General features: G+C 52.2%; 2 protein-coding genes across 5 annotated transcripts; both read right to left on the minus strand.

The window, feature by feature from the left end:
* Positions 1-9,950: 9,950 nt before the first annotated feature.
* LOC119107527 (uncharacterized) lies at positions 9,951-22,791 on the minus strand. 3 transcript variants are annotated; one of them, XM_037230995.1, is made up of 3 exons: positions 22,686-22,791; positions 17,116-17,281; positions 9,951-11,407 (listed from the first exon to the last, which is right to left on the minus strand). In XM_037230995.1, the coding sequence occupies exons 2-3, from the start codon at positions 17,275-17,277 to the stop codon at positions 11,150-11,152; spliced, it is 420 nt and encodes a 139-aa protein (XP_037086890.1). In that variant the 5' UTR covers positions 17,278-17,281; positions 22,686-22,791; the 3' UTR covers positions 9,951-11,149. The 3 variants fall into 3 exon arrangements, with proteins under 3 accessions (XP_037086890.1, XP_037086889.1, XP_037086891.1); XM_037230994.1 differs by lacking the exon at positions 22,686-22,791 and adding an exon at positions 22,359-22,553; XM_037230996.1 differs by lacking the exon at positions 22,686-22,791 and adding an exon at positions 20,339-20,380.
* Positions 22,792-24,948: 2,157 nt separating this feature from the next.
* On the minus strand, positions 24,949-48,034 carry Creld (Cysteine rich with EGF like domains). Of its 2 annotated transcripts, none has more exons than XM_037232067.1 (8): positions 47,987-48,034; positions 46,538-46,681; positions 46,023-46,169; positions 45,505-45,699; positions 44,936-45,100; positions 44,182-44,329; positions 37,529-37,624; positions 24,949-25,422 (listed from the first exon to the last, which is right to left on the minus strand). In XM_037232067.1, the coding sequence occupies exons 2-8, from the start codon at positions 46,670-46,672 to the stop codon at positions 25,220-25,222; spliced, it is 1,089 nt and encodes a 362-aa protein (XP_037087962.1). In that variant the 5' UTR covers positions 46,673-46,681; positions 47,987-48,034; the 3' UTR covers positions 24,949-25,219. The 2 variants fall into 2 exon arrangements, with proteins under 2 accessions (XP_037087962.1, XP_037087964.1); XM_037232069.1 differs by lacking the exon at positions 24,949-25,422 and adding an exon at positions 32,794-34,083.
* Positions 48,035-71,183: the final 23,149 nt, after the last annotated feature.

Raw genomic sequence — 71,183 nt, forward strand, 5'->3', positions numbered from 1 at the left:
GCTAGTACTGAAAGGGATCTGAACGAAAGGGAGCTGGACGAGGCTTACGATCGGATCACACTGAATGGGGCCCAACCGGATTTTTACAGGACTAGACGCAATGGGACGGGGTCGGACGGCAAGGGACGTGACAACAAGAATCGGGGCGGGCGGGACAGTAGAACAGGACTGGACGGGAACAGAACTGGACCGCCAGGACCTGGCAGGCTTGTCTGGTCCAGTACTGTATGGTCTCATCTGGGCGCATCTGGCTCCATCCGATCCCGCCCACTATCGTCTGGTCCATTCCGTCTTGTTTGGTCTGGTTCTTTTCGATTCCGTCCAGTCCTGTCCAGTCCTTTCCAGCCCCGTCCAGTCGCTTCCGGTCCCGTTCAGTCAGATATGGTCCCGCCTTATCGCACCAGGTCTCGCACGGCACCGTGTAGTCCGGTGTCGCTTCGTCCGGTTCGGACTGATCCTTTCCGATTTTGCCTGGACCCGTCTGGGCCCATCACGCTCCATCCAATGACGTCCGCCTCCGTCTGGTCCCGCTCCGTTCCGTTCCACCCCGTCCGGTTCTACCGGTTACATTCAGTAACGTCCAATACTACCTGATCCAGTCTACTTTGGATCGGTATTTCCGGGGCCATTTGATACCATCCGGTTCGTCCGATACCATCCAGTCCCGCTCGGGCCCACCCGATCGCGTCCGATCCCGTTAGGATTTGTCCAGTTTCATCTGGTCCCGTCTGATTCCGTCTCGTGTCATCCGGCCTAGTCCGGACCAAACCTGTTGCCCAGGCAGGCGGTGACTTTTTGGTTTTGTGGCAGGCAGGCAGTGACCTTTTTTGTTTTGTGACGTCATTTTACAATCAGCTGAAAGTGTTTGTTCCTTCATCCTCACAATCAACTGGCAAACGGACGCGTTGGTTGGTGGGAGCTGAAATCGGGCGGTCAGTGTGAGAAAAGCTGTGTTTTCGTGTTCTTACGTGGTGTGTAGATCTTAGTGAACAAATCAGAAGTATTCTAAAATGAATTGGTTTTCTGGAAATACCAATATTGCATGAATTCTATACTAGGTTAACTAAACACGCTGTTTTAGAGGAAGTGCGAGGCCTGTGGAGATGATACCGGGGAAGCGTCAAATTACCCTAAATTCCGGACATTAAGAGAGAAAAGTAACGTTAAAAGTCATGTCTGCACACTTATTTATATAGAGATCCCATTACGACAGGGAGGATGTGTATGCTCTGTAGGTATTCAGTATTGCCTGGATGCATAGGTCATTTCTTTGCAGCCCTGTAACACAGACATTGTAAGATTGTAACTACTACTTTTTGCAGATAAGATAATGTCATGTGCTGGGTTTTTGGTCATTGACAGCTTCTGAATTTAAGGCATGTGACATAGATCACAGTCTTGTGAAGTAATGCAATTTTCTAGACTTCACATTACCCTCAGATAAAGCAAAAGCTGTGGTATGTTCAGACTGCTAAAAGTGTATTTTTCCTGTTAGCATGTCCAGGATAAGAGTGACATCAAAGCAACAATTTTGGCCCACATAGGTTGTACATCAGATTACTAAGAATCTGGCACACTATTAGTGTTAATTTTGGAATGTAGATCTAATGTTTCAAGGACCTGTAATGTACAAAAGGTTTTTGGAGGAAATTGTGTTAAAGCATTGTTTTTAATGCAAACAATAATGTTGAAATTCAGGAGAAGCTTACAAGATCTGGGTTCTGCACCAGCAAGCATTAGTTGCAGCACACCACTGTTGCCTAGTTGGGCTAAGCATTGGTATTGAGAAAATGTTTAAATACTAATATGGATATTTGTATGTTTTGAAACATCCAAGTGTAAGCAGCATAAATTTGCACCATGTTAAGCTTTCATAACTAATTTCTCCCATTACCTTGAATTGCACAATGGGATAGAAGGGGTTAGGGCTCACAGAACAAGCACTGCTTAGCATGACCTGTGATTTGGAAAATCCACCCATTGAGATCATTTGCACTGACTTTTTAAAAATGTTTGACATATTATGGGTAAGGTTTATGGCCTGATATTGATATTACAGCAGTGATATTGATTGCAATTTAGGTGATCCCAATCCACAGCACAGCTTGGTTATTTGTGTGAGCATGTAGTTTCTGTCACAACTTAATGTGAACATGACAAACATTGGAACCATTCAACATAAATGTTCAAAAATATGTTTCTAGTATTTGTTTGCCAAAACCAAGCTGAATACCACATTCAAAGTGGTAACTTCCAGGCCCAATTTAATGTTGACATGTATTTTAAGCATAGTGCCCTCATCTTCCAAGCCGATGTGCTTATGTCTAAGGTTGTCTGTGGTGATTGCAGCTGCTCTTCATCTCTTGCACTGTGATGATGGAAGCCTGCAAAGCTGCAAGGGCAGATTGTACATGTGGGTGACATAGCAAAGGGTGTGGACTAGTCTACATATCAATCTTTGAACCCCTTCCATCAGGCATGGCTGTACTGTGGATTGCTGGTACCATATTTTTAGGCTTATGCTGGTTTTCTACCATCTTTCTTTGCTTGTTTAAGTGCCCCTGCCAGTGGTTGATGGCAGCAGTTACATGCACAGGGGTGATCACATTTTGGGGACTTTGTTTTGGACTTAACATCTCCAGTGATCTAGACCAGTGGCGTGAAGTGAACCAAAAGCAATCCATGCAAACTGGTCAGATTGCATTTGTAAAGACGGACTGTATACAAAACACCGCGGCCGTCCGCTCGGTTGCAAGCCCGCAGCTCAGATAACCACAGCATCTGTCTTTCGATCTAATATAGACGGGGTGGATGGGGTCCAGCTGCTTCGGTGCTCGCTATTTGCCCGTGGTCGGGACGGCCCGCGGCGACTGGCAGCGGCTGCTGAACGTCGGATTAAGTCGGAGGGCGGCGCCGACCGAGCGTGTCGTGCATTGCGGCACGTGAAGCTAGTCTCCAGTCGAACTGGCATTACGCGGTTGGATGGTGGGGTCAGGGTTCGCGGAACCAACACTGCTCAACGTCAGCTCCACTCTCAGAAATCCGTCCAGAAAACATTCAGTGCAAGGGTTGTGAGAAAACTGTTCTTCAAGAGTGTTCATGTTCCGCATGACGTGTGTTGCAGGTTGGCGCTTCTCTAGTGGCAGCATGTCCCACCGGCTGTGGAAGCGTTATGCCCTAGTGGAACCCGAGGCACCATGTGGAGAGTCACAGGAAGAAGCTCGACTTCGGGTCAAGCTTCTTGCCTGCAAACAGCTTCGTAAACATGTGTCACGCTCCGAGTGAGTGCCGCTTTGATCAAGCCCACGAAGCGGCTGGGTCGGGTGTTCGCGCTCCGTGACTTTTTGAAACCAGCTTGGCTCCGTGAGGGGCCATTGGCATATGCGGTTTTTACTCGAAGTTTTCATGCGGTGTAGATTGGCTGTGGTTCACTGCCACCATGTCAGCTGCTGTTGGACTAAGGCAGACAGTATTTTGACCGTTCTTGTTTGTCTCAAAAGTCGGTCGGATCTTTCCCGCATCTCACGCCCGGCCCGACCACAAGGCTGGGCTACGCCGTAAGCCATTAGTCAGCGTGCGCCATGTAGCCCCTGCCTGACCCGATGACTGTCGCGCGGGCGGTCCGATGATTAGTCGGACGGGATAGCCGGGCGGCGTGGCAGTGCCGGCGGATACCGTACATGCTCGGTCCTGGTGCGCACCACGAGGCACGTTTGCAGTCTCCGTTCCGCTGCAGAGTGTTCGTGAGGTTGGGGACAAGTGACTTCCGTTCAGTACTGACGTGATCGTACTCCGTCTCCACCGCAGGCGGGACGTGGCCGATCGGTTTCAGCCAGCTGCTGCCGAGTGGGAGAGGGACGGAAGCTCCAGTTACTCCCTTGACCGCCAGGTGTCACCGGTCTTCAACCGGCCTTTTGGTCAGTCAGATTTTGTTTTGGCCCGGAATAAAGTCGCTTGAACATAAGTTTGCTAAGGGTTTTACAGTGGGACTTCCCTGACATCTTGCTGTTTGTGCTACTGGTGTTTCTTACCACTAAGCGTGTCCGTTTCTCCGTTTTGTGGACTCTAAGCATTGTTTTAACCTCGTTTTAGACATTGTTCTGTTGGTGAATCGCTCCGACTTTTGAATGCCCTGTTAGCAAACTATAATCGCCTTTTATAGACCTACCAGAAACTGTCATTTTGTAATATTGTTACGGGATATTTACTTGACAACATAATTGCATTTACTTCGCTGCCAAAGCCTTGTACACCTGCAGCTGTTGATTATGACAGGGCGCGTTTGGCCTGATCAGTGACCACATTTCCGTTCGTTTGCAGGCAGGTCAGGTCGGCTGCTCAGTCCCCCCGACCTTGACCTGGGTCGGGATCGGTCTCACAGCCCAGCTCGTAAAGTGCGTCTATATCACGTGACCGATATAGCCGAACTGAAAGACAGGTACGTACTATGCGCTGATAAACAGACCCTTCCGGCTAGGCAGAGATTTCATCGCAATAAACGATCAGCTGCTTTGTCGCCTGTCTAAAGCGTTAAAGATACGTAGATTTAGGTCTATTGCTTTCTGCGCAAGGGGTCATAATGCCGAAAAATCAGTTTTTTCGCATATCAGGCACTTCAATGTTATGGGCTTGTTTTCTCAATTCTCGGCGTCGCTCTAGCCCCAGCACGTGCAATTTGGCGCTTTTTGAGAGATTATGTGACGTCGCTTGCTCCGCACGATCGACCTGACCTTTGGCGTAACTCATGACACAGGGAAGGTTTTTGAGGTTGAAACTGGTTTTATTTGATATCCTAATCAATACAGGGGTGCAGTGACCTAAGGCCAGCTACGCCGTGTTGTATATCACTGTCTGGATGCAACACAATTTTGGCGGTTTCACTGGCGAGCAGGCTGTTACTTAGAAGTACAAATGACCGCCAGTTTGTCGAAATCGTCACTGACGTCATCTATGGTACGCTGTCATCATATGTCTTGTCATCGGTGATATTCAGGTCACCGAAAGGATTATTAAAAGTAGGCCATTGGGCTCGTGAGAACCAGGGCTATTGGTTGCAGTTTGAATCGGCGAGATCGGTCTGCTAATTGAAGGTCCGAGTCATTGCGTGTTGATGGCTATGACCCCACGTCGCTTTTGATATCATTCGAGTTTTTCAAATTGCACATTCCTCTCACTTGACGTGTATTTCGTCGCTTGTATGCGATATATACATATACACACATTATATATATATATATATATATATATATATATATATATATATATATATATATATGTAGCTTGTCTTTGCGCCACTGGCGTCACAGCTGACACGCCTGTCCCGCAGACTATCCGGGTCACGTCACGAGGACCACGCCGAGGCGTACCACTCGCTGGCACGTGACCACCTGGGGTCCCGTCCGTCCGACTCGCCGCCGGCCCGCGCGAGATCACGTGACGGCCGCCGGAGGCGCTCTAGCTCGCCGGTGCGCCGAAGCCGGTCCGCTGAGCGGCTGTTCGGGGCGTTGGGGTCGCCCGAGCCGCCGCCGCCGCCGTCGCGCCGGACGGCGGCCGGCGGCAGCCACGGTCGCCGCTCCTCGTCTTCTGAGCGGCGCCGCCGCGGGGAGGGTCTGGCGCGCCCCTCCTATCTGCGCCGCTCGTACACCCCGCCGGCGGCCGGCTCGCCCGAGCGGCGCCCGCTGCCGGCGCGCGGTCACCGCCGGCCCGGCGCCGGCGGCCGGGACGTCAGCCCACACGCGCTGCTCATGCGGGCGCTGCGGCGACCGGACGCCCGGGCGCCGGCTGACGGCGCCCCGGCCCGGGCGCGGTCGCCTACGGACGGCCGCGGGCGCCGGCGACGGTCCGCCGCGTCGCCGGACTTCCTCGACGCGCTGCTGGAGGGGCCGGGCCTGGATCTGCTGCGCGACCGTTCGCCGGTGGCGACGCGGCCGGCGGAGGGCGAGCTCAGCCTGGTGTCGCTGTTCAGTCACGAGTACGGCGACCGGTCGCGGAGCAGGTCGCGGGACCGGCGGTCGACGCCGCCTCTCGCCCGCAGACGGCGCGCAAGAGTGAGCCGCGCCGAGAAGCGGGCGAGACAGTCGGCGAGGGGGGCCTGCGCTGCGTCGAAGCGCCCGAGTGCGGAGCGAGAGCGCAGGGACAGGTCTGCCGACCGATCCAGGGGCGGCCGTCTGTCGCCCGCGGCGGCAGCGCCACGCAAGCCCCGGCGGCGGGGAGGGAAGACGAGACGGAAGACCGCTGGTGTCGGCGCCACGCCCAGGGCAGCCTCGGCGCAGGGTCACTCGGCCTCGGAGCGCAAGACATCACCGCCGGATGCGTCGGACCGGCGAGGATCACCGGGCTCGTCTAGTCGCCGCCGTCGCCGGGCATCCCCGGCCAGGCGACGTGGCTCGCGTGCTGAAGACGCGGACAGCCCGCCGGCGTGCAGAGCTTCAGCCGCCACCAGGGGGCAGCACAGGCCCCATTCTGTCGAGGGCGGCAGCGCGACGGACGGAACGCAGGACGTGGCCAGAGGTGATTGCACAATGTCAATGACGGCCGTCAAACAGTGCGAAAACCACGAGCATCAAGGCTCAGCCGAGAACAAAACCTGTGACAAATCGGACTCGGATAAAGGTCTTTCTCCTAAGACAAGAACGGGGACATCCGAGCAATCCGCCAAACCCAGCGAACCAGTCAGCAGCGAGGCGAACGTCGCGGCTCCAACGTCGAAATGCTTAGTGGACTCGTCGGAACCCAGGGAAAAACTGGATGTAAGAAAGCATGGCATAGAAGAGGTGTCACTTATGGATGGTGGGGAGAATGCTGGTGAGGTGTTAGCCAGGGGCATGGGCTCAGGACGGAGAAAACGTGGGGCGCGATCGAAGAGACGACCAAACGCGGCCAATAGGAATGACATCGAAGTGTCTGCGACTGACATGCCGGAAGTGAACACGACGAAAAGCGAGGGCGAACAAATCACTGCAGCTAGAAGGAAAAGAAGACGCAGATGTGGAAAGAACAATCCGAGACGCTGCAGAGGACACAGAAGAGCGCGCGCGGCGCCCCCGGACGCGGGAGAGGAGGGCGTGGCGCCGGTGGACGCGACAGCGAGCGACACCTCGGACGCCGAGTCGGAGGGCGACGCGTCGGAGGACGGAGACGGCCGGGAGGCGCCGGCGGCCGGCCGGCGGCGGCGCGGCTGGCGGCCTGCTCAGCAGCAGCGTCCGCTGGACCAGGGCGCGCTCCGCTCCCGCGGCCTCAGTCTGTGGGACGTGCGCGGCCGGGCCGACGTGGCCGCTGCCGGCCGCCGCGCCGCCGCCGCCGGCACGGCCGGCCAGCGCCAGTTCAGCGTGCGGGATGGTCGGATCGTTGAGCTGGGCGGTGACGCCGCGTCCGCCACGCCCGCCGCGTCCGCCACGCCCGCCGCGTCCACCGCGTCCGCCGCGCCTTTCGCGCCCGCCGCGCCCGCCGCATCGGAGCAGTTCTACACGCTGGAGGAGGGCGCCATCAGCGAGCTGTCAGCTGAGCGGTGTCGCCAGCTGGCCGCCGGCGGACCGGCGCCGGCCGGCCTCCAGTTCTACACCAGCCGCGCCGGCCGTATCGTGCGCGTCGACTGCGAGGAGGTGCGCCGCGCGCTGTGCGCCCGGCCGGCGGCGCCACCGGAGGGCGGGGAGGGCGCTCCGCCGGCGACAGCAGGCGGCGCCGACGCCGGTGACTCGGGCCAGACGGAAGTGCGCGGCGGAGACGGACCGCCGCGGCCGGCGACGCCGCCCGACGAGGCCGTCCAGTCGTCCAGCGTGACGCAGTCGAGTTAGGCCAACTGAGCCGGGCGGTAGTGGCCGAGCAGCAGATGCCGACTGCTGTCACCAGCCCGCTCCCACCGCCAGGCAACAGTCTGCTGTGCTGCAGGCTGCATACGTCTGTTGGAAGAGAGCCATTTGTTGTTGATGGACGTAACGAAGTAGTGCTTAGTTCCGTCAGTGGCTTAGATGGTTGTGACCATCTAGAACAATCAGTAAGACAAGTGCTTTAAAACATAGAGTCCTTTGAAGCAGGTCATGCGACGAGGCGAAGACCAGATGAGGATGTTCTGCGAATGTTTTGTGGTCTGCCGTTACGGAGAGCGAGCCTGTTGCGGATAGTGCGGTAATTTTTGTGCACGAATGGCACCGCGGGCGGAAGGCAATTTTTCCTTGATATAATCTTCGAGGGAATGTGTGGCGTTATCGGCGTGACTGTTAGCAGGTTTGCAGCAGCGGGTTTTTGGGCGTGGACTGTCAGCAGCATCGTTCAGCTCCGCAGAACACTGGGCATTGGTGCTTGACATCGCACCGGGGGAGGACGTGTCCAGTGGTGCTGGTGCCTCGTCGGAGCTTATCAGCAAGTACAAACCCGTTATAGACAAGCTTTCATGAGCCTTGTATGGCAAGTTTCGCGACGTACTGTGACATCCCCAACGTGTGCGTGTGCGTGTGCGTGTGCGTGTGCGTGTGCGTGTGCGTGTGCGTGTGCGTGCGCGTGTGCGTGTGTGTGTGCGTGTGCGTGTGCGTGTGCGTGTGCGTGTGCGTGTGCGTGCGTGCGTGCGTGCGTGCGTGCGTGCGTGCGTGCGTGCGTGCGTGTGTGTGTGTGCGTGTGTGTGTGTGTGTGTGTGTGTGTGTGTGTGTGTGATATGATACTGGTGATGATCATCGATAAAAAAGTACCTAAGACCCTGTTTCTAGTTGGCGCATAATCCTCTCACTAGTACATGGACGTAATAACGCCTGCATAAGTACCTGTCGACACGTGACCTTCCTCAGAGAAACTGCCCTCGTGTTTTCTCGTCTCGTTTCCTGTTGCGGCACGTGTCGCGTTTGTGCCCAGAAGAACCATTACACAGCCATCAAACTTGCTGTTGGCGCCGGTCTTGAATACAAGTCGTAGCGTCTCGCGATGCCTCTCGTCCTGCCGCGCTTCCTCCCCGCCCCACAGCTGGTGCGGCGCGGCCAGCACGGCTTGTGCAAGTCGGGCTTGTCCCACCGCTCCAGGTCGGTACAGCCGGCGGCGGGCCTGGCCAGCTGGAGACGCTGGGGCGGGCCCGCAGCGCGGCTCGGACTGCGGGGAGCCCCACTGGCACCGTGGGAGAGGACGTGCCCGCAGGGGCGGCCGCCTCGGCTGGGCCCGGACGCGCGCCTGATGTCTGGAGTTGCGGAGCGGTACCAGTGCTGTACTTGTGTGAGGGGCATTGGTGTCGCGGCGCGCACTCTGCCGCAGTACGAATGAAGTGGCTTGACGTGATGTCATCGTAGACCATGACGACAGCCCTGCGCTCTCCCTGTCATGCGATCGGCGCAAAAAGCGGACGCTGCTTGGGCTTCAACGTTTCCTTGCGCCGCTGAGGTATGGCATGGGCATGTCTAGAGTAGCGAAGGTCCCTTCCCGGTCGCTCGGCGTGATCGTTCCCTTCGCGGTCGGGTCCCGAGAAGTTCGCTCGGCGTGATCGTTCCCTTCGCGGCCGAACCACGAGAAGTTCGTTAGGCGTGATCGTTCCCTTCGAACCCCGAGAAGTTCGCTCGGCGTGATCGTTCCCTTCGCAGCCGGGCCCCGAGGAGTTCGCTCGGCGTGATCGTTCCCTTCGCAGCCGGACCCCGAGAAGTTCGCTCGGCGTGATCGTTCCCTTCGCAGCCGGGCCCCGAGAAGTTCGCTCGGCGTGATCGTTCCCTTCGCAGCCGGACCCCGAGAAGTTCGCTCGGCGTGATCGTTCCCTTCGCAGCCGGGCCCCGAGAAGTTCGCTCGGCGTGATCGTTCCCTTCACAGCCGGACCCCGAGAAGTTCGCTCGGCGTGATCGTTCCCTTCGCAGCCGGGCCCTGAGAAGTTCGCCCGGCGTGATCGTTCCCTTCGCAGCCGGGCCCCGAGAGGATCGCTGGGCGTGATCGTTCCCTTCGCAGCCGGGCCCCGAGAAGTTCGCTCGGCGTTCCGGAGAGAGCCGAGCCACGAAGTATTCATTTATTTCGCCCGGAGCCCTCGCTGAGCGGCTGCCGCCCTGACCACACTCGCCGCGACAAGCTCCCTGGCGGCAAGGTCACGACGCGAGTGTTGGTAGCCGCACCGTTGCCCACCGTCTTATTGCACAATCTATTGACGCAGCCGCACCCGACGGATGGACGTGGAGGTGAAGGCTGTGCACTCCACGCGCCTTCCGGTTCATCGTCCCCGGTGTGGGCTGTTCAGCACGTGCCGTTCACGGTGTTCTGTTCTCACGAACGCAATCACTAATCATTAAATGCCTTGGCACCGGGTGACAGCTGTGAAATCCCGGGCACAACACCTGCTCAGGATGTAACGACCACCGCGACCTCCTCATAACCGCAAGCAAGCCGCCACTTTATGCCAGCTACCGAGCACCGCGCAAAACTAGCAAACAATATGCGATGAACCTTACGTTCAGGGAGGGCAGCTTCTTCGTTGCTGGGGTTTCTGTGCACAGAATGCCACGCTGCGAGCGGTTCTGGCCATTTTGATGGAAGTGCACCCGCGTAGCCCAAAAGTCAGTGTGATGACTTCGGAAGACGAACAATTGCCTGCAGAGCGAACACCACAGACTGCGGCGCGCGGCGTCAGCCCCTACTCGCGTTCCATCCGCACAGCGTCCACACACACGAGCTTCCATTGTGCACCAGCACGTCTCGTCCTCCCTTAAAATGGCAAACGCTACGACAGGAGGCACTTCAGCGTGCGCGCGCGCCGGTGTCGCATCACTGCACGCGGCGGCCCAGTCACCGGGTGCGCCGGTGTCACACCACTGCACGCGGCGGCCCAGTCACCGGGTGCGCTGGTGTCACACCACTGCGCGCGGCGGCCCAGCCCCGGGCTCTGCTCCTTGACCTGCCGCTGGTCAGCGCCACCGCGTCACACTCCCAGTTTGGCGACTCGTAGCGATCCGGACGATGGTGCTGCCTCATGGCGGCCGCACGCCGAACCACGACCACTGACTTCCGCCAGCGGCTGGGCTGTCGCGGCCGCCGCCCACTTCCAAAACCACGTTGCACACCCTAAAAATAGCGCCGTCGGCCGGTGGCGGCCCGGCGGCGCGCTGTTTTCGTTGGGCGCGTCCTGAAGTGGGTCGTGCGCGCGTGGCGGCGCCTGCACGCGCGGCGTCTATCACAGGCGGCCGGCCGGTCGGCGGCGGCGTCATATGGACTTGCGTGGCCTGCCCCGCGGCCGGCCGTGCCGCGGGCTCAGCCCGTAGCCGGGGAACGTGTCCTCGGCGTCGGTGTCGGGCGGCGAGGGCGCCGCCGGTCGGTGCGCCGCCGCCGGCACCTGGATGGGCGGGCTGGCGGCGGTCGCCAGGGGTCGACTGAGGTCCCGCTCCGACTGGGCCGTGGCGCCGGCCGTGCGGTTGGCCTTGGTCACGGCCGACTCGTCGTCCAGGCTCTCCTCATCCACCTCCTGCAGCGGAGCAGGCAAGGCCCGGTCACGGCATGACGAGAGGGACACCGAATGACAGTCAGGACAGTAATGACGGTCGCGTATGGGGCTGGGGCGTCAAGCCACAGCACACTGAGTTGCCGAAGAGGAAGTTTAACGATTTACCCCCAAGGTGCGAACGCCAGATAGCGGAAACGATGAAGGCCAGTGCAGGCATTTGTAAAACTGAGCCGATTTCGCAAACTTGATTGATGTTGCGTCAGCTTGACAGGCCTACCTTGGACCAGTCACTCTGTCTGAAGGGTGCAATGCGAGCATGTGACTCGCAGCAGGCACACCAAGCTTTAGTCGAAATGGTTATGCTGTATCATGTTTCCACCGGAACCCCTATTCTGATTGTTTTGCCACACCAAATTTTCCAGCACTCTGCACCCGTCTCAGCCAGTCACGATCGGGTCTGATGCCCCAGAGAGGCCACGCCGTCGTAACTCGTGACATCCGGTGGCGTCCGTCTGCGGACCGCGCCGGGCGGCCGTCGGCGCGGTCGGACGCGACGCCGGCCGCCCCCTGGCGGCACACCTGTCGACACTCGACAGGCGTGTGGAGCGGCCGGCGACGGCAGGCTGGTGTCAACAGGTGCAGGTCCGGTGAGGCCCCGTTGCCGGCTCCTCACGGCACGCCAGCCGCCAGGACGACGCCGGTGCATTGGGGACGGGACGGGCTGGGCGGAAGTCGGCTGACGACAACTGTTTCGCACGCCTCGCCTGCACGGCCTGCAGCTTGGTACGCTGACAGATTGATGACGGGCGAACCGAGAGCTGACGAGTTCATGAGTTCATGGCCAACAGCAGCCCCACTGTGACCTATAAATCACCTGCACTTTACTGACGTGTTCGGTGGGTGTCTTTCCTCCTCCGACTACAGATATTTTGGCCTACTCGCGTGCGCTTCACGCGCTGTTTTTCCTTTCTTCCCCATGTTGCAGGAACAACGAACTGCGCTGGTACACGCTACCTAAACTGAGCTACACCCAACTTATGGGGAGGTGGCCATGTAGCTGCAAGGAAAAATTACGTTCGGTGGCCGGTCACCGCTCCAGACAGACTCGCATGTCTTGTATAGTCCGGCGATTGGCAAAGCCGGGCTACTTTCCCAGCGCGCTGCCTCGGATGACTTGCAACACGACCGTGCTCTGCGCCGCCCACCGGCCGCGGCGCCCCCCGCCTGTCCGTGACTGGCTCGGTCGGCCGGCGAGTCGTGGCTGGGCGCGCTCCGCTGGCGGCGCGGCTCGGCGCGACAGGCCGCGTCCCAGGGACGGCGCTGGCGCCCGCCAGGTGAGCCGCCCCACTGCTGACCCAATTCCTCGCCGGCGGCGGCGGCGGCGGCGGCGCTCTTCCGGCGGCGCGGCCGGCAGGGTGGCGGCTGGCGGCGGTTTGTGACGCGCCAGACGGCCGCACTTAGAGCGGCGTCCAGCCGACGCCAGATCGATCAGCGGCAGGGGTCGCCGCGCCCCCGCGTGACGTCACGGCCCGGACTCCCCCTCCCCTCCCCCCGTTACGGCCGGAGATTGGCGACTCTCCTCGGTGAAGAAGGGGGAGGAAGCTGAGGTTTGTCAGGCGACAGGTCACCATTCCTCTATCTGGAGCGTGAAAACGTCCCACGGCGTCACGGCACCTGGGTCTACAAGCGGCGAACAAAGACTGAGAGAAGCCGGGCGCCACCAGCCGTTTTTGTGGCTGGTGATCTTGTACTTTCGGGGTAAAGGTCCCCACCCAACGCAGCCACGCTTGCACACTTCGTCAAAAGTGACCATGACATGCTACCCTTTAAGGGGTCCAGATTTCCCTCCATATGAATATCACGAATGATAGCGATTGTCACTGACGGGGACGCATCGAAGAAAGACGCCGTGCTCCCACGCCTTGGGATACCACGGGATCCCGCTCACGAATATCTCGCATTGAGCAATGAGAGCGCCGTGGCACGATGTGCTAGGTTTTCGCTCTTTTGCGTTCTGCGTTCCAATCTGGTTGTTGAGTCATTCGTCATTTACCCGATTTCAAGCCCAGATAATCATGTTGGTACGCTCAAACGGTCGTTAAACAAAAGGTCGCGGCTCGCATTGCCCACTCACGACACGGGAGTCAGGGTGACTCCCGAGCCCTGCTCTCTAACGTAGCACGTGATGCGTACGTCGTAACACATGCTTACGTGCCGAGCGTGTTACATACGTGTGTTATCTAGTACTTGGTACATGTGTAAGCGTTATGGACCTACGCATGTGCAACGTGTTAACTCAGCAAGTTACGTCAAATGGAAATTGGATTTAATAGCTGTATGCTCGAGCAGCGGACAGGTGTCGCCTGCGAGCCTGGAATGCACCCGGAAACTGTGTTACTGGGTAAGAGCATGACTTCTGCCACGTTAGGTGGTAATCATGCTGACTATTTTATACTGCTTCACTGGTAAATGAACGTCAGCACGGCCTTGAGCGCACTCAGAGACTTTTTCATAACTGTGTCATGAGTGTGGCAGATCGTCTGTGTTACCATAAGCTAACACACGTTGCGTATGCACATGCAGCAGATGCTACGTTGCATGGTTACAGTATTGGTGTTCGGTGGTCGGCGTGAAAGGGCAGCTCATGCACGATTCTTCCGGAGGCGCCGGAAGTTTATTTGCCGCTGCCGATGTCTATTTAGCAGCTGAACAGACCAACAATTGTCAGCTGCGTTGTTTGCAGATAGGTGAGGGCCAATATGGTTCAACAACGATCATGGACACCATCCACAGGGACATTGATCATAATCGACGCCCGGCGTCCGCATTCACGGCGGCCCTTGACAGAAACGCTGAATGCTTTCACTAAGCGGTACTTTGGGGCTTCGTGTATTGGCCAGTGTCTCCTGTCGTAATGAAGGTCGCTTAATGCTCTTGCTATTGTTGATCATGCCACTTTATTGTTTAATGGATGTGATCGGAAACGGAACCCTTGTCAATAACGTCAAGCAGAAGTTGAGAAGCCGACTGAGAAAGTGAAACTCTACGAGCGGGTCACATGCTCAGCATGCCCCAATACGCCGATGACTCGAAAGCTCCACCTTTTCCACTAACGCTTTACGTTTCCGGTTTACACAAACAATGCTGATGCGTCCACACAAAGCGGGGTTTTTACGCCGCGCCACCACTAGCGCGCCGCGTTGTTTACAATCGGCGCCATCTCGGCGTCGCGGGCGCTCACGCCTCCCGCCGGCCCCGTGTCTCGGCGAGGGCCGCGACGTCGTTGCCTTCCCCAGCTTCGCCCAGCTTTGTTTGTTGCAGACTGGCGGCGGCGCGACGGAACCAATCGGCGCCGAGATCTCCGCACACGACCTACGCTCTAAAACAAAGCCGACGTACAGCAAGCCATTGTTGCCGGGCTGGCCGGACTGACACGGCTGAGCGACCGGCTCCGCTGATGCCGGCCGTCTGCCGCGCTGGTGCCGGCCCCGCCCCTCCCCCGCCAGGGCACCACCCGGGCTGAGGTCTGACACGTCGCCGAAAGGAGCCCGGGTGAGGACCGACAGTTGACAGTTGGGGACTGAGAGCACCAACTTTGCGTCAGTGAGTAGACGAAACCCAGAAATGCCAAGCCATCGCAAGGTTGGTTTGGTTGGCTTGCCACCAAAATGGCAAGGTTTCTTTACGAGGTGTAGCTGCAGGGTCCCCCTCCCCCACTGGCTGAGAGGAGCCTGGCGTTACTGTGTAGCGAGGTGGCGTGTCACTTGTATCCGGCGTTCGTGACTACCACTGCACGTCGTACCAGGCACCGTCCCATAGCTGCCCGGCGCCGACGGCCCGACGGACACAGCGGGGCGGGTCGCGACAGACTGCCGGCCTGAGCAGCGACACACCAGCCATCAGAGCAGGTGGCTACCCGTCCTACCCCACTCCACGCCCCTGCGATGGCGACCCATCCCACCTCACTCCACGGTCCTGAGATGGCAACCCATCCTAGATGGCGACCCATTCTAACCCACTCCACGGCTCTAAGACGCGCACAATACAGCCGCGAGTAAGGGCAGTTGCCCGCCGTGCATAGCGCGCCCAGTGGCATGTTTTCAAACTCCTAACGTACTCTTCCAGCGGACGGTGGGCGCTGAGCATCTGTAGGTGCTAATGACGGGGTATTCCCCGGGGCGCCTTCTGAAGCGAGAAGGAGGGGAGGGCTCGCTCAGGCCGGGGGCAGCAACGACCGCTCGCTCTGCCGGCGCGCTATCTGCTGACAGGCGCCCGCAGCAAAACACCGTGACCGCATTTCGCGCATTACCGTCAGCTATAGCAGATTCCACCAGCGACAAAGAGTCCTGTCGTTTTTGCTGCGGCCGAGTGTGCAGCTCGTGACGTCACACCGGGCGTTCTTGTGTCGCACGCTGGCCGGGTGCGCGCGGCCGGCCCATCCGCCCCAGCCGGAAAGTAAACACTTCCGGCCCGCGGGACGGGCGCCGCGCTGCTCACGGCTTCGCTGCAGGAGCCGCTGCGAAGAGGATTTGGTCCTGACGGCTCCTGGGGCCGCCGAAGCCGCCCGCTGTGCAGAGGGTGGGGTGCACGACTGTGCAGCGCGGCGTGCAGTGTAGCGTGCACCGAGGGTCCGGGCCGGCTCAGCGCCGGGCGCAGAGACGGGCGGCGGACCGGCGTCGGCCGACCCATGGCCGCGGCCAGTGTGGACATCACCGACGCGGCGATGGAGGGACTCGGCGCAGAGGCTAACTCGAGGGAAGCGATGCAGAGTGTTGTTATGCCTGCGCGCATCTACGACGCATACGGCGTCGACATTTGTACGCGTAATTCTAGCGTGCGTACATGTTTCGTCGCCTGCTGCTCACGGGCGCCGTAAAAGCATTACGCGAAGCGCCGTGGACGGCTGCATGCTCATTCCTTTCGGTCAAATCCTCTTCAAATTTCGGCCCAGCTGGGCTATGTAATCGACTAAATACCGGTGGCGATTCGGCCCTCTCTAAGCAAGCCTGGCACGCCGCTAGGGCTGCCGCCGAGACACGAACTGCTCGGCCCGCTCGTGCCACGCTTTCGACCCCTGCCAGTGGACCGGCGACCGGACCATCCGACGCCAGATCTGGTGCCCGATAACGTATCGGCTCTCTTCCAACTTCCGCGGTGCATATCGATCTTGGCGAACACAGCGTGGCCCGACGCAGGTTTGGAGGTTCGATCACCGCGGTCTAGTCATGTGGACTGCATGCAAATGCGTGTTTTGCAGCCCGCGGGCCAGTTTGCGCCACGCGATGTTAAGACACAACGGCGTAGTGACGGAATGACGCAAAAACCAACCCGTACAAAAAAGGTACGGCGTCTTTCCCCATGCATCTCTGTCTCGTCTGATGTGGCACCTAAGATGATAAAGTACGTGATGCATTAAGACTCCAAGTCGCCCTCCCGAGAAATGATTACTACACAAGATATAATTAATTCTGATGCGTGTTTGCTTATATGGACATGCATCGAAGACGATTCAAAGCCTACCCGTCGAAAATAATAAAGTCCCGCCGACCAACAACTAGCAGTCCTAACTTTCATTTCACGAGTCATTGCATCACATTTGCTACCTTTGCATTTGGTTAGCCACGGACAGAACATCACGTTGCAAAGGTTATAAACACGACTATTACATCGGATTACATCAGCCTGACCATCTGGAAAGTACAAGACGGCGAGCCACCAACGGACCTGACCTTGATCTCATCGAAGGTCACGGGCTGGGTGCGGAACCGCCCGGCGCGGTTCATTTTCTTCTTGACCGCCCTCCTGTAGGCGTTGGGGTGCGTCTCTAGCCGGTGCATCCGGGAGAGGGGCTCCGGGTACACGGCGTCCACCGACCTCAGCGGGCTCGACATCCTCCTGCGAACCGCGGCGCTGTCAGAGAATCGTGCGGCTCCGTGCTGACGGCTGTGAGCGACAGTCGGGGAGGGAGCGGACCATCGTGTCAGTCCGTCGGCTCAGCTGTCGCATGCAGGCTCGAACACCAGGGCGCTTATCACCCAGAGTACACTCAGCGGGCTGGTGTGAGATGCGTCACGCTCATGCGTCACGCTGGCGCCGGCGACGGACAGCACGCCGCCGCACGGCACGGCACGTCTTCCCGATGCACGCAGCCGGTCGTGCAGACGGGCGGCCCTGTCTTGGGACGCGCCGCGGTCTGACAGCGCCGCGCTACACGGCCCGACCAGCTACCATGTCTCAGCCATGCCTCAGCTGGCTGCTGCCGTGGACGGCCGGGGTTTGCACACTATACGGTCCGGCCAGCTGCCATGCCTCAGCTGACTGCTCTCGTGGAGGCCGGGGTTTATACACTATACGGCCCGATCAGCTGCCATGTACCAGCCATGCCTCAGCTGGCTGCTGCCGTGGACGGCCGGGGTTTATACAATATACGGCCCGGCCAGCTGCCATGCCTCAGCTGACTGCTCTCGTGGAGGCCGGGGTCTATACACTATACGACCCGGCCAGCTGCCATGTACCAGCCCTGCCTCAGCTGGGTGCTGTCGTGGACGGCCAGGGTTTAAACACTATGCGGTACGGCCCGCTGCCATGCCCCAGCTGGCTGCTGTCGTGGACGGCCGGGGTTTATACACTATACGGCCCGGCCAGCTGCCATGCCTCAGCTGACCGCTCTCGTGGACGGCCGGGGTTTATACACTATACGGCCCGGCCAGCTGCCATGCCTCAGCTGACCGCTCTCGTGGACGGCCGGGGTTTATACACTATACGGCCCGGCCAGCTGCCATGCCTCAGCTGACCGTTCTCGTGGACGGCCGGGGTTTATACACTATACGGCCCGGCCAGCTGCCATGTACCAGTCATGCCTCAGCTGGCTGCTGTCGTGGACGGCCGGGGTTTATTTGGCTGCCGGCGGGGGGGGGGGAAGGGGGGAGGGGAGGTCAGCAGTGACAGTCGGCGCTGCCGGCGGCGGCGCGGCGCCACATCCCGCTCCGGACCGGCGGCGCGGCTGGTAGTCGGCACTGCGGACCGCTAACGCGCCGAACCCCCGCGAGCAAACGACGCCAGCTGTCGGCACTGCGGATTGCTAACGCGCCGAACCCCCACGAGCGAGCGACGCCAGTTGTCGACACTGCGGGCGGCGGCTTCGCACTGTGCGGACGAGCGCTCATAACAGGACCGAATCGCGCGTTCGTTGCTGCTGCGCAGTCTGCGCCGCCTACGTCACTTCCGTCCTGAGACTGTGGAGCGTGTCCTCGCCCAGGTCATGCTCACGGTCACGCCCTCGGGATGGAGCAGAGTCCTTCTGACGCATCGGCAGGGTCTCGGCAGACCACCATGCCTCGGGCGAAGAATCCAAGCGCGCGCTTGTCATGTACGGCGTATGTTCGGGCGCAAGTCAAACCGGTTTCTCAAATGTGGAGGGATCCGCATATATATATATATATATATATATATATATATATATATATATATATATATATATATATATGCGTGCGTGCGTGCGTGCGTGCACGTTTATTCGTACATCGCAAATTAAGAATCGTGCTCGACTTGTGACGTGGGTTGCTCACTCTTTCACCACGCACTTGAAGCTTGAAGCTTGAAGCTACTTCCCCATGACACCCAGAATGAGATCAAACTGAATTAAACACGATCCATTCGTTTGTGTCGTCTTCGGGGCTTTAAGGTGCACTCATCTGTTGAGGCTGCGTGGCAAGTTCATTCATTTTCCTGGTGCGACTTAATCTCAGGTGATTCCAACTGCATCGCATGATTTGATCCCTCCTCTTGTCCAAACATTTCCCAGCAGTGCGGCCCGATAACCTGACAATCACAGAGGTCCCCAGCACTGCAACACGATAACCTGCCGGACACAGACTCCGGGTGATGCGCGTTGCGCCCCCCTCCCCCAACCCCTTCCCCGCCCCAAGGGGGATGCGGAACGCAACAAAGCGCATGTCTGACCGCACGAAGGTCACACCGGTGGGGCTCGAGCTAGATCCCACAATTGGAAGGTTAAGCGCGCAGTTCGCAGCGCGTCCTGGTGCTTGCGGCGCCCGAACTCTGCAAACCGCTGGGTGCTTAACTTCGAAACAAAACAAAACTCAAAACTAAAGTTTCTTCCCCAGCCTTCTTTTCTCAGGATGGGCCTGCCTACACGTCCTCGTTTCCATTTTGGTCAAGCAGAGGAAAAACTGTATTCCTAAAGGCTCCCTACCACTCTAGCATGTGATGTAGAACGGAATAACCACGTTATCACTCATCTTTGCAATGTTTTGTTCATTTGGCCCCGCCGTAACACGATGGCTGGAAAAGCGGGCGCGTGTAAAAGTGCCTCTTACGTGCTGCCGCATTTGACAGCACCACCATTCTCCCATAGCGCAACGCGTTAAAGTCAGAACTTCGCGGGATTACTGCAGCGCTGAGAGCGGCGCAAAGAGGATGCCAAGTAACTGAGAGGTTAATATCTAGCTGTCTACGTATAGCTCAAGAATGATCCTTACCCGATGGAGCCGACTCCATCCAACGTTCCCACGGCTTTCATATTATGCGGAGTGAAACCGCGGGCAGATTGAGCTTCGATGGCCGGCGTCGGGCGGTTGCCGCTCGCTCAGCTAACTGATCCCGACTGAACTCGACTGATTCAGCAAACAACTGTCCTCGAGAGCGTGCTGAAGTCAGATCGGCACCAGCGCCATTCGGCAGCCGCCTGACGGGGCTCGGGGCGGGGGCGGATCGAGCACGAGCTCTACACGCGCCGGCAGACAGCCATGACGTCACTCCGCGCCGCTCGGTCCGGGGCGCACCTGCAGCTCGTGCGCCGCGCTGCCTCGCGCGTCAGCCCACCCAGATGTGGCCCCGCGACGCCGGCCCCGACCCCGCTCCACTGGCCGGGAGGCCGAGTGCGCAGCCTCGCCGTGCAAACACGGCCAGGTGCGCGCCGCCGCCACTCACCGAACCAGCTGGCGCCGCGCTCCTGCGGCCGAGCTCAGCGCCGCACTCTGCTGCCGGACACGGCGCGCCCCGGGCCGCCGTCGGGCCTCACCGCGCCGCGACCTCAGCCCGCGTCCGTCCCGGCCGCGCCGCCGCCGTCGTCTCGCGCCGCCCCAGCGGCCGGCGCCCGGTGCGGCGGGGCTGGCGCGCCGTCCTCGAGTGGCGCTACCTGCCGCCGCACCGCGCCGCGCCGGCCGCGTCGCAGAAGGGAGCCTCAGCCGACGCCGACGGACGATAAATCAGGGGAGCGGCGGAGCTGGCACGCCGGCGGCTGTCTGCTGCCGTCGCCGCGGCCGGTCGGCGCCGTCACGCTCGCCCGGCGCCGGTCAGGGGCGTGTCCCGACGGCCGTCCTGACTGTCGCTGCCGCCCCGCAGTAGTGGTCTCACCGGCACGGCGCACGGCCGCTGAGCATGGAGAGATGTTCCCGCAGTGCCGGACAGCTTGAGGCAAATCTGCCAGGCGCCCCTTTGTCTGGCGGACCTCGTGCAACACTGCTATCTCTGCGGGCCCGCGTCCCTGGCCAGCGCCTTGTCCGTGGCTCTCTGTCCTCGCGCGGCCTCCGCGCGGCTCCGCTGTTCTCGTCCTTCTCGCGTGGCCTCGGCGTCGCGTGCACAAAACCACGCCAGCCGACGGGCCTGGTCCGCTCCGAGGCGGCGCGGCGCCCTCGGTCCCGCTATGCGACGCGTCGCAGCCCGCTGGCGCGTGTCGCACGCGCAGCTGTGCGACGGCGTGAGAGGCGTCGCAGAAGTCGGCGCGATCGACCGCGCGTCTAGTCGGCGAGTGTGCGCAAGGTACGACGTGCTGCATCACTGTACGGGACAGCGAATGCAGCGGAGGGTGCAGGCGACAGCGGGGATGGTCGAAGCTTACGTTATTATCTCTCGATCAGACTGAGCCGGGCGGCGGGGCGATGTCATCAGCCCTCGCCGAACGGCTACGGTATGTCAGAGGCAGCGAAACACTAGCTAAAATTGGCGAGGCTGGTCAAGGTCATCTGTGGCCCGTCATGGCGACAATGAAAAACCGCGGAAGGAACCGCATGCCGCGAGATCACGAAAGAGCTGCGAACGGCTCGAGTGCGACCAGCGAAAGAAACCCCGGAAAAACCACGCCGTTTGTCACGCAATACACCGCGAACAAGGCCGAGGGAGCCCGTAACTCACGCGTCAGAGATGGACCCTAACAATTCGAGCGGCGAGCAAGGCGACAGCCGAGCTGAGAAGCCCGGCTGGACGGCCGGACCGAGGCCGACGGCGGGCGGCACGTGACCTGGAGGGCGCGCAGAGGACGCCGAAAACGACGAGGCCCGTGCCGGCTGCTGACAGGGCCGGCCGGACCTGCGGACGGCGCCAACGTCTGACGCAGCAGAGGGCGGCGTGGCGGCCGGCCGGGCCGCGGACGCTCGGCCGGCATCGGCTGGCGGCAGCAGACGCGGCCCGACGGGCCAGGTCGGCCGCCAGCGGGTGCGTCACGCACCGCGCGTGCTCCCGCCGCGCCGCCCGTGGCCCCACCGCGGTGCAGCGACTGCGGCCTTGCAGCGCGAGCGATCCCGAGTCCAGGGAACGGGGGAGGGCATCTCTTTGACTTATCCGCCCTCTCCATGGTCTCCGCAGTTGGAATGGTCGGCACGCATGCCGCAAAGCTCTTATGCAGCATGCCTGCAGCTATGCGTCACCTGTTCGCAGCTGTGCACCACTCCCCGGCAGCTGGGTGCTATTCGTTCACCGCCGGCGGCGCACGTTAGAAAACGGATCCGAACTGCACGAAACAGATCAGAGACGGCTCACTCGTTATCTACACCGGAAACACGCGACCAAGCCCTTTGTATCGCTGCATCCATGTGAGATGGGTCACATCTGTAAGATGAGGCGTGCGAAAATGACCTCAGTCGATGCGGCTCGTCATTTCCATTAGTTAATCACATTACAAGTCATCACGGACGAACGTATGTCTAGAGTCTATATCTCATTCGTTACTTACCCGTGTAACGGTCTGGTGACGGGCAATGCTCCTGATGCACAATCACTTACAGATATTGCCACATTGGTCGCTGGCACTGCATAAAAGGGCTCCCGTAGCTCGCGACGCGTTGCTGAATAAAACAAGAGCACAGCGGAACAGTAATACGCGAGCATGCACTAGCAGTGGGAAACGGACCCCAGTCCCATCACTGGCAGCTCGGGCGGCCAGACTCAGTGGCAGGTGGTGTGAGCCGGGCTGCACGGCTCCGGGACGTCCCGGTGACGTGTCACCCCTGACACCCCTGCCGGGGGTCAGCCGGGGCCGGCCACCGGTGGCGGCACCTACCTGCACAAGCAGCGTCGCTGCCGACCGCGGGCTGTGGCCAGACGCCGTTCCCGGAGACGCTGCCGGCCGGCTGTTTTTCTGGTGCGGCTCCACCCGGCTTGGCCGGGAGTCAGCAGCCGACGCCAACTGGGGGCGGCGCGCGCACCACGCCGGCGGCGGTTCGTCGGCGCCGACGGCGGTGGCCCGCCGGCTCCCCGGGCGCCGGCCGACAACAAAAACCACGGCCCGGGCCGCTGAGTCAGCGGCCGGGAGCAGGGGCCGGCATCGGGACCCGGCGGTGCTCCTCGCGCGCTGGTCTGCCCGCAGACAGGGGCGCCCGGCTCCCGTGGTGTGGGGCGCAGCAGGCCAGAGGGGGGCGACTTATATCATGTTGAATGTGAAGTGTCGTTTTGATAGGTGCTGACACAAGTCGCAGGTAGACGCGGTACCATCACGAGCAGCGCGACGCACAGACCGGAAGACTGGACGCACCAGCAGGGGGCCAAAACAGAGGGGAAAACGGACAGAGCACGGCGCTCGCAGCACCGCGCGATATACTTCACTCAACACCTCACCGTTTCCTCGTAAGTGAGATCGTCTGTTCTTCCTCGGGTTTTTTTCTGAACTTCACTTCCCAGGTTGTTAGGACAGCGCCCGTGTCGCAGGCTGCAGCGGTATGGATCACTGTTCGGATGGCCGCGGAGAGTACGAGGTCTCTTGAGTCAGGAGCTCAGGTCAGCCAGCCCATCACGACCTTTCGATGGACTAAAGTTTGCAGCAGCAGCCACTGACGACGGCCTGCTGCGCTCAGCGCAGCCTTCATCAGACCAGCAGCAGCGCGCCCGCGGCTTAACTTTGCAACTAGACCCGACCACAGAAATCCGACGGACGAACGTTGAAAGCACGCCATTCAGCGCGCTGGCGTGATCGAAGACGACGTCGCTACGTCTCTATGGCCCACGGCATCACACCGCAAGGTACTTATGACCATCCGTTGGGCTTCTGTAGCCAAATGAGGTTCTGAGATTCGAAAGACTGCGACCACCGCTGGCAGAGCAGCGGGACACGGCCGCGTCGAATCAGCACTGCAAACGACTCATCATAAGCAGGCGGCCACGCCTCCCCCAAGGTGGGACAGTACGACACTGTCACTACATCGCCCGCCACCTGGCAGCTCAGTTGCGCGGTTCACACGTCCTTCTTTGAGACCATCTCTGCCACTTTCAGTTGCAGGTACGAGCACCGTCTCAGTATCGTGCGTGGTCTCGTCGATGACCCGTCGCTGCACTCTCGACAGCTGGCAGCGGTGAGAGCGCACTGGCGCTCAAGCCGAGGTAACGACAAACTTTGCATATAGTGTATACGCATAGCGTTTGCAATATTTACGTCTGCAGGCTGGCTATAACGTAACAAACGACGGGTCGGCTGTCCTACTCCGCGACGAGCTGATCTGTTTGGCGTCTAGTTGAAGGGTGTTGAATTTGCTAAACACATGTCCTGGTTTCATTAAACACGTGTCCACTTTACAACACGCCGTTTATTAACCAAAGGCCGCCGGCGCAGACTAGAAATAAAACGTGCCGATGAGGATGACGCGTAACAATTTACCCGAGTTGAGATGTCACGTGACGTCACAGGATGACAAAGCACCAGCGGCGGATAGCCTGTTTAAAATGAAGCCCTGATCGGGGCTTCCGTTAGCCTGGTTCAAACGGACGTAGTCCAAAGATACCCCCAAATCGCGCGATGTCATGAAGAACACAGTGCCCTACACTCCTGTAAAATGCCAAAATCGCAGAAGTATACCATAAAGGATACACAAAGTCACACTGAGGAAACACGCAGGAAATCGATACTGCGCACAGCAGTAACTACTCGGCGGAATGTAGGAGCACGAGGCAATTTGAACTACTCACTGTTCAAGACACATTTAACAATCTATAACTCCCAAACAAACCTACACAAATAAAACACCCCTCGCCCCGCCACTCTCCACGGGGCAAGGCTTGAAGGTCGCGACCGCACCAGTCAGATATCGAACGCGCCCGCAGCAGCGCCACCAATCCCAGCCCCCATTGAGCCCGTGGCTGTTGCGACCACACCGGAGCGTTCTGAGACCCACGCAAGGAGCAAGTGGTAATGCAGCTCAGCCCCGCCTCAGTTGAGCTCGGCTCGGCTCGGCTCGGCTCGGCTCAGTTCGGCTCAGCTCAGCTCAGGTCGAATCGACTCGACTCGACTCGATTCGGGTCAGCTCGGCTCAGCAGCTCTGCTCTGCTCAGCCCAGCTCAGCTCAGCTCAGCTCAGCTCAGCTCAGCTCAGCTCAGCTCAGCTCAGCTCAGCTCAGCTCAGCTCAACTCCATCCAGACAGTAACGGCCATTCAATGAAGCACTAAACTGATGTATGAAACATATCCGTGCTGAGGCAGATTGGAGTGCTGGTCAGGAGTGGCGTTCGCAGCGACAGCGCCGGTCACGACCCCCGTATTGCAGTCAGCCCGCTCTCCTCGCTCCCTCCCGAGAAACAGCTAGTGCCAGACGCCTATGGGGAATCCTGGTCATAGCTCCTCATGTGCCGCTGCGCCAAGCATCGCCTCCGTCTGCGCCGCATCCGCCGCATCCCCTGGCGCCGGCTCCTCCGGCGGCGCCTGCTCCTCCGACGGCGCCTGCTCCTCCTCCCACGCGCCCGCTCCCGTGTCCTGCGTCGCCGGGTCCTCTCCGGCCGCGCCGTCCGGATCAGCACTGTCCACCGCTGCTTTGTCTGGAACAAAACATAGTGTCCCATTTGGGGGTCTAGCGATGGCCGGGCGCGCGCACGGGACCTCCCTTTCTCAATGGAAAATGCTTTTCGAAGATCTTTAGAATATAAAAGCAAACTACCAGTCGTATCAGAAACCTAATAGTGGCGCAGGATAACCTGCACCTTTTGCCGTTGGATAAATGAGGTAAGGTCTCGTAATTTGTAGAGGTGTATCCGCAGTACAGAAAGTAAAACCCTTGCAGCGGCCGAAATAAACTGAACGCGCAGATTTTAAGCACCTTAATCGTCGAATGTCCTCTTAAGCGCCAAATTTCATAGAGCTGGCAGTGTTTTCAAAGATGTAGTACTTGTTACATTTGGAATCGATCTGTTACAGACGGAAACAATCCCACAAAACTGTATCCGCACCTTTTGATACAAGCAAGGTTGTGCTGTGATTCTGTTGTTATTGGTACCAGACTCCCCAAAATGCAAGACTGAACATTCTTGGTAAGCTGTCCCATCTCAGCCATGTAAAATTTTTGAGAAAGCACACGTGAAAAAGAAAATTTACAAGACATTTATTTTCGCGAGAAGAAATAGTCACAACTAACGTCAACGCCGATCATGTTCAATGCAAAGCAAAGACGACAGGAACATATCTAAGCACCGTAGTCAGTAAATTTTGCTCTCAGGCACTCTTATGATGACTGCCACCTTTGTAAATCACTACCCCCTGTATGGCACTGGACCACAAAACCAGAACGTATGGTTATCAGTCGTCTCACCTCAGTGTGGCGGAGGTCAGGAATATTTGAAACGCAGCAGATATGAAATATGCCATTATTTTCGCGGCAAAAAAATATTCCAGTCAAAATCCACCATGACCACTAAATGGGCACGTAAACAGTGAGAAATCCTAAATGGTCATCAGTATTCACATAGCTATTTTCCCGTCCAAAAATTTCGCTTCCATTACCAAAACCGTCTCGCCAACATCAAAACCCGATCAAGATGATTTTTTTCAAGAAATATCTAAAGCGGCATTCACTTCTCAACCAGAAAGCTCCGCCTGCCGAGCTGGCGCACCAGGCGCTCCGGACCAGAACAATACCGCTCAGCACCGTGAGGCAGGTCGGCGCTGCTTTCCCTATCAAGATTGACTAAAATACTGAAACAGACCCTCCACATTCACGAAAAAGCTCGCAAACGTGGAAGTGTATCGAATGCATGCACGCTAGGAAATCCCTGTTAGAACATACTCTGAAAAAGTGTTCGCACAATACCTCGCATAACCTGTCAATCACAACTACATCAAAGGAGCCAGCACTACATTGCTTGTTGGTGGTCCGTGCCAACAGCATGAATTTGTAGGTCATGCAACTTATATTTGGCCTTTGACCTGACATAATGGGACGAAATACTGAATTACAAGGATATACGTATTACCAATCGCGGAATTTTGCTAGGAACATTCCACTGATGTTTTATACGGCCTTTAATAATTATTAGTTTGGAAAAGGCAAGGAAAGGAAAAGTCGCACCAACTCTCTATCGGTTCGCGTAATAGAAAGTGGCCAATCAGGGCGAGGGTTAAAATAATTTACTTAAGGATGCCACGGAACACCATTGTTTCCAATGGATCAAAAGCATACAAACTATGCAAACTTCGCGCTTATGTTATCATGCTCTTAATCTTACTCCCTTTGCAACATTCGCTAAAAAGAGCGTAATTTTGCGTGCGTACGTGCGTGCGTGCGTGCGCGTGCGCGTGCGCGTGCGCGTGCGTGTGCGTGTGCGCGTGCGCGTGCGTGTGCGTGTGCGTGTGCGTGTGCGTGTGCGTGTGCGTGTGCGTGTGCGTGTGCGTGTGCGTGTGCGTGTGCGTGTGTGTGTGTGTGTGTGTGTGTGTGTGTGTGTGTGTGTGTGTGTGTGTGTGTGTGTGTTTTAATTAAGATGGTTGGCGACAACACTAGTAAACAAAGCTGGAGACCACAAAGTAGCGACAAAATGTACTATTTGTTTCGAACGTTGTCATACTACAATTTGACAATAGTATGTTCGCTGACCACTTTATGATGAAAGACTCGGTAACTTTCCATAAACATTTCATTGAGGATCATCGTCCACTCGCTCCAACATCGGTATCTTCAATACGAAAAAGGCAGCGTTTATGATGAGCTATACAAATTCCAGTCCTGCGTCATTGTTAAACAAGGCTAAGTACGCGCTCAAGCTGGCACACATCTCCGCTTTTTAGGTCTTTTAGTCCTTTTATGGCCCAGAATTGAGCTCCAATAAAAGGCAAGTTGTGCAATCAACAAAAGGCTGAAGGAAGCTAAAAATTGGCTAATGTAAGCCAAGATTCAGGAACTGCGATCTTTCTATGGATTAAAACTTCAGAGACATCTGTTGATGCAGCTCCATACTATTCTCAGGTCGCTTGTTCGCCAAATGGGACACAATGGGAACCCAATCACGTCGAGTTAACTTTATCAAGGGACCTGTCAGCGGCTACACACTGCTCTCTCATCACGGATGAACAGCTCTTGGTATTCTGGTAGTCGGTATTATCACCTACACCCAACGCAACGTCGGGGGCTTCCCACCAGCTCCATCGGCAGAAGCTCAGAACAGTACCTCCAACATCGCGGATGGAAACTCTAGGATCAGCATGGAATGTCCGGCGCTGCCCGTGCCCGGCGGGAGCCCGGGCCGCCAGGCAACACGGCTCGCATTAGGCCGGCGGGCCAGCCTAATGCGAGCCGTGTTGTGTGTGAGCCGGCCGGCGGGCCGAGGAAGCTGCCCACCTGCTAATCTCAGATCACCCGCCGCTCCACGCCGGAGGCGAATCATTTGCAGGGATTTGGCCGACGCTGAGTTGCTCGATTCGGGCGCGGTGCTTTTGTGCAACGCTTACGGATCGGGTCTCTGGCCGGCGGTCGATGCGGTTTGTCGCGCAATACGCCGGCCTGCGTCACAGTCACGCTGCATCGGGGCTATTTCGAGGCATCTGCGCTGCGGTTCGAACGCGGGCCGCCGCCTGCACATGCCTGTGCCTCCCAGGGCGTGGCAGAGCGGACGTGCCCTAGCGACAGCGCGATGTTGGGTAGCACGCTCGGCGGAGTGCTGCCCCGTGACAGATCTGTCGCTTGTTCTGACAGGTGTCAGATTTGATGCGCAGGAAAGGGATGCTTCACTAATCCAGCTCGACCAGCCTAGCGAACAGCAGGCCTTCTCGCAGCAGCTGCAGGCTGGTCTGATGAAAACGTTACACAAAGGATGCATTCACAACGTGCCTGGAATGTTCTTTTCTACATAAGGTTGCAGAGAATCCTTGCCGTACGTGCTCGCAGCGCTACACGTTTTTTAACATCTTCGTGACCTTCGTAACAATATCCATCGACATAGGAAAGGGGGAGGGGAGGGGGCACGGGGCCAATACCCACCACCATTTAAAGTGGGGGGCTGCAGTATGAACTGCTCCCCCCTCCCACTTTTTTCGAATGTAATCTGTGTTTAGCTTACTATTACGCAAACTTTAACATGCATGCCGATTTACCTAGTCCCTCAGCCATCCCTCTCAAACCGCAATGGACACTTGTTTGACTGGGCCATTGCTTCATGAAGTACATTGCAGCATGTTATCCTATCACGTACGGTGACGAGCAAACGAATATATTTAGGGGCGCACCCGAGGCTCCTCTGGTACCGTAGGCGCCGTTCTGTATTTCTATAAAGCCTTAGATCTTTAAATGGCCGCTTACACTCACCTCAGCACATGTTCATGGTGTTGCAAATGGTATAGATATCCCTCTAAGGGCTTCCGGACCAACCAGGGGACATCTCCGCCGTGCTGCCAGAATGGCAGCAGGGATGCACCTGCGCTGGGACGGGATGGCCCTTCAGCATGGACTGGTAATGATAATGTGCCTGCCGGTATTTTACTTACTCACGGGTCCCTTGCCCGAAAAACGTTAAAGGCCTCAGAAGTACTGAATAAAGTGGACAGAAAAATAGCAAAAAAAAAAATGAAAAAGACCAACACAAGCTCGCCTGGGAACGTTCAGATGATACAAAACAGTTTTAGACCCTGCACGCTCGCAATCTCAGAAGAAGGAACAGCGATGGCCGGGGTTGCAGTTTTGTGAAACCGAACGGCGTTGGCCGCTACAAGTGACACCTGGCGGCGGAGGCCGTGCGCGCGAAACCGTCGTGACCGTCGTGAAATAATGCTTTTAAAGTTTTGTTCCGAAATAAATTTCAACCATTCACAGATTAAACTGGAACATATGTTTTCAACAATAAATAATTGGACAATGTTGATGATTTTTTCCGTCTAATTATTAGCTGCAGCAACACCATAAATAGATTCCACTTATAAATCTTCCAGCTCCAGCACCAGTTTCCTGCACCACTTCGCGGCGTTGTAAAGGGTAATCCGTCCTTATTATCAACTTGAACAATGCAAATGAAATATACGCCAGACCTGCTTCCTGAACGCACGAACTGATGTTCTTAAGTGTTAAAAAAGTGTTTCAGATGCGTCATGTTTTTCGTCTGTCCGCTGGCCACCGCTTAGTGTCAGCCGCGGGGCCCACGCCGCTCAGCCCATGGAGACTGCAACGCCCGGCGTCCAGGTTGTTGGAAAATTTGCGAGCGCGCGTGTCCAAAACCAGTTACATTCGTTTTCTCACCAATCGATTGGCTGCATGTTGAACATTTCACGCCAGACATGGGTTAGCCATGTCAATACACATTTTTGGGCCTTATTTCGGTTCACAAACTGCGTTGAGGGGATCCTCAACATCCCCGAAGAACACATAAAAAATTTGGCAGAATTTCTGATCTCTATCGCTTTAGTATGAGTTCGTAGAACCACCGTAAGCCAAATAGCTTGTGCCAGTGATTTACTCCATGCAGTCGCTCAACGGCTGTTTTCTGCAGTTTCTTTAATTAAAAATACAAACAAAATTTATTACACGATAGCTTTTGGTTTCTGTTTCTGCTCTGGCTACAAGGGCAAAAAAAAAAACAATATGATGAAAAAGTGTCTCTCTTGAACGGGTGCGCAATTTCGGCGCGCAATCCGGCAATTTCTTTTTTTCCTTTCTGGTAGCGGCCTTTCACCACTAGGGGCCTTGGTTAACCCTGTGCCTCGCTTGACAAGGCTCGTTAAAAAGTAAGCTATTCCGGCGCTTTTGTGAGGTGACACCATCCGGGCGACTTTTGTCAACACCGTGCCCCCCTGACAATGCTCTGGCTACGCCCCTGCCTACATACAAAATCAGATCACGTCGGCTACTTTGAAAGAGGGGCAAATGAGTGTCCGATAGACGAATTCATGCCTGAGGCAGGCAGCAGCTTCCCAAAGCATATTTCCTGCTGTGGTGCGGTGTAAGGGAAGATCACTCCGAACTCGATACTGTGGCAGGCGTGATAGCTATGCTTCACACACCAATGAAAAATCATGCTAATCCATAACCATGCAGCAAAGCAGTCACACGATCAGTTCGCAGTCAGTCATGCGGGGGACCCCTTGGCCAGGGCTCTGTTCGCGGACGGCGGACGGAAATAAAGCTCAGAAAAGGAACATGTAGAAGGACCTTTATTATGTGACTTGGCCTGTTGCAGGAGAGGCTCCGGTTGAATGGTTTTCGTCGCACGTTCTTTTTGGCAGTATTTGAAGCTTCCAAACTTGCTTCCACCCAAAACGCTGCGAAAAATATGATCTTTTGAAGAACAGCCGGCGAAATTTAGGCGCATTAAAACTCTGGCGCACTATTAACCAGTGATTTGCATTAAAAATCCTGGTCAACCTGTGCCCAGGTGGTGAACTGGTATCTGCCCTAAGGAAGTAGATGCCTCTCAATGACCCAAAATGTTTACCCGCTCGTATAATACCGCCTCCCCACAGAAAGCAATGTCGAAATGAACAAATAATTTTAAGAAGCTGGAAAGTCGTATTTGCCGAATGGCATATATGAGCAGAAAAGGCAAGACTGTGCGCTGGTGGAAAACAGCTGTATATGCATATCTAGCATGGTAACCATGACATTGAACTATTTCCAGAACAGGTTTTATGAATAAAAGGGAATGTCCCGCATACGAAGAATTAAAGCACGCGTCAGACAACATGATAAAATAAGTTCACTTAAACTATTGGCATACTTTTAAACAAAAAAGGACTGGTCTGGACAACACATTTCTTCTGTTGAGTATCTATGCTTCTGAATACGTCCTTATTTGACTACTTTATCGTACCTTGCACAACATGGATTGAAAACATATTGGAAACCCTTTTATCTGGAATTCCTGCTCAAGAATACCAGATATGGATGGCTCGACAGTTAAATTTGCATTGGCCTTGATCGCCGCATGGCTAACAGAATGACAGAATTTGAATGGCGTTATTATAGCGCATGGACGCCTGGGTGGCCTTGAAATGGTGTCCGAAACCGTCTGCACAACTTCGCGGGCGTATAGCTCAGAAAAAGGATTTAGCTCAGAAAAAGGGACTGAGGTCTCAAGAAGTTCAGGGCTGTGAGATACACCTTCAATATAGCTATTCCAGTTCAAAACACCATACCAATATGAAACACTCCCTTTACGAGCGGACAATACCCTACACCTTCCCCCCTCCCCCGTGACCGGGCCGGCTTCCCAGTAGAAGCGTACCCTAAGTCGGGCCCCCAAATCCCACTTTTTTAAACGCTGCTACACCTATGACAATATCTGCGGAGGCCATACACTAACATTTACCTTTGCACGTACGACGCGTGCTCCTAACAAAGGAAACTGTAAATTATTCTTTCAAATTACGCTGTTTATGGAAACAAAGACCGCAAATTTACTTATCTATAATTTATTCAGCTGTGTCATGTCCGTCTCCCTTCGAACAAGTAAAAGAAAAGGTCCCGAACGTCTGGCAAAGATTATACGTGACGTCACATAAAAGCTTTGTCGTCCAGTCGCTATGAACACCGGCGCAGAAGCTGTGAGGTGTGACGTCCTTAATGACGTCTACGGCATAGGTCATCTGCCATCCGGGTCGCTACGAATACACCTAGCCAGACACCGGCGAGCAATGTAAAAGAGAGGGTAGCTGAGGTTTCATCAATAAATGGCGTTACTTCCCAGAAATAACAGCAGCTCTAATGATAATTATGATGCCTTTTGGGCACCAAGATCTCCATATATTACCGTAGGTGTAATGCTCGAATCAGCCATGATTGGTCGTTCTGGACTTCCAAACAGTACGCAAGTCCTTATACTGCTGACGTTACGTAACAGAAGCCTAATTTAACACCAAATCTGACATGCACGGCAAACAGGACAAGCAGAGGCGGGCCCCATCGTCCGCATGTCTTCATGGAAACAACGAACATTTTCCGAATGCTCTCACAGTTTTATTTCGTTCGTGCTGGTTGCAGATACTTTAGGACACTATTCGCCAGGCAGTGTGTAGCTACAATGAACCTACGTATCACACCGCCGCAGACTACACGCAGAACCTGCACGGTGACACGCAACAAGCAGAATATGTCCGAGCACGCGGAACGATTGCGTGACGTGATGGGTGACATGTCTATGGGGGCGCTGGACAGGACCGGAAGAAATATGTCGCTCAGAAGACGAGGCTTTAGGAAGCGTACTCTAAACAAGGTACCACTAAAGTGCAGACAGTAGCAGGTGCTCAACCAGACATGCGAGGATCTGACGCAAACCCGACATCTTACCACCACGCACCTCGTATAATGCCAAAAAGACGTTACACACGCAGAGCTTTGTTCGTGGCATTCCCCAGTTGTTTTCACACATTCGTGACTCACTTCGCCGCTGGCACAACACCAAAGCGGTACAATATCACCTCTTATCACCTGTCACATCGTAATACACTTGTGAGCAGTGTTGCACCACACTCTTATTCGCCTCACGATAAGTTTGAGCCCTTCTCAACGCATTGTTTCGTTGCCCATCCGTGTTTGGTCTCGCTATGAGCTCACGTTTACTCCGCCGCGAGTTTAAAGTCGCCTTGCCGCGAGTTCGTTTCTGCCTGTGTTGCCTGTCACGCGTCCCGGCTGAGGGTCGGCCGTCGACTCGGCCGCCGGCTACGCCGCCGACACCCGCGTGCGGCGCGCCCCGCCTCTGCCGCGGCATCAGACACAGCTCAGTCGGCGCACAGCACGGCGCCGCCGACACCTGTGTGCAGCGCGAGGCCCGGCCGCGGCGCACCCCACCTCCGCCGCGGCATCAGACACAGCTCAGTCGGCGCACAGCACGGCGCCGCCGACACCCGCGTGCAGCGCGAGGCCCGGCCGCAGCGCACCCCACCTCCGCCGCGGCATCAGACACAGCTCAGTCGACGCACAGCGCGCCGCCGCTGACACCCGCGTAGGGCACGAGGCCCGGCCGGGGCATCAGACACAGCTCAGTCTGCGCACAGGCCGGCGGCGCACAGTGCAGCGCCGCCGGCCGGCGCCGCTCCGCGAGCGGCCCGTCAGAGCAGGCTGCGCGAGTCCAGGTGGTACTCAGAGAGCGAGATGTAGGCGGCCACCAGCAGGCCGACCACGGCCGCCAGCGTCACGCTGCGCTGCAGCAGGATGCACGTGGCCAGACAGAGACCCAGGTAGGTGAGGTAGCGCGCCACGGTCACGTGGCGCTGCTTGCCCTCCAACTCGCCGTCTGAAAACACGGCACGGTGACCCCGCGGCCGTGGCGTGGCGCCGGCCGGGACCGTCCCAGCACACCCACGTACGCGTGCGCGCACGCATGTCGGCGGGCCCGCGCTCCGACCCAACGCGATCCGACCGGCACGGCACGGCACGGCACGCGGTGGCGAACGCATGTTCAGAACCGAACCGGTCAGACAATGCGCCGAATGCGTCATTAAGCGGGGCGGAGAAGAATTGGTTGCGTTCGGTGCAGAGACGGAGACGCGACTGTCATGAAGAGGAACAAACGATGAAAAAACCTGGAGTATGACACCAAAAGACATGGAACTGCAGGATGACTCACCCCCAACGAGATGGATGTCCTTAAACCGTCTCGCAAGTTTGATGAAAAAAGGTAAACCGAAAACATGCTTTCGCCGTCTTCAACAAAGCCTTCAAGCTTTTCTTATTACACATTCCAGCTAACTGAGAAACAAGTTCCTGAGTATGAGCGTACATGAACGATGAGCGATAACAGCAATCTAAAATCACTACGCACAGCAGGCAGAAAACATACGCAGGGCACGGCCACATATCATACCTGAACAGCACCAAACAATACATGCTATACTGGTACATGATCAAGCTTCGCCCTACGACAGGGGCTCGGATGCCACCTATGGTGTTTTTCCGACATGCTTTCTCAACGGGTTCGAGAACGGTGCTTAAAGTTTTGGCCAGCTGAGTTTTGTCTTTGCTTTTAAATGCCTCATGTGAAAATGTGAAGTTTGTGATCATGCCAGTTCATGCCTTATCATGATTTTTTGTTCTAAGTTGTAACATTCACATTTTGTTGAGGAGAAATCATAACGCATATTTCTCAGAGTATATGCACACAAAAAGCTTTTTAAGACAATTTTTTTTGCTTCATCACTCTGAGGTGCATTCATATCGTTCTGATTGTTTACAAGGTCATATTACCCAAGGTCAGGGTTGGTGAAACCTTGACCTTTGCATCCATGTTTGATATTTTAGGTTTATACGGTGGGTACCTTAATGTTATACATCTTAAAAGCTTTAAGCAGCCTTTCTCACACTATTTTCCCCACTGATAATACTTCCTTATTTTTAAAGGGAATGTCCCACATTTAAAGATATTGAGTCCAACATCAGATACGATAAAAATGTATCTACTGGCACATCTTTAAGTGGAAAACTACTCTTGTGACGTTATTATGGCGTCTTGGATGCCTGGATGACCTTGAACCTTGAAATAGTCCGTACATGTTCGCGGGCGAGTGTCTCAGAAACTGCAGGGTTTTGGGTCATAAGACGGGCAGGGCAGCGAACCACACCAAATGATCCTCAAAATGGCTACTTCAGGTCAAAACCCAATACAAATGTGGGACACTCCTGTTAATATATGCTGAGAATCTGCTGGCCGCATAGTCATACGGGCAAACAACAATAGCCTTTACCCCTTTGACTTTGCATGACATCGCCCAGGCCACACGAGTTGATGTCGACAAGTGCCCACCTGATAGAGCATCAAGTCCATTTTAATGTCGGCTTCGCATTGTCGTAGCATGCTTAATTTTCGAGATGACAGGAGAGGGCCTGTAAGATGCGAATGTGACCCCCTCGTCCTGAGCTGACGGGCCAAAGGCAACTATCGCTACTGTCCAGCCATCTGTCTAAAAGGTTTGATTAGTTTCTCAAACTGTTCTTCATGTGGCTCTCGCTCGCTTAATTTCCGCAGACGCGTTAACCATTACACTAGCCGGCACCCCCTCACTTAATTTTCGAGGTCTCAAGGAGCATAAGGCGAAGGTAGAAGAAAAACGGTCGTAGGACGGGGCATCTCAGGACTTCGCGTCAGCATGCGACCATAGAGAGATAAAATAATATAGCCTATACACCGAATGACAAGCGTGCAACAATTGTAGCTACATGATAAGCCAAATTCCGTAGCAGCGTACGACAACCACAGCAACAGATCATCACATGATGTAGTTTAACACACAGCATGTCCCCGCAAGCAGATAGTGCAGATACAGAGCAGAAAGCTGGGATGGGAAGTGTGGCCACCGTAAGCACTGAAACAGTTACTGCGAATATCTGAAATGGCTTCGTGGCATCAGTGTTACGCGTTATGTCAGTAGGCCTATGTCAGTATCATACAGGCTACCAGTAGGTGTCATCAGTGCAAACAGCCACTCAGGTGGCAAACATGGCGCGCACCCACCAAACGATAGGCGAGCACTGCGGTGAACCCTACATTTCCTCTAGAAATTCGATACCGTTTCTGATGTGAGTTTATGGTCGCTCTGCTATGAGTATGCTGACGGACCCTACGGCCATTCATCTCGTGCCGCCTGTCAAAATGCAGATTGTAAATCCGTCAAACGTCTTGAAGCGTCCGGCGATTGCGTGCGTACCGTGCACAGCGATTGGCGGCCTCCGGACGATGCTCTGTCATAGTCCGGAGACGGCCTCGCTCAGACGGCCTCGCTCAGGAACAGCGCTCCTGAGCGAGGCCGTCTAACCAAGCTGGAACGCTATCTTGCTGCGATCTTGGGCGCAAGTTTGCGTAATCCGCATACTGAGAAGGTGAACTGTTTCCAATAACTTGTGTATATCACGGCACATGCCGCGGATTATCAGAGAGCAAACAGTACAGGTCGGCCACCTGCTTAGCGCCGTCGTGGTGCGTGTGGGTATACGCTACCGATGGGGCGTACATCAGGTGCTCGTGATTAACACTGTGCGATCTTTGCGCTGTTTCTGTCATTTCGTCAACATCGCATTAAGAACTTTCGCATTCGCAATAAGAAGATAATCACGGCAGGAGGCTCAACATCACGCTTATCAAGCTCGCAGTCGGGAACCCCCCCCCCCCCCCCCCCCCGGTGAGGCGCGCGATCGTCTCGCGCCGGACACACGTGACTACGGACGCGCGTGTCCAGCAAATACTCTAATTATATAAACACTCCGTTGCAGTATTAATGCCTTCTTGGCATTAAGACCGCAATGATGAATGTTGTCGAGGACATCCGATTTAGCAAGACGGTCATTTTTCATGATGCAAGTGGCTGGTCAATTAGGCCTTGTTGTGTATGTCAGCAAAGCTGAGTGTCGGGTTTCATTACCGGTGTGAGAACTGACGCGGCCGGGTCCTCACGCGCATTGATCTTGGCCAGAGGTAATGAGCGGCCGCCAAACACCTCACTGATTGGTGCCGTCATTCAGCCACTTCAAACCTGATCCACTTTACACTTCAGCGACAGTGCACAACCGCTACTCCCCGAGACGCGTGCTTCAAGCGATGCAAGGGTGCTAGCGAGTGCGACATCTACGACGAAAGGAGAGCGAACCCAAGCAACTCAGACTTCCAGCACCATTCTGCGCACAGTCCATGCCTCTCTACAGGGACCAGGCGCGCGAGATCACCGGCGCCAATTTCCCGCTGGACTCACCGACGCAGAGTTTGCCCTTCTTGACGTATCCCTCGGCGCACTGGTGGCACATATCCGGCCCGTCGCCGTGGCACGTGGCGCACGCTTTGTCGCAGTCTGAAACGGGACGGGCCGCACTGTCAGGGCAGGTGGCTCCTCTCGGACGCTGTCGGTGCGGGTCACCACTCGGGCGCTCCGATCGATCAGGGACCGCTCTTTGGCCCGACTGCAACCACGGCAGGCAACGGGCTGGTGGGCAGTCTTACGGACCGCTCTTCGGGCTGACTGCAACCACGGCGAGCAAACGGGCTGGTGGGCAGTCTTACGGACCGCTCTTCGGGCTGACTGCAACCACGGCGGGCAAACGGGCCGGTGGGCAGTCTTACGGACCGCTCTTCGGGCTGACTGCAACCACGGCGGGCAAACGGGCTGGTGGGCAGTCTTACGGACAGCTCTTTGGCACGACTGCAACCACGGCAGGCAACGGGCTGGTGGGCAGTCTTACGGACAGCTCTTTGGCCCGACTGCAACCACGGCAGGCAACGGGCTGGTGGGCAGTCTTGGTGGGCTCGTAACGGAGGCAGACTGTGGGAGGTCCAGTCAGGTCCGGCGTGACACTGGGTATAGCGATGAAAGCTAGTATTAAACTGGGGAAGAGCACAGGGAGTGTGATCGGTTCGGAGTCTGGACCAGAGGCCTATTATCCAGCCCCGTGTTTGCCTTTCAGCATCGCGCGTTCGCTCACCAATGTTGTATGCAGCACAAGTCTGTACGGTTCGTGTAACTACTGTCAATCCGACCCTGCATTCTCCGCCGCGCACGGGCCGATCCGCCAACAAACAAGATGACCTGGTCCAAATCGATCCGCTGCACAGGGGTGGGTGGATATCTCGTGATCCGAACGGATCTTTCCCGCGCGGGCTCGGAGCCCCGCCCCGTTTTCCGCGCGGCTCGCGCCGCTGGTGCTGACCCTGCCCGCCGGCGCCGTCAGCGACCGGAGTGGCTCGTTTACCGGGAACGGTGACGCTAGACCACATCAAAGTGTGCCGCCGGCCGCGACCTCCGAGCGGCCGACCGACGCTGCCCGTCAGGGGGCGCCGCCCGGTCAGGTCAGGAACCGACCACCGGAATGACGGGGGAAGGGAGGGGGGGGGGGGGGCTCGTGGATCGGCCGCGGGCCCGCCGCCGGCCCAGATCAGACTGCCGCCAAATACTGCGAACCGGGCTTCCAACCGATGAACTAGCCGGCCTACCGCGCCGCCAGAAATTCGGGCCCTGGGCCGGACATTTCGGAGAATATGAGTTCCGTGAAATGGTTGGCTGGACATACAGGCGCAGAGCTTTCTAACAGAATCTAGTGCTAGATGGGCTCAACCTCTGGTACATTCGTCAGCATGACCGCTAGCGAATGATCCGCGATCGTAGCTTACATGTCCTTATTTTCGCAACATTATCATGGGAATCGCACATCAAAGACAGGAAATACTGACGCGTTGCGGAGTTCGACACCATCTTGCATGCGCTCAGCTGTTCCACGAAATTCCATTAGGAACGCAGTTCACAACTTCCATGAAGCCCACCCATCGTCGAGGCCTGACGGAGATCATAACACTGTCTGTCGCCCGCGGGGCTGGTCTGAATCAATACAGCGGGGCGCAGTGACCGATGGGTTAGCCACCTGGCGTCGACGCCGGCGAGGGCCCCATCCAGGCTGCACCGTGGTCCTTGGACAATAAAATGACCCCGCAGACACTCGCACTGAACCAAAGTGTGCTCCATGCTGCGCGTCATGCACATTTAAAAAGCTATATGTGGAGCCATGCCGAGGACAAGTTCCCCGCCCCTCCCCCCCGCGAAAAAACCTTCTGGCGACCGATGGATGCACTGGGGAAACGTTCGAGAGAAAAAAAACGCGCGGTGCCTTTTTATTTGGCGCGGAGTTCCTGTCTCGCACGCACGCTCTGTGCTGTTTATCTTGCAACGCCTGTGTGCCTTAGCGCAAAGCCTCACAGCTACCGCCGTCACGGGACCCATGGCTCCGACGGGGCGATGGGAGGCGGCGGGTACCGCAAAGCATGATGGGACGGGGAAGTCGAGGCCGTGCGTGCGTGCGTGCGTGCGTGCGTGCGTGCGTGCGTGCGTGCGTGCGTGCGTGCGTGTGTGTGTGTGTGTGTGTACGTGGGAGGGGGGAGGGTATATCAAAGATGCGGCACGGGTGGAGACACTATTGCTTGCGGCGACTGCTGTGCGTTTAGCCTCCGTTAGCAATGCGGCCGGGTCCGGCCTCACATGCCCCACGACGGTAGGCGGCGGCTTTTCTTTTATAATCACAACACTTGTAGCACTTTGAGTACCATTACACACCTTTCTCATTTCAAAGCGAGAGATGATACCCAGATGCTTCAAAGACCAAGGGTCATCACCATAAGCCGATATCGTGGGTGTTACATCACGTTATGGACTGCGTTTCCCCACGGATTCCAATGTATAATCGGTGCGCGGCGAAGGCGACAGTTCATGCAAACAATCGGCGCTATGCAGTCATGAATGACAAATCAATGTTGCTGCATGGCGACCGTGAAAACAAACATCAACATATGCAGCGTTGGACCCTTGGACGGCTTTCGCTGCTCCGGTTTTATGAGAAGGAAGAGAGTTGTGAAGCCTCCAGAATCGCTGACTGCGAAGGGCACAGATGGAGCAGAATCACCATCCTAGTGTATATATATATATATATATATATATATATATATATATATATATATTCAACCATGAACTATGTATGTAAGCTCATCAAATACTGTGCTATATGTGCCCGATTTCACCAAAACACAGTGATATAATGCCAGGACGTCTGAATGCACCAAAAACGGGCCTGGTTATTCAAACAACTTTCCTGGTCCCTTGTCGAAGTCAATCACAATTTCAGACAAGTTGAAGAGACTCGTTTTGCATTTCTTAAGCCGCCACGGACAGCGATTGAGTGGCTTGTTCCTTGGCGCGTGACTGATGGTGCGCCTGTCGCAGCATGCTATTCTTACTTATGATGTACACCTGGCACACGACCAACTCTTCCAAGCACATCGCGGTGCTGAAGACATTTTGGGCCGGTGTCGGAAGGATAAGCCACATCAAAAGAGACGAGCGCATTTTCCATCAAGACAGTGTGCCGTCCTACGCAGCCACGGAGATCAGAGAGCGGCTAAAGACGCACTTCGGAGAGAAGTGATGGCCTGCAGGTTCTTTGACCCTCTCAGGCGGACGTTGCTCTCGCTTCTGCCGGACGAGGGGTGCCGCATACCATGGTCGCACATTCCCATCTTGAAAACCAAGCTTGCCAGGGCGAACCGGAACAACCCATACAAGCGCATCTTGCCAATGCGTTGGAAGGTCCGTATTTGACGACGATCTAGCGGTCGGACAAGTTGAATGCACGCCGCCAACGTACACATTCGCGAATATCCATGGCTCGACACTGGCCGGCTACGAATCTGGCAAGACCCTGGTCCATTTCAGTCCAGGAAATCGATGAATTTCAAACGACTTATCCTTTCGTAGGGCGTGACCAAAGCACTGAAAAACACCGCGACATGGTCCGCTTCTTGGTGGACTTGGCGTCTGCGTGGCTCGAAGAGTGGGTGCGATCGCTACGTGATATGTCGGCGGTGATATATTTGCTACGTGACGCAGTTGATGTCACGTCTGTATCTCCCTTGGTTGCCAAGATACTACATTAATCCTTTAAAACGCTCCAAGCCACGTGGATTTATGGTGGGGTATGCGCGCCAGCATGCGGTACTAACTGGCCGCACTGACCCCCACCTTCCCAGCAACGCCGACCCACACCTTCCCAGCAATAGCGACCTACACCTTCCCAACAACACCGACCTACACCTTCCCAGCAACACCGACCTACACCTTCCCAGCAACACCGACCTAAACGTTCCCAGCAATACCGACCTACACCCTCCCGGCAATAATGACCCCCACCCTCCAAGCAATACCGACCTACACCTTCCCAGAAATACCGACCTACACCTTCCTAGCAACGCCGACCTACACCTTCTCAGCAATACCGACCCACACCTTCTCAGCAATAATGATCTACACCTTCCCAGCAATACGACCTACACCTTCTCAGCAATACCGACCAACACCTTCTCAGCAATAATGATGTACACCTTCCCAGCAATACGACCTACACCTTCTCAGCAATACCGACCAACACCTTCTCAGCAATACCGATCTACACCTTCCCAGCAACATCGACCTACAACCTTCCCAGCAACACCGGCCTACACCTTCCCAGCAACACCGACCTACACAGGTACACTAGGTATAACACAACTTAACTGAGTTGCAATGCACTGCCAAATTCTACTTCATCACATTCCTTACCGTGAACTGCTGTCATTATTTGGGCTTAACGGCGCGTCGACAACCGTGGTCATTTTGCGCCCAAAGCTATTGCTGCGTAAAACTATGTCATGCTATAACATAAAGGTTGCTGTGGTAGGCTTCCCAAGTGTATCCAAGCAGCACAAGTTGTAAAATGAAGCGGTCGCATCACGCCCAGTGCGTAGCAAGTACGCTAGGATGCCGGGGTCGTGGATGTAAATCGGGCGTCAGAAGCTGCCGTAAAGGTGAGTATATAATCGTGAAGTCGATGTCGTTAAGATATGCAAGAACTGTGAGTTGCGTGGTTGGAGCCTGCCAATCACGAATCAAGTGAATTCACTTCTGTTATCGTTTCGAGCAAGCATGTTGTCGTAACATCAACGCAACTGTATCGCGATTATCTTGGTTTTTATCCGAAAAATAAGGTTATTACTGCTGTCTTATCTATGTGCATAATGTTCCTCACAAATGCACTTGACAACTTACGCAAAATTTCATGTCATTTCATTCTTTCCTTCCAATTGAACTTAATAATTTCATGGTCTATTTCAAAGTTCAATTGACGTCCTAGGTTCATAGCTGGGCGGATCTCTGAATCCGTGGCCAGACACTCACGAAAACCGGGTCCAGTGCTTTGGGGTTTTTACCTTCGTAGTTTATGGGTGTCTCATCCCTCTGATTCCACCCCTGTGGCATATAACTGGCAATCCGTCTTTGGCTACAGCAGGATAACAATTGCGGCCAAGCGACGAACTAGTACATTGGCCAATAAGCCAAGCAGCAAAACCCAAGGTAAAACCCAGGGCGGATTCTTCCCAGTGACAATCTCCGTGTCTGAGCGTAATGAACTCCCCCGTACCCTCGCTCCCACGTGCAAATTCAAAATAGTTGCGACGCCATTGTTGGGAGCAAAAAAGAAAAAAAAACATTACAAGAGCGCGATGAACGGAAATGCCCAAGCGACGATGAATGCGGCACTGGCGCCACCTACGAGCCAAAATTAAACCATAGTTATCTTGCATGCACACTGGTGAGGGCTGTGCACAGGATTAGGAGTGCGACAGCGTCCTATAGCAGCCTCAGCGGAGTAACCCGGACGTCCGCCAAATAACCTCCAAGATAAAAAACATATACACACATGTGCAAAACGTTACACAGTTCACTATGCATCTTAAAAGTGAATAAATATTCAAATGAAAAAATCAGCCAAACAATCCAAAACGCGTAGGACACCGTGCCACTTATACGATACTTTGTATATGAGCCATTCCCCACATCAATGCCCGCCAGCATTGCCATTGTGGTATGCGTACCATTACTGTTTAAGTTGCGTCGTTGACGAAGGACAGTACGCTACCCGCACTGCTATTTCGCCGTACACTACGAGCTGCCAAACCAGAACTACTGGATCGCTTTAGGTCTCAGGAATTCAACTAAGTCATCGCACCTCGTGAGATTAGCTGACAACCTGACCTGGGCTGAATTTAAATCAGGTCAATCTCAGTGTTTTGTCTTCACATTTTTGTGATTTATACTGCTACAACGAATGCAAGATCGCAACGAATGAAAAATACCCAGGCAAATAATCAGTCTTGTCTAACCCAATGTGCGCACAATCGTGTTTGAATCAGATTGAGTGCAAAAGCTGTCCAAGATCAAGGCAAGGGCGAAAGGTCACCAAAGGTCATCGAACTAGTCAGAGCTTGGAATCGCGAAACGAAAACGGTCAAAAATGGTCCGCATGACTCGAGATTATCATTTCTCGCTGATTAGGATTATATGCTGACGTTGTGCCTGCCAACACCATTTAATGCCAACGAACGACAGATTACGGGAGTTGCAGAAGTAACGTCGCTGCAAGCCTTTAGACAAGACGAGTTGTTCAGGGTTAAGCCCAAAGAGTTGAGTTGACTGCCATCAGTGGTATGTATAGAAAATGTGTGCAACGCGTGTGCATCGGCTACGCTACATTTCACAGCGCTGTCATTCGTCCGTTACTCGTGATCCACCTCAGCTGGTACCACCTACAGCCCCGCACACCCCGCCACAGGCGCCACATCAATTGCCTCGCTTGGGGGAGCGACGACCCGAAGTCACACGGGGCATCTCGCGAGCTGCACCCGGGGGAACGGGGGGGGGGGGAGGGGGCATGCTCGGGTGCAGGTCACCGGCTCTAGGTCCCCAACGGGTGACCCTCTCGGCGCGGCGGCGGTCCGAGGCCAGCTGGCACCGCCGGCATGGGGCTCATGGCGGCTCCTGCGGCCAGACCGACCTACCGAGGCAGGTGTGTTTGCCGGGGTCGTTGATGCAGAGCTGGTCGGCGCGGCAGGCGTTCGGCTCCAGGCACTCGTTGACGTCCGAGCAGCCGAGCTCCGCCTCCCACTGGTACCCGGCCGCGCAGCGCACGCAGTGCTTCGGCCCGGCCTGCGAGCCGTGGAGCGGAGAAGGGGTCAGTGCTGAAGCCGGAACCGGGACACGAGGCGAGGCAACCGGTCAGGGGACGGCCGGCGGAGAACGACGGCGATCGGTGGTCGGTGCTTCCTGGCGGCCAGCAGTATTGGCCAGAGCTGGTGCCAGAGCTGGTGCCGGAGCTGGTCCCAGAGCTGGTGCTAGAGCTGGTGCCAGAGCTAGTTCCAGAGCTAGTGCCAGAACTTATGCGCCAGATGCAGTCACCGCTGTGAGGCGCGCGCGGCCTCCGACAGGCGACGACCAGCGACAGCTCAGTCTCATTTGTAGAGATAGCTTGGCTGGCCGCACATTGATAAATGAGGCTATCAACTGACAAGCGAGTCGGGTCGATCAAATGGGGCACATGCAATTCGGATTTTAGTACCGTTACCGGTCCGTTTTGGAACTCGATCGAGGGCTGGTGGGACATAACTGGAAACTTATGTATCGATCGACAACAGGCATCTATTTCGCTCGGGCAGAAATTGCACAGATTTCGACACAGCACGTCGATGGTGCATGCGATGGGTGGTCCGCATGCCTGTCATGGTCCCAGCCTGCCCGACCTGTCCGAACACCCACCCCAGCGCAGGCGCCGTCGCAGGCCTTGTGGCAGGGCGAGCACACCAGCTTGTTGTCGTCCTTGTAAGCCTCGAAGTGGTCAGTGAGGTTACAGGAGCTGCACACGGAGCCGGCGTAGCCCTTGTTGCAGACGCAGGCGCCGTTGCCTTTCCTGGTGCCGGCTCCCTGGGGAAGAAGCCGCGTGCGCTATTGGTGACCCGTTCTGGCATCCATTAGGTGCATCCCTGGGTCAGGGCGATGAGACGTTTGCGGAAGAAGTATTGGCAACGATTCGCTACACAGCAAACCTGAGAGGGACCCACCAGCAGGGGAGGGGCTTGCCTACGTCTGCAGGGGCCGGACGCGGCACATCCTCAGGGACGCGAAACAGCACTCACTGCGCGAGACAAGCAGCACCAAAGGGGACCCAGAGATCGACATATGGGAGGAGTGAGCCTCACATCAAGAGGTGGGGGAGATCACTGTTGGGCAAGATAGCCAGAATCCCACCAATGATCATGTATGGAGCAGAGAAGACCCCAGCCCGGGCTCAGGCCTGCAAGACGGGACGGGCCGGGGCGTCAGCTGACCTTGCAGTGGCCGCGGCCGGAGCAGGGCGAGTCGGCGCCGCCGGGACACGGCTGACAGGCGGGCCCGAAGTGGCCGGCCGGGCAGCAGTCACGCCGCCTCTCGACGCACAGCCACACGTGCAGGTCCGGCCGCGGCTCGGCCGGCCACCACTCCGACTCGAGCGCCTCCTCCGCCTCGTTGGCCACGTGATGGCACTGCGGCGGCGGCGGAGGGCGTCGCAGCGTCAGCTCGTGCGAGGGACGGGGACGGGACGCAGGCCGGGCCGGACGGCGTGTAGACGTGCCAGCGGTCCACGTTTATAAACGGCAGGCTGTACAGCTGTCTTCAAACGTCCTGAGCACAGCCGTCTCTGACAAGTATTCACTTTGTGGCCGCACAGCCCAAAGCATCATACATGATTTTTGGCCCATCTCGTAGCAGCTCATCAGATACGACACGATTAATAGACAGCAGAAGACGCCAGAGGTCAGTTACGTCAGTTACGTCAGTTACGCACCATACGCTCGGCGATCACTACCTGGCTTTTCCCCACGACGACGTCAGAGCAGAGCAGAGACTGGATCTCGGCCAGTCGGACCTCCGAGTGGGCGTAGTTCTTCAGCTTTTTGCTCTCCCAGTCGGCGTCACCACCCTCGTGATACCCACGAGCTGTCTTCTCCATTGCCTGTGATATGGAAAGATGATCTGTGCCTGCAGGGTGAACTGGCAGGCTTGTGGTTCTGATATGAAATTCATCCAGTCAGTCCTATTGTCAAGTCCACCCAGTTTCACTTCAGAGAAGGATGGTTTCCTTGAGAAGCATGCTGCACAGTGCTGTCAAAAAGGCAGATAGGATAATTGTAGCTTAAAATCTGCATTTTTATGTAGCACTCCCATGTTGCAGTGTTAAGCAGACATGTCTTATACTGCACGAGTGGGCCTGGAATTTTAAAACAAGCTTTGCTAGTGGGATCATGATTCAAGATCTCAAGATCCATCATTTGCACCCAGGATCTTGGATCCATGCTACATTCAGTTATCACACATACTTACAGCTTTGAAGGACTTTACTACTGCTTTGCATGCCTGGCATGCCCCCAGAGCTGTGTTGTGCTTTTCATTAATATCCATATCAATCTTTTGTGTTCCGACAGCTCCCAAGACAGCAAACAGAAGCCAAAGGTTCATGATGGCAACCTGGTGGACAATGAAAACAGACACCAAATGTTAACACAGACTCCAAAATCTTAAGTCATTCTGTGTCACAATCTACCATGTTGATTGCTGCAGAAATGATCAAACCGTTACAACCAGATCTGAGCTTATCTTGGGATTCTGCAAATGGTCGCTATGCTATATGGGTCCATGCCAAGTGTGCCAGGTGTATAAAATTGAAGACTACGAGCTATTCAATAATGGTATCAATAACTGTGAACGCTAATGCAAGTGTTAAGCCTCTTGGATGGTTTAGCTTAAAATCTCACATATTACTTGCAGTGGGAGATAAAAAGTTTGGCATTTCAGCTACCAGTAAAGTTTGAGTAATCTTGCACTTAAAGGCTAGCCATGACTTCAGCATCAGTTGACAAGGAGGGCTTGTGACTGATGCTGTGCTGATAGCTACAAGATAGCAGTTTGCCTTAAAATAAGGCTTAAGGTAATAAGGGGCTGGCAGCCATCCTACTCATATTAACACTTTAAGGGCACCACAAGATGAGGTTTTAACTTGTTGGTAGTAGAGGTTGGTGACATAACTGCATTTTCCATGTGCAAAGAATCATACACAATCATTCTTTATACAACTATCTTCCAAAATCTTTATTGAATACCCAAACTTTGCATCTTATCTTAGAGCACTATATAGCTTTTACCTACTTATGTTGGGGGAAACACTTTACTCGTGTTTTCTGCAGTGGAGTCAGTAGCATGGCCCACATAAATCATAAATAGCTTCCATCTCGCAAGATCAAATATCTATCTAATGAGATAGCTGCCTACTTTATTCAATGGATGCAAACACTGTCCCAATAATACCACAGCTTTGTACTGGAATACTCAGTCCTTCATGGGTCTCACAGATGCCCTTACTCACAATATCTAACCACTCAGATCACTTTTCATGACAACTGTTCTCACACATTTATAAAAAGAAAAAGGAAAACAAATGTCGGCAGTAGGAAGCCAACCATATAATACCTATAATAAACATGGCCATTGGTGTTAAGCCGACAGCATCCACTACCACCCACAAAACTCAAATGCTCAAAGAATTTAGACACGAATTACAGCCATCATCTACACCCACCCTTGGTCACAGAGGTTGATATTCTTATCAACGGTCCCAATGCCTGCCGCGAAAAATCAATAAAGCACTAGAATCTAAAGGCCACGCTATTTCAAAAATATGTTAAGTCCAAAGTTACAAACATCACATAACGGCACACTTCATCCTATGTCAACAAAACAAGCTGGTGGTAACGATCCAAACACAGATTTTAATACCTATATCCGTACTCGCCCCGCGTAACACCGGCACCGCCAGACTCAAACGCGCTCCCTGCAGCGGCAACGTCTGCTGCCCGATATTTTTATGTGCGCAACTGTTGGAAACAGCCGCGCTGGAACTGAGCCATCCTTTGTTTATAGTGCTGTATTCTACGTCACCATTACTTAACTTGTCTGATAAAAATAGCTTACCAACGAGCTAGCAGAAACCGATCTGTTTTTTAAGATGCGCAATGAATGTTTCGTTTACGCAATCCTTTTTGGACGAAAAAAGGCTTAAATGGATTTGTGGCGAGGCATACAGGGAAATATTTTTTTTGTACCTAGTTCATGCTTAAATCCACTACAAAGTAGATTTACACAGAATACCGATCCTATGTTCATCAGCTCAGATCGGAGTTGATTTACACATAAACGCGCTGTTGTGTAAATCCATTTGTGAGCAGGTCTGCACACGTGTGGCTTCAGGCGTAAATCAACTCAGATCTGAATGGATTAACGCAGAGGCGCTATTCTGTGTATATACACTCCGGAGTGGATTAAAGCAAACGAGCTGTTCTGTGTGAATGCAGTCATGACATGGCATACACAGAAGCCTCATTCTGAGTAATTCCAATCGCAAATAGGTTTGAGCAGAGAAGATGTTCTGTGTAGATGTGCTCACGACGCCGTACACCATGCTATTGGCTGTGCAATAACGCGCCTAATGACGTATTATACAGTGACATTCCACCGAGCTGAGAATGGACCATTTTGGTGCGCGCAAACTTCCAAGATTTTGTCTCCGAGACCGACTCTGTTCGAATGCTGATTTTATTTGCAAACGATGTACAACGATGCTGCAAGTTGTTGCCCAGATTGTGCTTGAAAACGATGCTACAACACATTTTGGGGAATAAATTGTTTCAAGCTCATATCTCGCGAACCCATGAAAATAGAAGGCCAACTTGCTTGCAAACGATGTACAACGGTGTTACAAGTTGTTGACTACATTCTTGTTTACCGGATGATGAGCAAAAAATTTGCCTGTTATCACTTTTTCAAATAGAGCCAAAACTTTGGGAATGATTTTCTCGTTATGACATAGAAGGTCGTGGTCCATTTAGGGTGTGTATGATGCGGCAAGTGTTTCTGTCCATGTCCACATTTTCTAGAGCAAATGGAGCTTTTAGCGGAGCTTCAAAACGTTTATTTCAGCCAACTCCAAAACGATGCAACTGAGAAAATGTCAAATTACACCATCGTATTAGCCGTGCAACAACGCGTTTTTTGACGTATAATACAATGAGATTCCACTAAGTTAAAAATCAATAATTTTCTGGTGCGCGAACACTTCTAAGCTTTGTCTCTGAAACCAGCTCCGTTCGAAAACAGATTGCACTTCCAAACGATACACAGTGACGCTACAAATATTCATCACCGTTAATATAAACATGGAAAAAAACACAAACTTCACCAAGGCCACTTATAGCGGAAAAGCTCAATGTCTTGAACGGGGCGTGCGAGGTTTGTACTTCTGAGGGAGAACATTGTTTTTGTATTATCAAAGTTTTCTGACTCCCAACAAAATGTGATATATCGACACCTGCCTCTATCTTTATGTTTGTGTTTGAACATGACAAGGCAGAGCCAGCAAACTGAAGGAAACAGTTGTTCCTATGTTGCACGGGTGTACAAAGCCTATTTGCTACATCATTATGATTTTGTGAATATTTTGAAGCTATTGAGGTTTATTACATTGAGGTACCTTACAAAATGTAATGAATCCACTACATGCCATTATATTAACAATTTATTTTGGCCGCAGGAGCTGGTGTGCGCAGCTCATTAATGGACATGCTAGGTATAAGCTCACATGGCAGGGCTGTGCAAAATTGTATTTCCCTAAGGATTCTGCAAAGAGAGTGTTGTATTGTTATTGGTGTACATGCTACTGTCATAACAAATCTTGCATATGTATGCAGGCCCGCTTGTGAGTAATCAATGCCATAGTCACCGCAACTTGCATGAGAAGCTGGGGGCTGAGAAAGGTGGAAAAGTATCGCTGTTGGTGTCTTGGGTAGCACTGTATGATATTTGTATCATGAGCCTTGCGTGCATTGGCAGCGTGATCACTTCCTTGCATTTTGCCCATTCAACTATAACTAAATACACTTGTCATGTCTCCAGCCTTGTGCGAGGTTAGCACGTTTGCAGTGTCCGTTTACTACACGCAATATATTCTTCTTGTTGTCGAGTAAAACGGCCTGATGGCTCCAGCATCTTGCATGGCTGTGGAAGTGCAGGACAAGTTCGCATCTTTGTCACTTACGTTTTTTGGATCCTAAAACAGGCTGAGCAAGTGATGTCACTTATTGTTTGTGTGCTTTGCTGAAAGTGATTTGTGTATTGTATCATGTGTTTTTGGTCAGTTGTATGTCTGATGCGGAGTTAATACAAGAATGCATGCTTGACCCATCTTTTCATTATGAAATTTATTATGAAAGCAGCACAGGCTGCAGTACAAAAACCACATCATTGTTCATTATGCCATGCCACAGTACAGCACGTAGGTCGTGCCACGATGACACTATTGACCCGTGCCATTACACAATGCGTCACATTTGGTTGACTACTCGATGGCAAGCCTACAAGATAACAGCTATAATTTATGGATGACTGGTAACGACTGGTTTAACGACGCCAAAGAACTGCCACCAGCGAGAATGCAGTTGCACCGCAATGATTTCATCATGATTAGCTAGTGATTGCATAACTAATCCTAAGCAAGAAAAACATTCCTGGTGTCCCAACCTTACCATGTTTACCGAAGAAATCACGATGTTTTGGGAATCAATTCATAGCAATGCTACAGGTTCATTGATTTTTGCATGTGACTGCACCTTAAGTCACAAATAAAAAAGAAAGTAACGACAGTGCACACACATGTGATCAATGCTAGAACTGTAGCACTCTGGGCAAGGATAAGTCGACAATACGGTATTTACATCCTTAACAGTCCTTGGCAAGTTTCGGAAAGATTCATCACGCTACATGAGTCTCCGCGGCATACTGTGTTTTGATTTCAGTAATCTACCCCAAAAGCCGGCGATCGCAACGCTGCGTATGTCAAACAACTCACCAAACTTTCTGTTACAACATGTACCAAGCCAAATGGCCACAACCAAGCCATTCACTAATCCGCCAACAACACAGCCCCCGCGACAGGAAGGGGCGGGGGCAGCTTCAGCAGCTCAGCGAACGGTTAGGGTCAGCTTTCGTGCGTTTCGAGGTTTTCTTTAGGTCTGGCTGCCAGATGTTGCCCGGTGCTGCTTTCGTCACAAAACCATTCCATGACGTCATCAGACAATGACGCAACAGGGCGCATGTTTACGAACTTTGAGATTCTGCTACTTGGGTCACTTTTGAACCTTGAAAGCTTACCAAGAGCTGCAAGTAAGATTTCCCCATCATACGTGATGCTTATCTCAATATCTTCAAAGGTGAAACATTTCCTTTAACTCTCACCATCGCATGGGCCAGGCAGATCTGCGTCTAAACAGGCATAGTGCAATGAAACTGGCAGCATTTCGGCATGACTGATTTTTCGGACGTAAAATTGCCCTAGCTCATATCTCTCGAAAGAATGAAAAGAAATGGTTGATGTTATTTGCAAACGATGCACAACAATGTCACAAACTGTTGACAACATTTTTAATCACCGGCTAATAAGAAAAAAATTACAGAGAACATCTTTTTCGAGAACAAGATTGGGAATCCTATCTTTTTTGCTAAAAAATGGAAGGCCAGGGTCCATTTAGTGTGTGTATGAAGCGGAAAGTGTTTCTGTAAATGTCAAAGTTTCTAGAACAATGACAAATTTTTGCGCGGCTTCTGAGTTTTTTTTCTCAAATAACTCCCGAAGGATGCAAGTGAAAAATTGCAAACTGCACACTCATATTGGCTATGCAATTACTAATCTATTAACGCATAATACGATGAGATTCCACCGAGGTAAAACTGGACCATTTCTGGTGCGCGCTAACTTCCAGGACTTTATCTCTGAAACCAGCTGCGAACGAAAGCAGATCGCGCTTCCCAACGCTACACATCGATGTTACAATCATGCCCTTGTTGTAACCATGGAAAAGAACACAAATTTCACCATGCCCAATTTTCTGCGGGAAAAGGCAAGATCTTGAAAATATGTATTTGGGTGCAAAATGAGAGCCAGTAGCAAGTTAAATGTGTGTAGGAATCGGAAACATTGGCTGTCCAGGTTTACGCTTTTCAGAGGAAATGGCCATATTTGGACATGATTCCACGTTGGTTGTATCTCACTCAAAACGTATCAGCATTAGACATTTTCTGTCACACCATCCCATGGTTGAGGCAGTTCTGCGTTTAAACAGGTATAATGCAACGACATTGCATGATTTGAGAATGGCCGATTTTTGTGTTTCCGTGCATGTAAACAGCTTCTATAGCAATTGCAAATTTCCATGCGCTTTCTAAAGAATTTGTCAGATAACGTAAAAACTCTACCAGTGAGAAAATTTCAATTTACACAGCCATATTGGCCGTGCAATTGAGCGCCTAATGACGAGAGATACGATGAGATTTCACCAAGTTGGAACTGGACTATTTTTGGTGCACGCCAATCTTCAAGCTTTTATCCCTTAAACCAGCTCCGTTCGAAAGCAAATTGCACTTGCAAACGATACGCAATAATATTACAACAATTATTGCCTTTGTTGTAACCATGGAAAGGAATACAAGGTTGCCACGGCCATCTTGGTGCGGAAAAGTCAAAGTCTTGAGACGGATGTTTTTTGTGCGAAATGAGAGCCAATAGCGACTTCAATGTGTGTGCGAAGCGGGAGCATCGTCTGTCCAGGCTTACGCTTTTTGCACGAAATGGACATTTTTGGACATGATTCGACGTTGGTTGTATCTAACTCAAAGCCGGCTAGCATTAGACAGTTTAAATCACACCATCGCATGTGCCCGCCATTTCAGTGTAATAATTTTACTGTGAACATTTTTTGGAAAACTCAAAAGCTTTAAACTGAGTTTTTTATATACAGTTTTCTTGTTCCATTTAGTTGTGCATCAAGCGGCAAGTTTTATGTGCATGTAAACAGTTTCTAGAGCAATTGCAAGTTTTAGCGCGGCTTCCGAAGGTTCATTTCAACTAACTCAAAAGATATGGAAGTGGGAAGATTTCAGATTACACCGTCGTATTGGCCGTGCAATTACATGTCGAACCATGTATAATACAACGAGATTCCAACAAGCTGAAAATGGGCCATTCCTGGTGCGAGCAAATTTGCAAGGTTTTCTCTGTGAAACCAGCCGCGTTCGAAAGCAGCAACGACAATGAAAGGATTTGAGAATGGCCGATTTTTGGGACGGAAAATGGTGCAAGATCGCATCTTTCGGACGAATTAAAATAGACGGCTGAATTTACTTTCAAACAATGTACAACGATGTTACAAGGTATTGACTACATGCTTGTTCACCGGATGAGGAAAAGCTGACCGTGACTACGTTTTTCGAATAGGTCAAAACTTTGACAATTACTTTTTTAATGATAAAACTGAAGGTCCATTTGGTTCATTTGGTGTGTGTATGAAGCAGCAAGTGTTTCCGCTCATGTAAGCAGCTTTTAGATCAATTGCAAATTTTAACGCGGCTTCTCACGGTTTTTCAACTAACTCCAAAATTATGCGGGTGAAGAATTTCAGAGCACACCATCGTATTGGCCATGCAGTCACGCATCTAGTGGCGTATAATACACTGATATTCAACAAATTTGGAAATGAGCCATTTTTGGTGCGCGCAAGGTTTCGTCTCTGAAGCCAGCTCTGTTTGGAAGCATATTGCACTTGCAATCGATACACAATGCTGTCACAAACATTCATTGCCGTTGTGGTAAACGTGGAAAAAACAAAAATTTCACTTTAAGGGAGTTATGGAGAGGTGGGTGGGGGAATAGTTTTTCGTACCTAGTTCCCACATTCGGTCAGTTTGTATTGATAGTCTTTGACGCGTTTAAGTCGACTCATGAGTACATCTACTCAGAACGGCTCCTCTCCATAAATCCACTACGAAGTGGATTGACACAGAACGTCACTCCTGTGCTAATCGAGTCAGATCGGAGTTGATCTACGCATAAACGCGCTGTTGTATAAATCCATTTTTGACTAGGTCTACGCAAGTGTAGCGTCAGGAGAAAGATGTCTCAGGTCTAAATGGATTTACGCAGGAGCGCCATTTTGTGTATATACACTCCGGAGAGGATTTAAGCAAACGAACTGTTCTGTGTGGATGCGGTCATGCCGTGATATTCACAGAAGCCCCATTCTGTGTAATTCCACTCGCGAGTGGATTCAAGCAGATATGTGCTGTGTAGATGTACTCATGCCGTGATAAACACAGAAGCGACATTCTTTATAATTACACTTGCGTGTGGATTCACGCAGAAGACACGCTCTGTGTAGATGCGCTGGTGCTGTCATATACGCAGGTGTGAAATACATTACGATGTTACCTGCACAGGAGACAGAGCGTATTCAACGGAGCGAACTGGCCAGCTGACCAATGACTTGCTGAACGAAGAAAAAAGTGTTATTTTAGCAAACAAAGCAGTGCACAAGGTAATGCTGCGCTACGCGCTACAGCAAAAAGGTGAAAAATATGCATTTGCCAATGAATAGTGGATTTTCGCCACACTGAGGTTGGGCATTTGCGTGCTTTACTAAGAACGTACTGTCTGAGGACACGAATGCATATATATTACAAAATGTAGAGTTATATATATATATATATAATTATGTATATATATATAATTGTATATATATAATTATATATATATATAATATATAAGACTGCGCGCTTGTCCCGCGGTGGTCTGCGGTGTTCGGCTTTCATCTAGTGTTGGTAACAGGTGAGGAGCACAGGGGGTTGACAAAGGGCCCATTGCTGGTGAAACGCCCCTCTCCTCTACGCGCAATTTCGCCAGCTTTGGCCCGACAAATTTACACCGGAGTGATTTTGTGCGCGTTATTTTCATTTTTAACTTCGTTCTCTTGGGCAGAAGCCGGGAAAGCTACTGGAAAGCGACGTGTTTTTGTTTGTTATCGAAGGCAATGATTAACGGAAGGGGGTGGTGTTAGATGGTATCAAAAATAACACACCGGTGCTATTCCTTCTGCAATTGTTAAATCGGTTCTTTCCAAAGAGATATATCTCGGAGTTCTCAGAGTTCAACGGCTTTTCTGGGCTCTGCGGCGATATCCATGACCCCGTGCACGTTGAGCGTAGATGGAAAGGGGTCAGATATTTTTACCTTGGCTAACCCATGTTCGTCTGGCGATGTAAACATTCTGTCAGAATTCCTTAGTGATGCAGCTTTTGTAACATAGTGTTTAGCCTTGGCACTGCAAGTCTTAGGAGCGTAATCCGATGCGGTGATTCTATCCCCTCATGCAGCAATGCATCCTCGTCCAGAGCTCCGATGCGTCAAGTGTATCCTCGATCTCAGAGGGTCAAGTTAGGTGCCTTGTGTTTGACCTACGGTCTTTTAATCAGCATGTGTTACAGTGCCGAACATCCGAACCGCGATGGTAAGATTTGTCCGACCCTTGCACTGAGCAAATACCAAGTCTTTCTTTAGTTGGTGTTTTTTCAACTGCTGTCTTGAAAAGAAATCATACATGCTCTGGAGTGCTGAGGAAATGAAAATGGTTTAGCTGCACCCCCTCTTCCAGATGATTGCACGATGACGTCACAAAATTACATATCGCTGCTAATCTGTGACCCGTTCTTTATTGGTGAATTTAGGCCCATTCCCTACTTTTGTGTAAGCCATTCCGTACCTATGACGTCAAGGCCCAAGTCCATTCTATACTCGTCCAAGAGAAGCAAGTGCGTTTGTTTTCAAGTAAGTCGTCGCTGTTGACATAATCATGGCTTGAGATCCAGTGAGTAAACCTGAAATGCGGGGATTCGGGAAGGTCCAAAGTAGGTGAGTCACGCGACACAAGCGCCCTTTGGAAAGGCTCTTCAGCTTGCGCCGGGCGAAAAATAGCTGCACTGAATGAGAAACGCCCAAAAAGAGATGATTTGCCAAAATAGATGGCAACAACTTCCGTAATCTAGGTGCTCGGTAGGCCCCATTTGGAAACCCTGGTGCCCCTCAGGCCGCTCAGTGCGTACTTGCTGACGACCAGGGGCAGTGGCACTGGCCAGGGCACTGTGGAAGGGGCACTGGCCGTGCTAGCCACTGCAGGCTCTTTGGACTTTCAACGTTCCGTCAGAGCACCAGAGCACCATCAGGGTCCCGATTCCAAGGGACCTCGGGACAATCTAGGGGCTCTCGCCACTCGGTGATCGCGTTGGCCGCTCAGTGTTTTATGTGCCGAGGGCATATCAGGCCGCTCATGAGCCGTTTTAGTTGTTCAGAACCTCTGGCCATTAAGGGGTCCTCGGCCGTTGTTGTTGTCGTTTCGCTCAGACTGTATAGGGCTGAACTGGCCGCTCAGGGTCACTCCGGTCACCAAAGCTTGACCGCTCAAGGGTCCTTCAGGCCACGGAAGTGCTCGTCTGACCACGGAGGGTCCACTGGCCGTTCAGTGGCCCTTCTGGTCACCAGAGACATTTAGCTGTATTCTCGCGACCTTCTGGACACTCGGGGCCTTGTTGGTCGTTCAGGGCCCTTTTGGCCGTTCAGAAACCCCTACCGACCAAAAGCAGTTTCGGTGACTTGTGGGTCCGTGGGCGGAGGCAGGGTGGCAGAGAGAAACGTGTTCCCCCAGATCTCCACGGGCCAAATTGGAGCCCCACTTGAGGGCTCGTAGGGCCCCAAGGGTTCGCCAGAGGTCGCATTCACGAGCCTCGGTCTTCGTGGGGCGCGTCTTTCGCGTGTCGGGCTTTCGAATGTCAGTCCGAGGGCCCTTGAGGCGATCGTCCCCGAGGACGACGAGGGCCCCGCTGTCGTTCGTAGTCCAAGAACGCTAAACACAATCGGTCCAGTGTCAGCCTTGCGACCATTCTCAGGCAGAACGACACGCACAGTCCAGTCTCGCAAATGACACTTGAAAGACCTCTGGTATCTGAGACGACGAGTGATCAGGGACCGAGTTAGTCAGGGAATTCACAGTGCATAACAGGGAATCCGATATTGTCAAGAGGATCATTTGCTGATCAAGGATAGCTCGGGGCGGCACCCCAAATGTTAGACGGCATCTTGTGTGGTCGAAGCACACGAACAACGGAAGGATCTATGAGAATATTCCACAATGAGGCGATGAAAGGCCCCATGCCGGAGGGCCCCATTGTCGGCCTCTGCCCCGGTTCCGCCCGTGGCCGATCACCCGAAATGGAGCCTCTTTGCAAATTATTGAACCTCGTACGCCAATGCGGGGTCCGTTGTGCGTCTAATAGGCCCCACGTTGAACCAGAGCTGGCTGCTTTGGTCAGAGTTTTTCCTGCGCCAAGAAGTGAAATAATGTATGATAATGTCATTTGAGGGCTCCTCATCGTCCAGAGGTTCGCTAGAATAAAACCAGTCAGAATCCTGAAGTTGGATGGAAGGTCTCTTCAGCCCCTAAGCGCGAATAGTAGCAACGATAAAACAAAGTGAGAGCTTCCTTGCCAAAACAGAAGTTTAAACCATACCCTAGAACCCTAGGGGTTGTCCACAGTGGTGCATTCCTGGTAACTAGGGACACTTGAGTCGCTTAAGTGCTCCTTTGGTTACTTAGGATCCCTCCTCCTTTTCAACGTTCATGCTGTTCACTATGGGGATCTCGAACTAACCAGGGGCTTGTTGGCTGTTCGGGGTTCAATGAATTGCTCAGGGATCTCTGTGTGCGCGGGGCTCTTCAGGCTGTTCATGGGCTGTTTTAGCTGCTTGGGGCTCTTCTGCCTACTGAGGAACTACTGGTCACTGTGGGATCATTAAACCATTGACCATTTTGGGACCAGCGACCTCCCTGCTGTCCCCACTAACTTCTTATTCTCGCGTTCTCAGACAGGGGGTCTCGTGTCGCCAAGGGGAATATAGATAAATTAAACAATCATTGACATATCTGTATTCATCGTATGTGGTAGGATAAGATGTTGCTATTTACGATATCAGACAGCCTTGTTCAGCGCAGTTTAATGGTTGGTGAAATGGGTAAATCCGCATGTATCTTTAAGGTAACCCAAAAGTAAACCAAAGGCAACTAGCCAGAAAACTGTTTTTTTTTGGGGGGGTAGGGCACTTACCATTCCTGACCCTTCACCTCTACCAGTGGTAGGCATGACCCCTTGGCCCCTTCCTCTTCCCCTGCTCCTACACCCTTAGCGCGCCGCCAAGAAACGCTAACCAATCATATGTATCGTAAGACGTCTTAAGACACCGTTCCGCCCTCGACGCTGAAATCACTTCTCCAAAGATTGCGGAAGAGCATTATTTGGCTGCGAAACATATGATTGACCTCTTTCTTTAAAAAAAAAATGCGGAAAAGTGGCGTCATGAAGGCTGAGCTCTATGCCAGCGACATGTTTCAAATCTCTCAGAAGCTGCAGACCTCGAGTATCTAGCGTGACTCTACAACCACGCTATCCTCCACATAATCCTTTTACGGGAATGAAACTCACAGTTGTGAGCCATCCTCAGACAGCCGTGCGGCGGAAGCATGTGGCTCCGAATCAAGCCAGCTAACGCCGTTGAGGGGCGTCCCCATACCAACTCAGCATATGGCTCATGGCGTAAGTAGGAGGTCCACACGGCCACTGGTCACCAATGAATCATCAACTTCTGTAACCCGTTCAACGTAAAAGCGTGGGTCAATATTGTTTTGTTCAGACGCCTCATCTTCTTCCTCCTCCCGCAAAGGCCGCCCCCACCCCTTCCTCCCCTTAGTGCCCACGTCGGCTAGCAGCACGCAACATGCAGGCGCAGCGACTCCCGTTTGGTCACCAATGGCCTAAGATGGCGCGGTCGTGCTCGGCGTCCGCCCGAGTGTGTTGTAGTGGTGAATTAGTGACATGATCTTGGCCGATTATTGGTAAAATCTGCGTGACTTCGGGGAAATCTCGTGGACCCTTTGAGTGCCATACTCTATTTGTGAAAGCCTATCTGTCCAACACATGAAGATTGACTGGGTGCGTTTGATTAGCTAGGCGCTGAACCTTGTGGATCGAAGACCTCTGTGCACTGCGGGATATGCCGTGGTCCATGTCACCATCGCGCTGCAATCCATGCAGTCTGAAGCGGTACTCGGAGCACTTCGTACTGCTGGCCGCCTGGCTGACGCTGACCTGCTGGAAATTCTTGAAGGTCGTTCAAGAGCCGACAGCCACCACGATCGTCTGGGATTCGGAGTTTCAGCGGCCTGCCGTTTCCGTCTGTCCCACCATCACCATCAACAAAAGCGTCACGAGTGTCATCTTCAGTGGGTCGCAGGACGAGAAGAGACGCCTTTTCGACAACCGATCGCTGACTGATCTGTTTTTCGCATACGGTCTGCCGATGGTCGACATGATTGGGCGTCTGAGTGGGACGAAAGAGTACCTCGCCAACGCCAGCACCGATACTTTCACCGTCAGATACGGCACGTGCAGGCGCAGCGTCAACTACGTGTCCGGCGGAATATGTGCGACGCTCACACTTTCAGACACGGGCCGCCTCGGCACTTTTCTCGAGCTGCGGCGCCAGCCTGACTTCGAGGCCCAGTGGGCCGGTGAAAACCAAGGCCTCGCGTACAGCTACTATATCCACATCCATGCCAACGACGAGTTCTGGGGCTTCCGTTTGAGACATCACGACCTGTTTGCCGTCACCAACGACTCTACTCGACAGCAGCTGTTCGTGACTACCGACCGCGAGGTGCGACCAAATCTCCGACGAGCGCCGTGCGTGGAGGACCCGGACTACAACGAAGCTGTCTGTCTTCGCACGTGCTTGCTCCGCTTGCTCAACTGCAGCTTCGAGGATGACAGTCCCGGAAGTGGCAAGCCGCGCTGCATGACGTCTGACATGATTTGGTACGCGCACACAACCACTGACATCGTACTCAAGCTTATACAGGACAAAAACACGTCGTGTCCTTGCCCGGCATCGTGTGTGCGGGACCGCATCAGCTTGCAATTTCGGCCGTCCATTCGTCCGAGCGAAGATGACGCTATCTGGTTAGAAGTGATCTTCGGCGACATCCAGCGCACCATGCGCATCTACGTCACCTACACGGCCACTGACTTGCTGGCCGACGTGGGCGGCTTTCTCGGCCTGTTGCTCGGCTCGTCGCTGCTCTCCGTGTTCCTCTTCACGCAGGGGGTGCTTCGCAAGGCTTGCGGCGGAGCCTATGGGAGAGGCAGTGGGCGCGCGCATGGGAAGGGCTGCTGACCACGAGCAAACCCCGGAGAACGCGTCACGCGGGCTCCTGACAGGACCTCTCGTGGGCGTTCCTCGAGAAACCAAGAGTCATAGGCCTGATAACGTCTTTCTGGCCTGTCCTGTGGTTTCCTTGCGTTGTTGTGTTCTGGCGCGCAGCAGTGTTCAATGTGAAATATGTCGGATTTTATTCGCTACCGCTTCATGCCCACCTCCATTTTCGACGTTTGGGACCCCGCAATCGCCGAGTGTTGGGGCACACACCTGCGTGTCTGCCCCTGAGTGTGTTTCTGGGCAGAGCGTAGGCTAAAAGCGGCCATAGCGAGAGACTGGATGGAAGAATGTAATGAAGATGAAATGGGTGCTGGGGCGCGAGCCAAAGCGCCCCCTGACTTCTAAGAGACCATCGGAACGGCTCGCAGCAGGAAAAATGGAGCAATCTGTGTTTGGCCGACCATCAAGTTTGAGAGCAGCCAACAGATGTGACAGTTTTAGACTACTGATTCCAGACGTATCGTCATCAATGTGTCTTGCCATAGTTTTCGCCATGTTCGAATCAATCCAAGCTGAAATAAACCCGATGCTAACTGTCCTGCGGACGAAGCAAGTCGAACCTAATGACTTTGTCGCTACACGAGCATTTGCCAGACTAAATACTTGAGATTTGGGCAGGTCGGTCCGGCTAGTCGAGGCTTTAATCGCCCCGCCAATCTGTTTCTTTCAAATGGTCGAATCCAGTCCGGACAAGCAACTGCTTTTGCTGCGCAGATTTCTTCTTCGCCAAATTTGCGATGACGATTGATGGAAGCGGAGATCACGATTGATCGAAACAGGAGGTGACGCGTCTCTTGCTCCGATAGCAAATTATGTTATTTATCATATGACTATTCATAATTTTAATTATTTTCGTTTTAAGTAATCATCTTGTAACATAACAAGAAGATGAATATATATATATATATATATATATCCTGATATATTTCAGATGGTTTTGATATTGCTTTGCGTATTTGTCTTCCATGCAAATTCCTACACCTGTCGCGGGCCATCATGTAGCCAAAGACACACTGCGCTGCAGTCTGAGGCATGGGAACAACTACATGACGAGTAAGGAAGGGCGTTCCCATTTGGTTGAACCGGCCCATTATTACACCGATTTCATGCGATTCCTGCATATCGCACACCTTGCTCGAGTGTCCACCTTGCAAGTAAATGCTAGATAACGTGCTTTGCTTCGCCACAGTCTTTAGTACTGCACGAAGAAACTATACGCAGAGTAAAAGAAACAGGTGCCTATGTCACATGAATAGCAGGTGGGGGGCTTTGGTGTCTTACCGGATTTCCTCAGAGTGGTTCGTACTGCACCGTTGGTAATGTCGATGTTTTCATGAGTAGGCGATATATTATCGCATGTCAGTTCAGAGAAATCAGTCAACATATCAACTGTTGGGCCGCCATCAAATCTCAGATCAGCATATTACACCCAACGGAACATTTAGCTTGGTGCTACCAATCTCGCAGGTGAAGCGAATGGGCCCTCAGACTTTACAAACACGGCCTCTGACATGATTTGGTTATGGTCTGGTGCATGGATAATTTTTTTCACATCGAACGAGCACTGACGTATGCTTAGATCCAGGCTGATCTTCATTTTGGGTTCAATCTTGCAGCAACCACCGAACCACCATGTTTTATCCTTTCTATATTTCAAGCGAATGTTAAGCTTTAAGCTTCTAAGCTATGGTTTAATTACAGATATTGAAGCCAGCATCAGCTATGATGAAACAACTCACTTATAGCTGTTTGTATACTTTTGAGTGGAAAAGACTGCTCTAGACAACACAATTTCTCTGTTAAATGAGAATGCGCCTCCAACGACATTGTTTGATTACGTCATCTTACCTTGCACAACATTGTCCGAGAGTTCATTGACGGTCGTTGTATCTGGAAACGTTGCTCACGAACGCCAGACATGAACGACCAGGCAATTATATTTTCTTGGCCTCGATCGCCGCACCGCTTATACAATGGTAGGATTTGAAGTACGTTATTATGACGTCATGAATGTCGAGGTGACGTCGAAATGCCCTCATCGAAAAAGGCTATCTGTCTTTGCGGGCGTGTAGCTCCGAAACTCGAGGGGTTGAGGTCTTAAAAAGGGCAGGTCTGTGAACTGCATCAAATGATCTTCAAAATGATTATTTGAGTACAAAGCCGCATAGAGATGTGAAACACTCCCTGTAAGCGAAATGCGTTGGGCTGCACATGCGAAGCGTGGTACAAGTCATTGTTTCTCGGAATATTTCTGATTATGTTCTGCTCATGTGATCTTTGCCTCTATCCTAAACCAAGGGAACTAAGGGGGTTTCAATTCGATTGAATCTAAGCTCATTGAATTTGTCAGTAAAGAGAACAAATACGTAAGGTTTCATATGAGAAGATCTTTATTCAACACCAAACGAGCATACGACATGAGAGGCCTAATCGCCATTTAGGTATGCGTTATGTTGAGAACGTGAATCCTTGTGCGGTGTTGTTCCACCCCTCATATTGGATTCCGTCATATTTTGGATTCATCACGTGTCGTAATTGGTTCACTAGTCAAAAACAGTCTGTATTCGTGACTTGTTCTTTAGGCTGGATTTCATTTCGCACCGATCAACGGACAACCGGCTTTCTTCTCAATCCGTTTGCTGCCATGACCGCCACCAAGCTGTGCTACCGTGCTTAGCATGCTCCCTAATGTCTTCAGCTTACGTTCACATCGTCGGTGAAAAGTGGCAGCCTAGGCTCAGCTTGAGTCGCCGTAATTCTGCGAGTCGACTGGTCGCTGTCCATAGTATTCGCCAACGGTTTGGTGCAGATACCCCAAACTGATGGTGATCGTGCAGCGCGTGGCGCATCTTCGCCTGGATGCCTACGGGGGTGCCGTGGCCGTCAGGCCAGGACCAGTTCATCATTCATCGTGCTGTACGGGGATGTTGAGGTAGAGGACCTCAAGCTACTGTAAGAAATCGTAGCCGAAAACGGGTCTACGTTTCCTAGTCGCGGCTTGTCCCATTCCAAGCTGTCATATGCTTTATCGCTGCCGCAATGGATCATCAATCCAGGGATGTTACTCGCCTCTGTTTCGTGGCATCTCTTTTGATAGAGCAGGCACGCAAGTTCTTCTTGGGTTTCCAAGGAGCTTCAGTTAATCTGTAATTGTTCGTAAGCGTCAATGCTCGGATTGCATTTTCACAAAGTTGATGCCCGAAAACTGACATGCTGGTATTACAGGTATGTGCTCACTTCCATGATTGTCTAACGGGCATATTCGCGTATTCGGGTGTATTCGCAAGGTGAGGTGAAAACATGGCCCTGAAAACGCTCTGCCTGTCCAATGACAGCAAATAATCGGCAGTGAGTGGCGGCATGAGGTATGATATGATAGCTTCCCCAATCCGACATGCAATATTGATTGGTCGAGTCCAGGTGTGCAAAGTTATCTATCAATCACGTCCAGACAATAGGTTCCAATGGAAGTAGCGGGGCCGTCACGGAGCCGTAACGGAGCCGTAACGGAGCCGTAACGGGACGCAGCGTTTACTAGTGACGTCACTCCCGGACGAAAAATGGTACAAAGGTAGCCACTGTTGACCGATTGAGTTGGGTGGGAATGTTAGATATTGGAATATAAAGACCGATTGGGCCGATCATTCGTGAGATTGTTTAGTCATTTTTGCACAACCAAAAGCGGAATATTTAGTACCTACATGCATGATATATCCACATGTTTGATGGATCACGATATCCAGCAACATAAAACAACTTGGCGTGACACATTCATATAAACCCTACTGGCATGCTGAATGACGACAGAGTAATACAAGAACTCTGAAATGACATGCCAGAAGAAGTGGAAGAATAGCAAAAGTAGAAGGTCTTCCTTTCTTATAACAAAAAAGGTAAGTCGGACGACTTGTGACAGGTGAAAGTCGCAAGCATCTTGTTTTCTTTCTCCTTCAGTAGCCACGTTCCATGTCCATTTTATTTTGTTGTTAGCAGGAGTTAGTCATAAAAACGTCAGGCCAGGGATGACCACCTGCTGCAAAACCAGCACGCATTTTACGACACCAGGGGCAGCACAGCAAGAGCGAGGGCAGAGGGGCATACACGCAATGAGCCAAAATTCAGATCATGGAGGCCGCATAGCTGAGTTAGAAGGTAACAAACCGATCTCAGAAGGCCCGTTGCTACATCAAGAGAACAGAGAACAAGAGAACTCAGGGTTAAGAAGTCATTCTTCGCCTCGGGAGGCCTTGGATCTCTAGGCTCGGTTTTAGGTTAGCGAGACCGTTTCCTGGATAATTAGAAGGCCCCCGTTCTGGATTTGTATACTGTCGACAGTCATTTACTTGGATATTATATGTGTAACAGTTTGTTAAGACACATGCCCATGGCGCGCTTCCCCCCTTAAGTAGGTCCCATTTTGCCCAAGAAGCCCCTGGGAAGTCCGCCCCCTCGCTCCCTCCCCTGCCCAAAACCCGTAGCGCCGCCCGTGCACGACATTCGTGTTTGGTTGCACAAACAACCTAACCTTTTTGCTCTGGCTATTTCCGTGAATGATTTCCCGGACAGGTCGGTCGCCGTCGCTGCGCTGGACCGATGGCACTGGAGTTGTCTTTTAGAAAATAAATGCACGTCGGAGAAACGCCAGTGATATCTGATGTGTCCAAACCGATACCGCTGCACATGTAGACATCGTGTCCAAAAGATGACCAGCTGGTACTGAGTAGAGAGAGTTTCATCCTTTCCGTCCACGTTTGAAGTCATCAAGTCTCACTGCAGTGTCTAAGACATACTTTGTTCTTGTAGTGCTGCCTCGTCCCGCTTCAGCTTCACACCCGCTAATGCCTCAGGCAAGCATAATAGCTTGTCATAACATGTGGTATTTTAGCGCAACGAAAAGTAGAGAAAGCACATTGCATTGTGCTATGTATTATGTGTTACATAAAACACCTTCCTATGTCGCCCCACCTCGGTGCCCGGTTCACACCTGACGCCTCTGCCCCGCCAGCGCACCCCACCCCGTTGGTGACCTGTGAGGTGGCGGCCGCCCATTGGCTAGCGTGGCCAGGGTCCCCTGCAGTACGCTGCGCCGCCGAGCATATCCGCACCCTCCGGCGGCGTATCGCGAAACACGGACGGCCTCCGTACGGTCACGGCACTCCGTACAGTCTCGACATTACCGGTACAAAAGAAGTGATGGTGAATACAAAGCATCTAACACTAAGGAGAATGTGTAACACTAAGGAGAAATGACAAAATACAACGCATACTTTACTTCGTACTTGTGTGTTAAAACTGTTTGAGCATTGGAGCACAGTGGGCTTCTGCCTAGGGCTGGATGCCTAGCTGAGTTGGCGGGCCGAGCTGCGGGTGGCATGTTGAACATGTTCCGTCTCTTCCCGCCGCACCGTCGGAAACCAATGCGACAGATGGGGCCCGCGGGTGTGCTCTCGCAGCGCCATCTATACCGTTCGCTCGACATTGTCTCCGGCACTGAATCAGCAGTCCACTTCCACAAGGCTGTCGGCTTGAAACCACCAGGACACGAACAGGAAGGCACCACGACACCTGGACAGGTGTCTGCAGCTTGTAAAGGCTTTTTCAAATAACACCAAATCTATGAGGGTAAGAAAAATCGAATCACGCCATCGTATTGGCCGTGGAATTCCGCGCATAATGACGTATAATGCAATGAGGTTGCACCATGTGAAAAAGACAACTTGTGGTGCGCAAAAACTTGAAGGCTTTGGTCTCACAAAAAACGATACGCAGTGATGTCACAAGCGTTCATTGCCATTGTTGTAAGCATGGAGAAAATACAAACTTAACCCCTGCCACTTTTTCGGAAAAATTCAAAATCATTAACCGGATGTTCTCGTGTAAAATCAGAGCCAATAGCGACTTCAGTGTTGTACGAAGCGGAAGCATTGTCTGTCCAGGTTTACGCTTTTTAGACAAAATGAACATTTTTTAGGCACGATTCTACGTTGGTTGTATCTAACTCAAAGCCTTTCAGCATTAGACAGTTTAAGTCACACGATCGCATGAGCCAGGCAATTCTGGTCCTTAACAAGCAACATGCAACGCCGTTGGCAGAAGTTTAGAATGGTCGATTATTGGGACGCAACTTGATCCAAGCTCATATCTCTTGAACAAATGATTATAAAAGACTGAGTTTACTTGCAAACGATGTACAACGATGTTACAAGTTATTGAACACATTCTGGTTACACGGGTGATGAGGGAAAAATTTAAACGTTACCACATGTTTCGAAAAGATTAAAGTTTGAAAATAGGATTTTGGGATCTAAAATGGAATGCCGTTGTCCATTTAGTGCGTATACGAAGCGGCAAGCGTTTCTAAGCATGTTAACAGTTTCTATAGCAATTGCAAATTTAAGCCCGGCTTCTGAAGGATTTTCAAATAACCAAAATTTTGTAAGTGATAAAATTTTTAATTGCATCATCGTATCGTCTGCTTTATTACGCGTCTAATGATGTATAATGCAACAATGTTCTAGCAATGTTGAAGATTGACTATTTTTGGCGCGCGCAAACATCCAACAATGGTACGCAATGATGCTAGAATTGTTCATTGTTGTTGTGCTATACGCGGAAATGAACAGAAATTTAGCCACGGCCACGTTGTTGCGGAAAAAATCAATACCTTGAAACGTATGTTTTTTGGTGTGGAATGCGGGCCAAAAGTAACTTCATTGTGTGTACGAAGCGAGAGAATTGTACGTCCAGGTTTACGCTTTTAGACGAAATAACCATTTTTGTTATTCATTCGTCAAGTTTACGTTGGTTCGGTCTAACTTAAAGGTTATCAGCATTACACAGTTTAGGTCACACCATTGCATGGGCCATACATTTCTGCATCTAGAATGATATGATTCTACTTGCAAGCAATATACAACGATGTTGCATGATGCTAACTTCAGTTTTGTTCACCGGGTGGCGAGAAAGCAACTTGACCGTGACTTATTTTTCCAAACATATTTAAAATTCTAAAAACGAGATTTACGTTATAAAATTAAAGATTGTGGTCTATTTATTGTATGCATGTAGCGGTAAGTCTTTCCATGCATGTTAACAATTTCTAAACGAATGAAAAATTTTAGGGCGGTTTCTAGAGTTTTTTCAAGCAACTCCATAACTAAGCGAGCGAGTAAATTTATAATTGCATCATCGAATTGGCCGCAAAATTACACGTCTAATAACATGCCATGCAATGAAACTCCACCAAGCTAAAAATGGACAATTTTGGTGAGCGCAAACGTCCAAGGGTTTATCACTGAAACCAGTCTGTTTGAAATAACATTGCACTAGCAAACGATGCACAACCATGTTCCAAGCACTTTCTGTCCATGTTTACGCATTTTAGATGAAATGACCAGTCTTTAATGTTATTGCCCGTTTCTTGCATCAATCTCAAAATCTATCAGGATTAGACGGTTAAGTTAAATCACCGCATAGGCCAGACAATTCTGCATCTCAACAGGTATAATGCAACGACATTGGCAGGATTCGAGAATGGGTACTTTTTGGGACGAAAATGGTCCAGGCTCATATCTCCCGAACCCAAAAAAATTAGAACCCTGAGTTTGCCTGCAAACGATGTACAACGATGATGCGAGCCGTTAACTAGATAATTGTCCACCGGGTGATGAGAAAAACATTTGACCGGGACCACTTGGTTCGAAAAAGTTAACGCCTTGAAAGTGAGATTTTTGTTTTAAAATGAAAAGTCGTGGTCTATTTAGTGTGAGTATGAAGAGGCACGTGATTCTGTGCATGGAAATAGTTTTTTAAGGATTTGCACATTTTTTGGCGCCGCTTGAGACTTTTTAAAAATAACTCCAAAATGTTGCAAGTGAGAAAATGCCAAATTACACTGTCGTATTACCCGTGCAAATACACGTCTAATGACGTATAGTACAATGAAATCCCTTTGTCTCTGAAACCAGCTCAGATCAAAAGCAGATGGCCTCTACAAACAATACACAATGATGTTGCGAGCATTCCTTGCCGTTGTTGTAAACATTGAAAAGAACACAAGTTTTACCACAACCGCTCTCTTCAAAAGTCCAAATTCTTACACGTAAGTTTTTTGATGTTAGATGAGAGCCATTAGTAACTTCAGCGTGTGTACGAAGCGTGAGCATTGTGTGTTTAGGTTTACGCTTTTTAGACGAAATGGCAATTTTGGACGTGATTTCACACCGGTTGTATTTAGCTAAAAAGCTATCAGCATTAGACAATTTAGGTAACACCATGGCAGTGTCGACGCAACTATGCTCTAAACAGGTATCTCGCAACGACATTGGCAGGATTTCAGAGTGGCCTATTTTTTCACGTAAAATGCTGGAAGCACGTATTTCTCGGACCACTAAAATAGTAGGGCTGATTTTACTTTCAAACAATGCACAACGATGTTACACGTTTTTGACTGCAGTTTTGCTCCCCAGGTCATGCAAAATAGCTGGTCGTGGCCAATTTTTTGAAAAAATCAACGTTTATAAAATGATTTTTTAAATGAAGTGAAAGATCCTGGTCCGTTCCGTGTGCGTTTGAAGGCGTAAGTGTTTCTGTTCATGTAAACGGTTTCAGGAGCAAATGCAAAGCTTAGCTCGGCTTCTAAGGTATACTTTTGCACGTAACTTTAAAACGATGCAAGGGAGTGACTTTCAACTTACACAATCCTATTTCCCGTGCTATTATGAGCCAAAAAACGTATGATGGTATAATATTCCACCATGTTGAAAATGGACCGTTTTTGGTGCACGGAGACTTCCAAGTTTTTGTCTCTGAAATCAAATTCGTTCGAAAGCAGATTGCACCTGCAAATGATACACAATGATGTTACAAGCATTCATTGCCGTTGTTGCAAACATGGAGAGGAGAAAAATGTCACCATGGCCACATTGTTGCGGAAAAAGTAAAAACCGTGACGAGGATGTTTTTTGGTGTGAAAGAAGAGCCAATAGAAACTTCAGCTTGTGTACGAAACGTTGTCATTGTCTCACAAAGTTTGCGTTTTTTGACGAAATGGCCATTTTTGGACTAGATTTCACGTTGGTTGTATCTAACTTAACGCCTATCAGCATAAGACAGTTTAAACCGCATCATGGCATAGGCTCGGCAACTCTGTGTCTAAAAAGGTGTAAGGCAACGACAATTCCAGGATTTGGAATGGCTAAGTTTGGTACGCAAAGGATTCAAAAAGGTTTGTCTATAACCAAAAAAAAAACAACGAAAGGCTGATTTCACTTTTAAACAACGTACTACGATAATAGGCGTTGTTAACCTTGTAGTGTAATTACACGTCTAATGACGAGTAATGATATGAGGTGCATATCAGTGTTAGACATTTTAGGTCACACCATCGCATGGGCGACGCAATTCTGCGTCTAAGCAGGTGTAATGCAACGATATTGGCAGGACTAGAGAATGACCGATTTTGAGGACGTAAAATGGTTCCAGCTCATATCTCTCGAGCCAATAAAAGTGGAACACTGATTTTACTTGCAAACCAAGCACAACGATATTACAACTTCTGAACTAGACCTTTGTTAACGGGGTGATGAGAAAACAGTTGACCGTGACCATTATTTTTTTGTAAAAGTCAGCATTTAAAAAGATTTGATTTTTGCTATAAACTTAAAGGTTCGTGGTCAATTTATTGTGTATGAAGCGACAAGTGTTTCTGTGCATATGAAAGGATTTTTTTACGCGTCTTCTGAAGATTTTCTCAAATAACTCCAAAACTGCACAAGGCCGAAAATGGTAAATTACGCCATCGTATCGGTCGTGCCATTACACGTTAAAAAGCCTATAATACAATGAGATTCCCCAAGCTTAAAATGGAATATTTTTGGTGTGCAAAAACGTGCAAACTTTTGTCTCGAGATTAACTCTAATCGAAAGCAGATTGCACTTGCAAACAATACACAATGATGTTACAGGCATTCATTGCCTCTGTTGTAGTTATGGAAGAGAACATAAATTTTACCACAACCGCTTTTTGCGGTCAAAGTAAAAATCTTGAACATGATATTTTTTACCTACATCGTTGTTACAAGCTGTTGACTACACATGTGTTCACCGGGTGATGAGAAAAAAGCTGACGGTGACCACAGTTTTGAAAAAAGCCATCGTGTTGATTATAATATTTTTTGGTATAAAAGGCAAATCCGTGGTTCTTCTGATGTGTGTATGAAGCGTCAGGTGTTTTTTTTTTTGCAGGTAAACGGTTTCTAGATTGAATGGAATTTTAGAGCGGCGTTTAGACTTGTTTTACTTGCAGCTACAATTTCTTTGCTTTTTTTATTCACAGCATGATGAAAAAACTTGACCGTAACCATGTTTTTCGAAAATATAGCATTTTGAAATTAAGCTTTTTGGTCGTAACATGAAAGGTCCTGCCCTATTTAGTGTGTGTATAAAGGGGCAAGTGTTTCTGTGCATGTTACCAGGTTTTAGAGCACAGGGAACGTTTATCTCAGGTTCTGAAGTTTTTTTGGAAAGTAGGTTCAAAACTTTGCAAGTGAGTGCATTTCAAATTACACCAACGTATTGGCAGTGATATTACGCGTCAATTAACAAATAATACAATGCAATTTCATCATGTTGAAAATGGAGCATTTTTGGTGCGCGCAATCTTGCAACGTTTTTCCCCTAAAAACAGGTCCGAACAGAAAGCAGATTGCATTTGTAAACGATACGCAATGATGTTACAAGTACTCATTGCCATTGTTTTAAAGGTGGAAAAGAACG

This window comes from Pollicipes pollicipes, unplaced genomic scaffold (assembly GCF_011947565.3).
Source record: "Pollicipes pollicipes isolate AB1234 unplaced genomic scaffold, Ppol_2.1 Scaffold_6686;HRSCAF=7923_pilon_pilon_pilon, whole genome shotgun sequence".
Taxonomy (NCBI): Eukaryota; Metazoa; Arthropoda; class Thecostraca; order Pollicipedomorpha; family Pollicipedidae; genus Pollicipes; species Pollicipes pollicipes.

What these genes read in the sequence shown, in the direction of transcription:
- LOC119107527 (XM_037230994.1), bottom strand. Translation starts at nt 22,513, where the DNA reads ATGCTCGCGTATTACTGTTCCGCTGTGCTCTTGTTTTATTCAGCAACG. An exon ending in GTCACCAGACCGTTACACGG is followed by an intron (nt 17,282 to 22,358) that starts GTAAGTAACGAA and finishes CGCGGTTCGCAG; the next exon opens with GAGGATGTCGAGCCCGCTGA. An exon ending in TGACCTTCGATGAGATCAAG is followed by an intron (nt 11,408 to 17,115) that starts GTCAGGTCCGTT and finishes GCTCCGCTGCAG; the next exon opens with GAGGTGGATGAGGAGAGCCT.
- Creld (XM_037232067.1), bottom strand. Translation starts at nt 46,672, where the DNA reads ATGAACCTTTGGCTTCTGTTTGCTGTCTTGGGAGCTGTCGGAACACAA. An exon ending in TCGTCGTGGGGAAAAGCCAG is followed by an intron (nt 45,700 to 46,022) that starts GTAGTGATCGCC and finishes CCGCCGCCGCAG; the next exon opens with TGCCATCACGTGGCCAACGA. An exon ending in GCGACGGCGCCTGCGCTGGG is followed by an intron (nt 44,330 to 44,935) that starts GTGGGTGTTCGG and finishes CACGGCTCGCAG; the next exon opens with GCCGGGCCGAAGCACTGCGT.